Source organism: Euphorbia lathyris, chromosome 2 (genome assembly GCF_963576675.1).
Source record: "Euphorbia lathyris chromosome 2, ddEupLath1.1, whole genome shotgun sequence".
In the NCBI taxonomy this organism is placed as follows: domain Eukaryota; kingdom Viridiplantae; phylum Streptophyta; class Magnoliopsida; order Malpighiales; family Euphorbiaceae; genus Euphorbia; species Euphorbia lathyris.
Window position 1 is genome coordinate 3,271,159 of NC_088911.1, and position 72,089 is coordinate 3,343,247.

The window sequence follows — 72,089 nt, forward strand, 5'->3', positions numbered from 1 at the left end:
GGAGCAACATACCAAAGGATGATGAATAAGATATTTTCAGACAAATCCGGCGAGAACTTCTCGATCTATGTTGATGACATGATCATCAAAAGCAAGAAAATGCAGGACCACCCGCGGGATATCAAAGAAATCCTAGAAGTGTTGATCAAATATGGCCTCAAATTGAACCTAGAGAAATGCACATTCGGAGCAAGAGCGGGAAATTTCCTGGGTTTCATTGTTAGCGGCAAAAGGGTTGAGGCGAATCCTGAGAAGGTTAAAGCAGTAATGGAGATGAAGACGCCAAGGAACATAAGGGAAGTACATAGACTGAACGGGCGGTTGGTGGCATTAGGGCGATTCATATCATGCTCAGCTAGGCGATGTCTACCTTTCTACAATGCCATCAAAAAATCCAAGTCCTTTGAATGGACGCCGAATTGTCAAGAAGCATTTGAGGGGATAAAGCGATTACTATGTTATCCGCCCTTAATGAGCAAGCCGGAAGACGGAGAAGATTTGTTTCTTTATGTATCCGTCACCAGCATGGCGATATGCACTGTGATGGTGCGAGAAGAAGAAGGGCAACAATATCCAGTGTACTACGTGAGCAAAGTCCTGAAGGATGCAGAACTCCGGTATTCGAAGTTGGACAAAATGGCCCTCGCAGTGATAACCACGGCGGCTAGATTGAAACCATACTTTCAGGCGCATACTATCATTGTGAGAACTGGCATCCCAATGCGAAAGGTACTGCAGAAACCTGACGCATCCGGCCGGTTGATGGAATGGTCAATTCGCCTGGGCGAATTCGATATCCGCTATGAAGGAAGACCAGCGCTAAAGAGCCAAGTGCTCACCGACTTCGTGAACGAATTCACCTGGGATGATGATGAATGTCCAAAGGCACAAAAAGAAGAGTGGAGCATGTACACAGATGGGGCCTTATCTGCAGACGGAGCTGGGCTAGGAGTCGTCATCAAGGGCCCGGAGGTTATTCGCCTGTGCTATGCAGCAAAATTAACTTTCAAAACTACCAATAATGCCACAGAGTATGAAGCAATGATATGCGGATTGAAGTTGCTCAATGAACTCACCCCAGAAAGAGTGGTAATCTACAGCGATTCCAAACTCATGATAAACCAGATCACAAAAAATTATTTGGTGAAACAGGAGGAGCTCGTAAAATACCATCAAGTAGTCGGCCGATTGACACAAGAGTTAACACACAAGGGAGTCGTTTTGGAGATGGTGCATGTTCCGCGAGGCCAAAATGCAAAAGCTGACGAATTGGCAAAGGCAGCGGCAAGTAGAGAACCATGGAGTCAAAAAGCATGCAGCTTGGAAATAAAATCGGCACCAGCATTCGAGGTTGATCAGATTATGATCATCGAGGAACTGGAAGACGATGAAGATTGGCGGATGCCAATCCGTCAATATCTGGAGCAGGGAGATTTGCCGGTTGATAAGAGCTTGGCCAGAAAAATAATTGGGCAGTCGGCACGATACTCAATGCGGGATGGAACTTTGTATCGGAAATCGTACACATGTCCATGGTTGAAATGCGTTAGTCGCAATGAAGGAGACTATGTGCTGCGAGAACTACACGAAGGAATTTGTGGCGCGCATGAAGCTTCAGCGGCATTGGCAAGAAAGGTCAAACTACTGGGATACTACTGGCCCAAGGTGGTGGAAGATTTCCAGAAGATGGTTGCGGAATGTCACAACTGTCAAATCCATGCGAATGAAAAGCATGTTCCCGGAGCTGAACAAATCACTATAATGACGGCGTGGCCATTCGCAACATGGGGAATTGATATAGTGGGTCCATTCCCAGAAACAACAAAGAAAAGGAAGTATTTGATAGTCGCAGTGGACCACTTCAGCAAATGGGTAGAAGCGGAGGCAGTAACCGCACAAACACCTGAGCGAATGATCGAGTTCTTACGAGAGAACATTATCATGCGATTTGGGATCCCGCAGAAGCTTATAACCGACAATGGCACCCAGTTCAACTGTGCCAAGTTCAAAACATACTGCGAAAGCATGGGAATCAAGAATCATTTTTCTTCTGTAAACCATCCCCAATCAAATGGTATGACAGAAGTTACCAACAGGGCCATGGTTCAAGGCATCAAGAAGCGGCTAGGTGACAAAAAAACAGGTTGGGCGGATGAGATACCCCATATGTTGTGGGCATACATAACCTCTGTAAAGGCAGCAACAGGCGAAACACCTTTCTCGCTAGTTTATGGAGCCGAAGCAGTCCTACCTGTTGAAATCAAGTCGCCCACAGATCGGACAATTTATTATTGCGACACACAAAATCCTATCAACATCAGAGATGCTTTGGATTCTGTGGAGGAACGAAGAGAGAAAGCTTACATGCGAATGGCAATGTACCGCAACAGAATCAAGAAATACCATGACAGAAGAATGCGAAAAGTAATAATCAACGAAAACGACTTGATCTTGAAAAAAGCGGATAAAATACAATCCAGAGATGGCAAAGGCAAGTTGGGCGTCAACTGTATCGGACCATACAAAGTATCCAAGAAGCTGGGACCAGCCACTTTTGAAATAGAAGAAATGAGCGGAAAGAAGCTCCCGCGCACCTGGAATCTAGAGAATCTACGCCTATATAGAAAGGCCGAGTAGTTCGAGGAAATGACGAGTACTCTTTTTCCTTTTATGAGTTTTTCCCACTGGGTTTTCTGATAAAAGGTTTTAATGAGGCTTCGATCCCGCACAATTGGTGTACATATGTAATAAACTTTTTCTCGTCATCAATAAAAGTTATTACATTCACTCAGTATGTTACAACAAAATGCGGATTCTTTACAAAAACACATAAATGTGTTGCCTCTTAAAGAAAGGCGGATGCATGATTACGCATCACTCGCAAAAAACCTTAGGGTTAAAATCAAAAACACATAAATGTGTTGCCTGTTAAAGAAAGGCGGATGCATGATTACGCATCACTCGCAAAACCTTATGATCAAAACTTATGACTATTTTCGAAAGAAGAATTATAAGTTAAGGCATAAAATTAAGCGAATAAACGAGTACTCAAAATTGCAAAAAGGGTCTGGCCACCCTAGCTATGAAGAAACACAAATATGGAGTCGGCAAAAAGATAAAGGGCACATATAAAGGGCAAAAAAGTGACAATCACACACATATGAAAAGCAACAACCGAAAGAAAATATATATATCAGAACGGTTTGTTACATGGTTTTTACATACAAAAGTCCAAATATAAGTTAAGCTATGCTACAGCTTCCTCTCCTTCGCCCCTAATGCCCTCCTGGACTGCGGCGACTCCCTCATCTCCTCCGATAGGAGGATCTACTTCAAGCGAATCCTCAACCCTTGAATCGGTAACCGCTTCAGTAACCTCTTCGACGAGAGGTACCTCTTGCACAAGCTGAGAAACGGCTTGGGGTGCCTCTCCTTCCGCGGGCTGAATAGGGATCTCGCAGCCAATCGGAGGATCCTGAAGACTCTTCCAATCTAAGAAGAGTACCTCATCCATATCAGCATCCTCGGCTTCCAGCTTATCCCACTCCCCAGTTAAATCCTTTTCAGGGATGGGAACTTTGGGGCGGTTAAGTACTAGATCCTGATGCCCGTGCTCATAAGCCGCATGAATCCGCTCCCCATACCAGTAGATGCGGGCGCCATCTTCAGCCAAAATCTCCTCAACCCTCTTCTTTTGGGCCTCCTTAAAAGCAGTTAGGTCGTCGAGGGCTTTTTGCAGTTCATCGGACTTGGCCTGAAGGGATTTAAGGGCCTCCTCCTTCTCGCCCACGGCCTTCTGACAGGTGCCCTCTAGGACCTTCACCTTCCCTTGGACATCATCATAAAGCGACTTCTGAGTCGCCAATTCCGTACCAAGACTTTCCAACTCCTTGGCTCGCTCTGCATCCCTTCGGAGAATGCCCTCAGCGAAATTGATAATCTGCATATAACACGTCTCACAAATAAAAATGGGCGAATAGAAATATACGGTTACAATGAACACAAGATATTTGAAAGCGAAAGGACAAAGCAATAATATACTTCTACAGAACGCTTCTCGAACCCTTCCACAGCAGTAGGGAGCGATACTTGCTCGCGCACACGGGAGGCAGAGGGAAGTCGCCCGAGGACATTGCATATGGAAGATACAATATCCTTGCAAGAGAAATTCACGGCCAGGCCGAAAGTCCTAGTCCACCATCCGCTAATATCGGGGATTGGCTGCAAAAGCATAAAGAAAAATATCAAGAGAATGGCAGATAGCTCATGAGGAAAAAGTAGCAATACGAGAGGGAGTAGATCAAGATACCTCGTGAATAGGGGTACTGCTCTTTCCTTTAGATGAGGCGGATACAGGTGCGCCGCCAACAGTAAGGGACACAGAAGTGTTCTTCTTTTTAGAATGAGAAGACTCTGTATCCGCACTTATCTTCCGCTTCCTGGTTAAAGGAAGATCCTCAGAGGCAGAAGCGGGACCTTGTGAAGCGGAAGCCCTAACCGGGGAATCCGCCCCAATAGAAGGAATCGTCCCTCCAGAAGGATCCGCCCCTACAACGGAAGCGGTTTCCATCATCCGCTTCTTTCTTCTCGCCAGGGCTTTGGCCTCCCGATCTGCAGCGATTTGAGATAAAGGATCACCCCTGCAAAGGGTTAAAAGAAACCATCAACTTGGAAATAAAAAGTACCTTGCACAAAAACGCGATAAGGAATATAGACAACACGATCCCCCTCGCGGTATGCAATCGCTACTCGGCTCCTTAGCATATGAAAGGCCTGATCGTATGTCCATACAAAAGGTGGAGTGCTCTTTAGGAACTTGATAACGGCGGATTCTTCCTGGCTGGGATACCCGAAGTTCAAACTCTTTACGTTGGGTCGGCTCCAGCAACGAAGGAAGTTCAGGTTCTCCTCATTAAACTTGATGAAAAAGTAAGATCAATCCCACTCACGGATCTTGTTCAGCTTCTCGTCAAAACCATAGTATCCGCTCTGGCGGATGAAAGTGAAATACCCCGCCGAGCTTTTGAAATGGTGGAGCTTGGAGAAGATTTTGGGCGAAAAGGGAACCTCCAAACAATCCGCCAAGAATTTGTCCAGAGTCAAATCGGCCCAGCCGTTAGGATGCAATTGCCTGGGCGCGATTCCGTAACCGCCTAGGACGGAAGCAATCTCATCCGCCAGCGGATAAGTGAAGCCGCAGATAATCTGGGCCACGAAAATAGTGAAGTACCCCTTTGGGTAATCGCCCGGTCCCCTATCCTCCCCAGGAATGATAATCTCGAGACCTCGGAGCCAGGGATAATGCTCCCGCAAATCATCGATTGTCTCTTGACAAACCAGACTTCCCGACCTGTCCTTCTTTGGTAACAAACGAGGGGTTGGGACAGGTGGCGGAATCAACTTTTTGGGGTCAAAACCTAAACCCTCGTCGGTTGTATTCGCCAGATGAAGGAAGTCGGCGGGATGAGAATTACACCCAGGAGAGCTGGTCGAAGCTTCCTCAACCATCTCTTCGACCTCGTTAGAGACCTCGCGGACATAATCGTCGTCAAACAGCGCGAAGTCGAGGTCTGACATGATCGATAAAAGGAAAACAGAAGCAAAAAGCTGAACAAGGAACAAATGTGAAAAGAAAAACTTACATGAAAAAGACAACACAGTGAAGTGACGGGATTAAGAGGTCAACGCCGGAAAAGAAGTAACGGAATTAAAAGGTCGACGCCGGAGAAAACAAAAGAGGGGAAATGCACAAGTTCAAAACTTTGAAATAATCGGACAAAGACGAAGCGTCCCCTATAAAAAGACCCTAAAAGGGCTCTTACTAGACCAAGGGGGAGGCATGTGATAACCCGCGAAGCCCAAAACGGGTTATATTCATTTCGCAAGTCCAGCCCATATTAAAGCCCCATGGGCTAAGATTGGACGGGACCCGAATGAAGGAAGCGGGCGCAGCGAGTAAACCGCCCCGAATTCCTAAACGGAGCGCCAAGACTCCCACTCAGAACCACGTTCGTTGCCATGAAAATCACGAAAGGGACATGGCCTAAAAAGGGGTAACCGCCCTCAGAACGTGGCCCACTAAGGAGTAACCGCCCTCGGCGGTTACCCAAAAAACACCTATAAAAGGCCCTAAGAATAAGGGAGGAGGTACGTTCACATTTTTTCCCACAAAGCTATTGCTAAATTATAGACTCATTCTTACAAAAACTGACTTGATCGTCGGAGAGTTTTCCCAGAGATCCTGTCTCCGGTTTTGTTCAAACATAACATACGTTGTTACCTTTTATTTATATTTATACAGGGATAAAACTCCTATTCGGCCTCTTTGATCACGAATCTTGTAATCTACATTTTATATGTACATATATCATAAACACACGAATAGACCTAAAAAATAAATGATTAAATTTAAAGCGGACTTTTGTCTTATCATAATTGTGTTTAATGATTGGGACAAAACTTTTTCAATCTCAAACACACCTATCCGTATAGAAATATCCTCGAGAATCAAATCATCAAAAGATGTGCATGTGTAAATCAAGCATAATTTAGAATTTACATCATCATCAACCATGTTTCGATTTGGAAAATACCTCATGTAAAATGAAAAATCATGTAAAATTAATTTTTCCTCTAATGAATTTGTGCTTTATGTAGTTTATAAATTTAGACATTCCGTTAACGCTAAACGCAAAAAAAAGAGCTATTTGTGACTATTAACATGAAGATATAGGTTACTTTCAAAAATTATATTGTCGTGACTATTAATTTAAAATTATATTTTCTTTTTATCTTTTTAATTCTAATTATATGAGTATAAGTATTCAGATTTATCAACTATCTATTGGATTGGAGCTGCATGTGGTAACTGAATTTAGCTAGTAGGATTCATTTGGTACAAATTAAATTTGAATATCAATTTTGATATTTTACTTGGCATTTGGGACTAAATAAGTTAAAATAATACTACATGTTAGCGTGTGATTGATTAATTTTTTTTATTTTAATCTTAAATGCAAAGTTAAAAGATAAAATTAATAATACCTAATTTTTATTTATGACAAAATCAATTCTACAAGTCAAGTTCACGTTGACGATTTATCCTAAAAAAAATGATACAATTATATGCAACAACAGAATCCTAGAACCGAATCATATTTGTTGAGGCTCTAACTGACGGAATTCGGCTAAAAGATAGTGGAGCCACGACCTAGCTATGAGTTTTGTCGTTGACTCGATTTCATTCAAAATAGGGTCTAAAACTCTAATTTGACACGTGTTCCTACCCGGGTCATTGTGGATTAATTTGATCTCGAATTAAACATTCAAAAACCTAACAAAATCTTATTTTGAATTAAATTGACCCTATTAAGGGATTAAATTTAAACGGAGTTTGAAATTATTTTTATAAATGACAAGTCAAATAAAGTTTAGGGGCTTTAATCTTTTAAAAACAATTGATTAATGTTTGAGTGTATCACAAAATTTGACTGAGAGGAAATAAAGTCATCTCTTATAATTTTTAATTTTAGGTTTTACAAAGTTTTAGGGTTTTATAAAGCTTTTTTTTTTCTTTTTATAACATCCTCCTATTTACTTACTAATTAGTTATTTATTAATTTCCACCCGACTGCTGCACTTTAACTTAGAAATTTTATTGTGTATCAGATGCATGAATGATGTGATACGTCCGCAGGGCGGAGCTAGGGGGTTGGGGTGGGCTCGAGTCCCGGCCGGCCACCGGAGAATTGAGAAAAAAAAATTTAGTAATGATGTCTCATAATATTTTGCAGAGAAGATGGGCCAGGCAGCAATGCGGAAGAGACCAATAGGTTACATTGACTCTGTTGGCCCAAAAAATAAAATAATTATTTTTATGTATATAAAATGCTTGGGTTATGTTTTTAGGATATAGTTTATATTTTCTAGAAAATAATACACGTGTAAGCTAACCTTCAACCCATGAGAGAGTCCGGCACCACGCGGGGCGTGTCCTCAATACGCAGCGCGTAAACAAGGCGTCCGGAGAAATCAACGTCAGAGACTCAAATACGCAGCGCGTCCTTCACTTTACGCGGGGCGTACTTTATTACGCGGGATGTACTTGCCAATATGTCATGCGTAAGACGCATCCGCAGAGTGTTCCAAGATCAGAAGCGCCAATACGCAGGGCGTATCCGTCAATACGCAGGGCGTACTCCTTTACGCGGGACGTGACACCAGAGACGCCACGCGTAAAAATCATCAATGAAACGCACAAGGCCCAGGAGCCACAACACGCAGGGCGTAGTAGGACATACGTGGGGCGTATCGTCTCTTCCGGAAACAGTCAACGACAGTTGAGGAAGTTAAGTTAGTTGGAGTGTTAGTTGGAGTTAGTTGAGCTAGTTGATGATGAAAAGACCAAAATACCCTAATACCACTAACTAATTACCAAAACGCCACTTAAAAATACTATAAATAGACCCCCTTCCCTACACTAAAACATACACTCAACACACAACAAAACCCCTCTCTCAAGCTCCAATGCTTAATCCTTAGTTTTGCTCTTTAGTTCTTAAGTTCTTTCGTTCTTAGTTCTTCAAGTTCTTCCTTTCGTTCTTCATTTTTCGTAGCTTCAGTCCCTCCTTTAGCTTCAATTCAAGTTCCAAAAGCCATTTTTCAACTTTCTCGACTCAAATTAGTGTTTCTAAGTCGTTACTCTGCTCAAGTTTTCAATTAGAATTTCCTTTCTAAAATAATTTTCCAGATTCGTCCATCCTTTTTCAAAGCCCCATTCTGTCCATTTAACGTTATTTTTTGCCTTCGATCCCTTCGACAAAGTTGTTCCTAACGTCCTGAATTTCGATCCAGCCTTTTGATTCACTCAATTCCGTGTCCAGAAACTCCGTTTACAAGCTGATCTTTGTACCCCAAATTCTTTTAGCTATTCTGCCCAGAATTTCCCAGATTCGACTAGTTGTTTTCAAAGCCAGATTCCGTCCATTTAAAATCCGTTTTAACCTTCGATCCCTCATAGAAAGTTTTTCCTAACCTCCCGAAGTTCAATTTACACTATTTGCTTGTCTAATTACGCGTTCTTAAGCACTCCAACCAAGCTCCCCAAAGTCAAGGTTTAAATCTGCCCTATTTGCCTACCAACGTTTAGTCATTGCACAAAGCACATACCGTACGGGCCCGACCGACCGCATCTCTCCGAGGACCTCGCACCAACACCAAAATTCAACATCAATCCGAGATAGCTATTGTGGCTCCGAGTTTGTTGTTGAATTCCAATTTTATTTTAATTGCATCTCAATTCGTTGTATTGATTTGTCTTTTCCTAACTCAATTGATTGTCTATATGTTTAATATAGAAAATTTTCAGTTGTAATTCATTTCCAATTTCATGTATTCAAACACTTATTCAATCAATAAAATACCAATTTTTCACCAAATCTCGTGTCAATTTCGCACTTTAATTTCTTTTATTTTCTCGTCTTCAATTTATACGCTTAGCTTTAAAGAATAATTTATCTCGCAAAGTTTCTATAACGGCGCGAGAGACCCAAGAGGGACTTTTTCAATCCTTGCGTCCCTCGCCAATCGCTTCGATTAGATTTCAAGTTTTGGCGCGCAAATTCCATAAACTTAACCATTTTAATTGAGAAGTAATCTTCTCTAGCACGCCCGCACCCTAACCACACGTGACAAGGTTGAAATTAGCATATTCGCAAAATAACGCTAACAATTTTTGGCACGCCCAGTGGGACTTTTATTTAAGCTTTGCCAAAAATTGCAAAAGCCCGTTTCTTTTCAAACCACGTATATATTTTTCATTTAGTCTTTAAACCACTTGTTTTTCATGCTTTGCTTTAGTTCCATTAATAAGTGTTTATTTATTTCTTTATTCTTTCTTTTTTCGACACTAGATTACTAACATAATTTCATAATTTTCACCCATAAGTACTCACGAAGAATGCCTCCTAGGAAGAACACGGGGAAAGATCCCATCCCATCGGACACCGAGGAGAGTCAAAATCAGAACCGGGATCAGAGCAACGAACCCGGCATGCCTGAAGGTTGTGCGACTGAGACCATGAACAATAGCGGAGGTGCAAACCAACCACCTCAAGGCCCGCCAATATTCGACATGGCACCATTTTTAGCAAAACTAGAAAAGCAGATCGACCAATTTCTACATGGATTTTCGCAATCCATGAGAGAAAGTTATGAGGATGTGTGCAAGGCAATGCAAGCCAACAACGAGACGATGAACAATTCCAACAAGGGACCGGCTCTCGAGGAAAGGATCGTTGATTTAACCGGAGAGATCAGCAAAATCCCGGAAAAGTGCGCCGAGCTGTTCACACAAAGGTCGACATCTCAAGGATCGGTAGACGGTGGGAAGAAAACACCGACATCAGGAGCTGGGGAAAGGTATACCCCGCCACCAGCTCGAGAAGAGAATCTCAGGTTCAATGAGCGCGGTGACAGGATCAGGCCAGAACCTATTCAAGTCCCGCCACCTCAACAACAGTTTAGATCTCATACCGGATCTAGTAACTATGCCGAACATTACGAGGAAAGCTATGCTCGTAATGTGGGGGGCAATGTGAGACAAGCCAACTTTCACCCACAACGGACGACGCATACACGCATGGAGCCCACCAACAACTTGGGAGAGGCCCAAAGCATAAGAAACATCGTCCAAGAGATCTATGGGCCAGCCGTGAGGGAAGTATACCGACCCGAGTTCCAGAAACCATATCCACGGCACTATGATCAGCTATACCCTTTACCCCACAATTTTAGAGTACCCGATTTTGCTTTATTCTATTCAAATTATACGTCTATTTTTTCATCACTGAAACAATTCTCAAACTTCCTTGAAACAATTCTCAAACTTTACCAACAAATAGAAGTTAATGGTCACATTGACTAATTCTATTCGAATTAAATTACCAAAGCATAATCAACATTAAGCTAAAACAAACCATAAGAATATGTTAAGCATAAGATTGTCCCCAATGCAAGGAAGAAGCATAGTCTATAATACAAGTATTGAAGAACGTAATTGTTTCATCTTGTTTCACATCAATATCACTCATTAGTTAAAAATAACAAAAGAAAACAGCAACAACAAAAAAACAGACAAAAACAAACAAAAAGAAATAGAAAAAATGGAAAGATTATTGAACTCCTTTAAGAAATAGTTCAAAGTAGGACTGTCTCAGGGCTCCTCATCTCTATCCATGATTTCTATAATGGGTAAATTACACTGTAAAAACATACAGTTTAGTAACGATAACCTAAAAATAAGTAAAGTTCAGTTCCATAGCTAATTGAATAGAAAGCACTAGAATGACAAACTTAATTACGTGGCTTTCTTAGCATTTGAGTATTTGTTTGTGGTAAGATTTGGATGGTCTTAAGCCAAATATGGTTTGTGGTTGTTAAGAATCAATGAGTAACAAAATCTGTATACAATTTTTAAAGGGTTTAAATGAAGTATATAACAATGCTAAGGATCAAATTGTGATGCTTGATGCACTTGAACAGTAAATAAATAAAAAAAGATTTTGTAGGCAATGCAACTACATGGTCGCTAAGAAACTTGGAGGAAAAAAAGAAGGTAAGTTGTGTGCATTATAAAACATGGTTGAAGAAAAAGAAGGCTGGAAAGTTGCCACAAGCTCTCATTTTGCAGGCATTACCATCCCAACTTTAAGTTCTTAGAAGCTAAGCTTTCTGTTTCAGAGAGACTCTAATCTCTAGAATTACTTTGAGGAAATACTATATGAACATCAAACTGTTATTCCTTTCAGTTTCATTCCGAATAGCACAACTAAGAAAAACAGAAATGGCCTGCATATTTATTATATATGGAAGTAGCAATTTGAAAACCAGAAACACAAAATGCAAGGAGGCCAAAAAAACTATTAATAAGTTAGGTTATGTTACATTATATTACTGCACGATGCAGTTTGTAATGCAATTAGAGGAAATCATAAGCTACATAGTCATCAATTGTCCCAATTGCACATGAAATCTAATTTGGCCTCCATTCTTTCACGGCAAACTCTACATTCTTGGCTAAAATTTAAAATAAGAATGGATTCCTGTCTATATATTTAGAATAGCTATGCATTTCAATAAAAAAAAAAATGAATTATAACTTTAGACACAACTACATGTAATTCCAACAAGTTGCCATATCATATCTTTATTAAATTGACTGATCATAAAATCAATTTTAAGAAAACAATGTAAAAAAATAATTTGATCATGGTTTTGCACTATTTCATTACTTGGAAAAATACTATTTTATAAGTTAGGCTAAATTTGCACTTCCTCAAAAACGTTTTAGCAACAAAAAACTGTCAATGTGAGCTTACAGTCGATCTGATTTTACCATGTGATGCAGAGATCTGATAGACTCTGTAATTGCTTTGATCAAGAAAAATGTCCATCCTACGTTCGAAGAGCACCAAAAGTCATGTCTATATTATCTTTTCAATTGAAAATCGCCTCTAATCCTTCTCGCCAACTGCCTCATTTTAGGGTAAAATTGCTCATGGCTATCAATTGCTCCCAAAGCTCGCTAATCTCATTGGCATCAACACACAAATATAAGTTTTGAAGCCATTACTCCATCTGTTTTATCGCTCGTCTGCCTGTTGTTTGCCATTCAACTGGCCACTCCAGATGCTTTATAAAGTGACCCCTTTCATAGCCATAATATCAATAAGGATATTATATCAGCCAATGCTGCATAAATATCCCCAATATTCACATGCTGCATTCAAATCAAATATCAATTCCAAGAAGAACCTGAAGGAAAATTCATAAGCAAAGCTTGAGATGAGCTCATAAAATCGCTGATGAAACCAGATGAGATAAAGATGAACTCATATTACTCCAAAAACACTCTAGTGCAAAATGAGTAACAGTAGATACTGAATTATGAAATATGCAGAGTCTCAAGAAGCAATATTCATCAAAGAAAATACTCAGCTTAAGCTAATGCCACAAACCAAAAGATCAGAAAAATTAGACAGACAGACAGGCGAAAAGAAAGAATAGGGGCACAACAAAGATCAACCATGAATCTACAGACATACAATTGTGACCAAGTAAACTATTTGTTTCACCGCTATTGTTTTTACCAAACAGACATACATGTTCTTTCATACAGAGGACAATGCTTAAGTTACCGTATAATGAATTAAATATTGTTGATATGCACAGATCAATCAATCACAGTTACCAAATAGATATGCACCTGTTATAGCTCATTTAGAGGCTTGTTGAGATGTTCGTAACAGAAGAAATAGATTACTCTAGGATTCTGTTATACAACTTTGGAATTTAGACGAAATACTTATACTGGCGGATCTCCAAAAAAAGCTCGTTTTATCAAACAAGATGAGCTCATGTTATAGAAGACATGCACCTCTTTATAAACATTGCAATCAATCATTTATAGGATTATATTGAAAGCAGCAAATCTCACTGAGTCTGGAACAACATCTGGTTTATGGAGAAATTTTTACTCAGTGACAAACTTTTGGTTACGCAATTTTCTCCTTCAAGTGTTGTAATAAGATCTATCATTTGACCTGAATAACAGATTTGTCGTCTAAATTGAATGCCCTAAACATAGATTAGTTCTATCAACAACGAGCATAAAATATCATTACCAGCTCATATGGGTTTACCTTCACTATCAAGCCCACCTAGCACGTTAAAAGCATAATAAGGGAAGAAAGGTTTGTAGTAAAGAGTGTTGGAAAGTAACTGAGCCATGGCAGGACAGCTCATTTGCTTGTTGTGTTGATGTTGATAGATCTGAAGTTCCAAGCCAAACAAACAAAGGATTCAGTGCAATAAAGGCCTCAAATTATCCATCCAACACAGCTAAAGGCTCATTAGTGGAACATATAATCAAAAATGACAAATGTGAGGACATGTAGTGATGGAGCCACACAAGTTATCGCCTCGTTGTTTTAAAATTAAAACAATGTCATGCCCCATATACACAGAATTGAACAATTAAAATGAACACAGTTACAAACAAGGAACTAACCAGAAAAAAAGACAAGAAATAGTCGTGAATTGCCCGTCAAACTTTAGTGTATGCAAATTAGGCCAATCTATCACCACATTAAGATCCACTGTCTGTAAAACAAGACTGCTATAATTCAGCTACAGGTTAGTTGGCCACACAGACTGAAGGATTAAAGAGCATGTTTCTCTCATGAGAATCTCACAACTGGAAAACTTATACACAAACCATTAATCTCTATTGCGCACATGTCTTCCCAAACCTCAAGTTTTATACATTAGATATAGAAAATAAGGCATTTGAACAGAACAAAAGACAATGAATCGAAGAGTCATATACATTCAATCAAAACCACAACCTATTGTAGATGAAATTGCACAGATAAACATGAAGCTGCAAATCTATGTTTTTTTTGTGATGTCTTACCAAGTGCCTAGCTGTCAAATGCTTTTGCTCGGCTTTCACATCAGCTTGAAATCCAGATGATGCCATTACAGATTTATCAGCTCTGTGCACCAGAAGAGCTGATACAATTAGTGTCTTAAGCAAAGAAAGTAAAAATATTGAGTTCAGTAGCTAATGCCTATTCTTTGTTGTCATTATAACATTATTGGATGTTTTCATTGGCTTATTTTAGTTCTTGCGGGCATCACTTGAATAGCAAGTAGTACTTAACTTGTCTCATGTTTGACTGTTTTCTTAACTTATTTGGGTTCTCAAGTATCCTTTGAACAGCAAGTAGTACCACATTTCTCTCTTGTTGGATGTTTTTACTTCTCACCTGTATCGCTTGAACAGCAAGTAGTAGTCCTCTATCTACATCACATGAATCAGGCATTGGAAGAATCTGCGGTTGCTTCATGACAAAAGTCTAAATAAGAAGATATAATGATAACATTTCCACAATATAGTTGCTTAAAAAGAGGAAAACAAAACGATATATCATTTAGGTTTAGGAGAGTTACCTACAGTTGAGCTTCTACTGTGTGGTGGATCAAATAATATGGTATTTCAGGTTGCCAAAACAGGCTCCATTTGAGATTTTGTTGGGGACCGAGTCCATGGTTGAGATAGCTCCTCTAACCAAGTGACCATATTAGTAGTGGTACGGATAGGCCTTGGGGAAGCGATTGATCTTCCTTGATTAGTAGTCACAGGGGTATTACATAAAGGCGATGGCATGCTCAGACAAGGTACAGCTGCAGAGTTCATTAATTAGAGAAAGCAACAGGGACAACAAGAAAACAGGTGTATAGAAATAAAATGACTGATTCTGCAGTAAACAACATCTGGTGCGAGTTCCCAACCTTTTCTCTCAAGAATCATTTCCAAATATGATTGGGTAAGCCATGGTCCATTAATGCCCATTCTTTGTGCTTCGGCTCCAACAGTCTATAGAATAGTTGAGTATAAGATAAATTGCAAGTTTGATCAACAATCCTTTTGGCACAAAGTGCATAACCAATTAAATTTCTAATTGTTTAAAACCAAAAGAATCATGCTATCTAAAATCAGATTGGACAAAAGTTAATCCAACTTAGGAAATCAAATGGAATTGACATTTTTGTCAATAACAAAATGGAATATTGAGTAAATTTGAAGAAAAGAGCGGTAATCACACAATCACATTAAAGCGAAAGAAATCATTATCATAATGAGATGCGTACTTTTATTAAAATAAAGCATGTCAAAGTTCTTAAAGATACAAAACACGACCCTACCAAAAATAAACGCCCATTATGGCACTAAAAAGGAATCCTTTTTCCATTGAAGTAAAACAAAATGGAAAATTTGAAGGCTTTCTGAACTTTTGTCATGGCACAAGTGTTACATGAAGACATAGTATACGATTTTAGAAGAAAACTTTTTTCAAATGTCCAAAAATTCAAAAGTGTTCATTCACTTGGCTGATAAAATTTGGAGATGTTCATATCTAAATGAAGAAACTCCTACAACCAGTCCAAAATAGCTATTCATATTCCTCACACTTTCAATTTCTATTCCGCGCATTGTTTAAATTAATTTTTCACCAATGCATGGTCCACCGATTGTAAATGCATACTGCTATTTATAAGGAACTTCTAATTCGTGAATGTACAATGCTAATAAATATCTATTATTTTCACCACCACTGGCTCCGGAAAAAAAAAATAAAAAAGAACCATCAAATCAAATTTTAGTCTTAATCCATCGTCTTGCTGGTATCCTTCAAAATAGACATAATCCATACCTTCCTGTTCATGCCCCTCAACACCATAAATGTCTCACTAAGAGTATCGATTGTCTCCAATGACATTGAAAGATTCCCATTACTAACAGAAGTAGATGAGCATTTATAACTGACTACAACAGTGTACACCAGGTCCAACCTGTGTCAATATTAGAAAACAAGATAGTTTAATCAAACCAACCAAGTTAGAATCCTACAAGACAAGCAACCTAATTTTTCGAATGTTCTCAGTATGCAAATCCACTTCCAAAATCATGTTGCAATTCCCACGTTGAAAAAGAAAATCAAACTCAAGCAGGAAGGAACCAACAGATTTGAAATGGTACTAAGAAATGGCACTGCGATTAACTGTCTACTGCCAGTTTCATATAAAAGGATGTGCTCAAAGGACAAAAAAAACCCCGTTAAATCCAGGATCCACATTAATTACCACATCAAATTGCCTACATTGAGCCTGCAGAAAGCATAGTTGTTAAAGGTGCGTCTTACACAAGGCTCAAGGTACCGAGTCTTGATTGCACAAGGTGATGCATAGTTTAAAAGGGTCTCAACTTGTGCGCTCACCTAGGCTTCAGAGCATGAGTCAATGCATGCCTCACTAACATATATTGTTTTCCCTAGGTTTTTTTTTTAATATTTTATGTTAATATCTCTATGAAGTATGAACTTAGCTTGGTGTTTTTGACATTTAGTATTTATGTTTTTATGAAAAAGATTAACGTACACACAGGTAGGTAGTTTTTGTGAAACATGATAAAGTCACACATAACCTTCACAATACAGATCAAACTGCATATTATACTAGCTGAAGCTTCAAATTTTTCACTTTAAAGGCAGTAGAAAACATTCTTACAAAAAACCATTCTTCATTTTATAAGTTATTAAGCCCCTGGATTATTTTCATCACATAAAAAGAAAATTATGATGTATCTTGTGGAAAAATTAGTAGAACTGCCTTGGGTGAAAAACTCAAGCAACTACATCCTATGCACTCATGAGTGCCTATGTCTATCTGGAAGGTGACCTTTGAAGCTCATTTCTCTCAACTTAGAAATGTAATTGCATCTGAAACACGATGTCACAATCAAATTAAATATTAACTAACTTCACCATCTATGTTCGTACTGGAGCTGCAACAAAGGTAACTTACCTCAAACTCAGCTTTTGGCCTGATTATGAAATTCTTCTCAACAATCCTCTGATCCCCAAGTGACAGATAATATCTAATACCAGATTGTCACACCTTGATCCAGTCATTGATCCGTGCTTCTTCACTTGCTGATGGAGCTCTAAGGTACATCTCAATAAAACTGAACAGAAGACAGAGCAATGATGCACTATCACTCACAATAATGTACAGCCTACTTTGTTCTCCTTGTATTAAAATCATGGTGAGAAAGAGCAAGAACTTGGAAGAAACTCACATATCTATTTGTGGTTCTGTTCCTAGAAAAGGATGTCCGACACACCTACAGACTGTACAAATAACAATTGCTTAAGTTTATTAAAATATAACGAGAAAGTATTAAGAAACACAAGAAAATATGATTCCACAAGCAATAGTGTTAGACGTATGAAAGAAAAAAATGAAACAAGACATGTGCCTTCTTTCCATTTTAATGTAGCCCAGTAAAGTCATGAAGCAGCCCATATCTTTCATTTCAGAAAAGGGAAGGACAAAAAGTTCACTAGGTGATTTAATTCTTCTTCACAAAAGTACAAAGGACAGAATTGCACCAGGAACACACAAATTTGAGTACTGATTAGTGCAGTTAACACCACATAAAGTTCTTGCATAAGACCAAAACCAACAAGTACTCCAGAACTTCTTAGCATTTCAAGCCATGCCCCTACATTTAAGGGGCTGACCTTTTAGAAATAAGCCTCTTCGCCTTCAAATAGCACGACAGATAAGCCCTCACTTTTAATGTTATTAATCTAATTAAAAGGTAATTAGCTCAAAACATAAAATAAAATAAAAATAATTAAGTAATTTTAACTTATAACTAAACAAGCCACAAAGTCAAATGGGACAACTATAAAAACCAATAAAGAGTTTAAGCAAAAAAGATCTGTTCAAACTTCAAACTCCTAGTCATGCGCTATATCTAGAAACAAAAACAAGACCCACAGGATGGATCATGAACCGACACCACGAGATTCCCTCGACTTCAGACTCAGGCCCAAGTGCCCCGGATGTATGCCTAAGGAGCACATCAACTAGATGCAAATCCTCAGTTGCAGGAATATAATCATAATACAAACAAAATTTGCACAATACTTATAAACTAGTTCGTGTTAGAAATAGATATTCAAGTCAAGACGGAAAGAACAATGCATGTAACCTTCCTCCATTAGAGGCTATGATCATTTGTAAAGGCATTAGATGGCAAGCTAATTTCCTTGACGAAAATACTTGTAATCTTAACCTTAGCTTTCTTTATATTAATAAAGAAGTTATTCACCACTTGAATTTGTGACAAGATCCGCATAGTTTAATTTTGCTTAGAACTATCTAGCAAGTTCGGGAAAGGCTGACTAGTAATTGGACGGCAGAATTACTAGTGCCGCATAATCAACAGGTGGTAAGGACTATGTTCGTTCTGAAATCTCAAAGGTAAAGATCAAGAACCTAGTCTATGAGAGAGGTCCATTGGACCCTACTATAACAATTCATAAAATTTATAGATTAACCAAAGCTAAGTATTTGTCTTTAGAATTTATAGAATATTGGGATGAAAATCTGTTTGTTCGGTAACATTGTTTCTGTTATGTCAACGGAGCCTGAGATGGCTTCATTTTTGAAATCCTTGGTTAAAGTAATAAAAAGTCTCAATGTTTGCTCTCGGTGTGACAATCCGAGCAAAAGAGCAGAACACCTGGACTGAGCCCCACTTAGACGGCAAGGGCTTGATAGGGAATTGAGGATTTCATAAATGAAGCCATCTCAGGCTTCGTTGACATAACAGAAACAATGTCCACTAATCCAAATTAAGTCCAAGCCATTTGTTTAACAAGGGGAGACAATTGAATGGTGTTGTGCTACTATTTCAAAAATAAGTCCTTAGTTTACTTTTCCATTACTCAATGAGTTTAGCCTCTATTTATAGGTTTAACCATCTAGTTTTGTCTCAATTAGGTCATTCTGTTGAGTTTAGTGGTTAAAACGCATCGAAATAATGACATGGGTGACACATCAACATGAGTTAACTCAAATCTCTAACCGAAACGAAATGTGACTGCCACATGTCAGGAATTTTTATGAAAAAAACTAAATTTTAGTTATAATGGACACGTGATAGCCAGGTGGCGCATATGTGGATGCCATGTGTCATTTCAGATAGAAATATGAGTTGTCTCATATTTACATATCACTTATGTCATCATTCCGATGTTTTAATCACTCAAATCGTCATAGTGACCTAATTGAGACAAAACTCAAAGTTGAATGATTTTATTGAGACAAATTGAAGTTAAGTGACCATTCTGAAACAGTCATATAACTTCAGTGACCAATGGTGCATTTAACCCTAATTTTCATGTAAATGAATAGTCTTTAGCCATATTATTTTCCCTCTAAACAATGAATTACAATTGATTCAATTGATTCCATCCATACAGAATCTATCAATAGATGTTTTATATGAGCATTTTAAGTACCTCATATGTACAGTACCGCCAGTCGTTGCCTGTTGATGAAGAGTAACATTACAAATAGCACCAGTTGCTGAGAGAATACAGACCGTCCGCGGACCTTGTTGTGAAAATGCCATAACATTTGATGCTATGTCCAGCAAAAGGATGTGTTAGATAAGATATCACTATATTGAAGGAGTCATAAGAACAAATGGAAAACTATCTACTAGATAGGAACAAACAAGATAAAATGCCTACAAATAAAATGGCAAAAAAATCAACTATGAAAATGAGCTAGTTAGCTCGCCAATTCACTTGGTTGACAAATTCAAATTTTGTCCTAAATGAGGATATGTTAGAGAAACAACTCATCGCCGAAAATTTATCTATTGTTAGTTCTATTCTTGATCAGGGTAGCTCAACAGGTTAGGTAAGATTTAAAATCTCAAACATCTTCATTAAATAATTTCATATGGAAGGCACATATGATTTCGTTAAAATCATATGTTATGTAGTCACAAACACATGATACACTGCTTGCTAGCAGCACAATCATACATCTACAAAAATAAATAAATAAATATGAGGAAGGTAGAAAGAACGGTAGCTCAGGTATCCCCAATTAAAATTAAAATACCTGAGAACCAGGGAATCCACCAACTGGCCATCCGATAGACCATTTGACCTTAATTTCGTTCCTGTTTTCCATATTACCCAATTAACCAACCAAATACTATGATTTTTGTACGGGGAAAATCAGTTAGTTTAGTAATATAAAAGAATATACTCCTGACATTGAATATGGAAGGCAAAAGAACGAATGTAAGAATCTAACAAGTCTAGCAAATGAATGATTCAAAACCAAGATGAATTTGATTGACAACGCTCTATTTTAAAATATGAGAAAACAGTACATCTAAACAAGAATGACTCCAACATCTAATAAGCAATATCAATTGTTAAAGTAAATCCACATCACCAAAAGTGCAGATTAGCACAATCCGGTCTCTGGGAGGCTAAAGAATTGCATCTATTGAAAGTATCTCCGACAAATTTTGTTATTTATACAACAGTCAGCCCACATTTCAAATGTAGCCTCACTCTGCTGCCTCTCAAGATGAAGTAAGATCTTGCATCTACAAATAGAAATGCTGAAACTCACTCAGAAATTTAATTGCAGGCAAAACAATTTTTAATGAATTAAAATCTCATTCACTACAAGTAACCTCAATTTATTGAGTGTTTCTGGCAAGTGCGATCATATAGGAGTTGAGAGAAAGAGGAGACATTTAGTTCCCTATCCAACATTTTCTCTCCCTCTCCCTGCCTCCCCAGTCTCTCTCTTTCTCAAAATCATTCTCTTATCCCAGTTTCTCCTTTCCTATCCAATATTTCATTTTCATGTTCTCTCTCCGTTTCTCCTAGTAAATTCTTCTATTCTTGTCATAATTTTCTCTTGTTCCTTCTCTACATCAAGGAGTAGAAAAAGGAAAAGAAGAATTGGATCTCCGTACCCATATTTTTACTAGCTTATTCCACATAAGTCATAAGTTGAAGTTGTTTTCGTACATCAAACAACAACAACAATCAATCCTTAAACCCAACTCGTTGAGATAGGCTATATGGATCCTAAAATATCTAGCACTTCGTTTTCCCCTATCCTACTCCTTGATAATCAAAAAGTAGAAAAAGGAAAGAGAAGCACCTGATTACTACCGAAAAGAGAATACAGAAAATAGGATAAAAAAACAAGTGTACGAGACATCATATCTTTATGACATTAAAGCTTATAGAATGTTGATCTCAAAACAAATTATTAAAACCATTACCATCCTATCATAGAGAATTGACATACTGTTGCACCAAGATAGCCCTCGAGGAAACTATTATACTCAATCTAAAGACAAACTTACAGTTGCGTTCCATGGGGAGTCATTATCTCACGGGCAGTAGATGGTCGATCATGGTAGTCCACAAACCCATATGATGACTGAAATTAAAACCAATGACACAAATCATCAAAACATAGCAACAGTCACATGAAATACTTAGTATAAAAATCTTTCAAAAGCCCAGTAATAAATCTCAATAAAAGAGCAATATATCATTCCCTAAATGGATAATAAACATTAACCCAAAAGAAATCACATATTTGAGGCTAGCTAACAGAACATAAACAAATAAGATTTGTTGCCATAAACAATTTTTGATAAACACTTTATTCAAATTAAATTATCACAATACAAGCAACTTGAGCTAAAACAAACCTGTTCGGGTTTTTTTGACACTTTGGTTCGGCGTTGGTTATATTTTTGGTGTATTTCGGTATTTGGTTTGGTTTAACAAAAACAAGATAAAAAAAAAACCAAACCGCACCGAATTACACATATTCTATATTATTTTATATATACACACATATATTTGAATTTACAAGTTTAATTTTGTTTATTGGTGTTGAGATAATAAGCTAATATGTATATATTTTGAAAGTAATTTTTTTTTTATTGTTGAAGTAAATTTAATGATAAAATATATTGATTTTTATTTATTGCTTTTATTTTTTAATTAAATTCGGTCTGTTCGGTGTAAAACCGAACCACACCGAATATTTTGGTTCGGTTATATTTCGGTTTTATATGTTATTCTGTTCGATATCGGTGTAAATTATTTTGGTAATTTCGGTATTCGATTTTTTCGGTTCGATTCGTTTTACACCGATACACACCCCTAGTTCCGGTCTGGCCCGGAAAAGTGACATTTATAAAATAATTTGTTCCAATCTTTCAAATTCATTTCTCATCTCTCTCTCTCGCTCTCGTTCCTTGTCTGTTTATCATCTTCTTCACTTCAATTCAGCTTCATAACTTACGAAGGAGCTTACAGAAGTATCTAGAAACTATTAACTTAGAAAATCTTGATTCAGTTTCATCTTCTACTGTTAAATCATCAATGGCAGAACAAAACAAGAGGTAATTCTTCTTCAATCATATGGAAATTAATCTTACCTATTGTTGAACTACGCTTCGAACGATCAATCAACCACACAGAGAAACAAAGTACACAAAGATCACAGATTGGATCTTGAAACAACAATCAAAAGAATACACACAGAATTTACCCTGGTTCGGCTTAACTGCCTACATCCAGCAACTTCACTAATCAATAGAGATTACAACAAGATTGAAACAGTTTCTCCTTTTCCAGAAACTCTCGTGTTTTCCCAATCCCCAATTCAGATTATCACAGTGTACACTTATGACTTAGTCTAAGAATCTCTCGTATAAAACTACTTCCCAACCCAGACCTTTTATAGCCTTTACAAAGTTGTGAAAATACCCAAAATATCCTTACTCAAAAATGTACAAACTCAGCAAGACCTACTGACCAGTGGTAACACAGCAAGACCATGTTGACCTGTATTATCACCTCAGTACCATGCTGACCACAGCCATGCTGATTTGATAACTCAGCATTCCGACTTCTTGATTTTACTCTTGCTGACGGGTTGACTTACAATTATGCTGACTTGATTACCCAGCATCATTCTTGTAATAGAAAACAACAACGACTTACAATGCTGACTTGTTGACTCAGCATCATCAGCAAGCAAGTGATAGAAAACAACGACTTACAATCTCCACCTTGTCTTTCTATTCACTCCATCAACTAGTGAAGAAAATACACTCAAGGACCACTGACCATCCTAACCAGTTTCAAGCAATGTTCAAATTTATTACTTGAAACAGATTTGGTCAGCATGTCGGCTGGGTTATCCTCAGTTCCCACTTTCACCACCTGAACAGTACCAGTGCTAATCACATCCCTGACGAAATGCATTCTCACATCTATGTGTTTGGATTGCTCGTGAAAAACTTGATGTTTTGACAGATGTATAGCTCATTGGCTATCACAGTAAATCTTCAAACCATCAATCTGTGTCACTCCAAGTTCCGTTAAGACTCCTCTCAGCCACATAGCTTCTTTTACTGCCTCTGTAACAGCAATAAACTCAGCTTCGGTTGTTGACAAAGTCACAACTGACTGTAGACTTGCCCTCCAACTTATTGCAGTTCCAAACACAGTGAATACGTACCCGGTTTGGGATTTTCTGGTGTCAATGCTACCAGCATAATCAGAATCAACAAAACCTGCTACATCATCCACTAGGGCTTCAGCTCCACCATAACTCAAACCTTTACTCAGTGAGCCTTTGACATACCTCAGCACCCACTTCACCGCTGACCAATGAGCTCTTCCTGGATTTGCCATGAACCTGCTGATGAGACTCACAGCATGAGCCAAATCTGGACGTGTACAGACCATCGCATACATTAGACAGCCTACAACACTCGAATATGGCACCCTCTCCATGTCTTCCTTTTCCTCATCAGTTTGGGGACTTTGCTTACTGCTCAGCTTGAAGTGACTTGCAAGTGGAGTGAGAACGACCTTTGAATTCGTCATATCAAAACGTTCTAACACCTTGCTCAGATAAACTGACTGACTTAGGAATAGCTTCTTTCTTCCTCTGTCTCGAGAAATTTGCATCCCTAAAATTTTCCGTGCTGACCCGAGATCCTTCATCTCAAACCGTGTGTTTAGTTGTGCCTTTAACTGATTTATGGCTGCTTTGTTTTGACAAGCTATAAGCATGTCATCAACATATAACAAGAGATAAATCTTAGAGCCATCACTAAGGTCTCTACTATACACACACCAGTCATAACTAGACCTATGAAAGTCCTGCCTTATCATAAACTCATCGAACTTCATGTACCACTGTCTAGGGGACTGTTTCAGACCATATAGAGACTTCTTAAGCAAACATACCCGCTGGTCTTTATCTCCTATTTCAAAACCCTCTGGTTGTTGCATATATATGACCTCATCCAGGTTTCCATGAAGAAAAGCTGTTTTGACATCTAATTGTTCTAATTCTAGATCAAAACGAGCTACAAGAGAGAGAATAATCCTGATAGACCTATGTTTAACAACCGGTGAATAGATTTCATTAAAGTCTATACCTTCCTGCTGAGTAAACCCTTTGGCCACCAACCTAGCTTTAAACCTAGGTTCCTCTACACCAGGTATCCCTTCCTTTCTTTTAAACACCCACCTTGAACCGACCAACTTCTTATCAAAAGGTTTATCTACCAAAATCCAAGTTTTATTTTTATCAAGGGATTTTATCTCATCCTTCATAGCGTTAAACCACTGTTCCTTGTCAACCGAATTCACAGCTTCCCTATAGGTTACAGGTTCAGACTCTTGTATTTCCTTAGAAACACTAAATGCATAAGCTACAAGGTCCTCAAAACCATATCTAACCGGGGCCCTAGGGACTCTTCTTTCACGGTCTCTAACAAGTCTATAGCTTTGACTGGACTCAGTATCATTACCATCACTGACTTCTTGCTCGGTTTTACGGGTGTTTTCACTATTTTCTTCAAGCTCCACCTCATTCTTAACACTCTCAAGGTTTTGAATGGACTTAGGACTACTCGGTTCTAACTGAGTTTTTTCTTGGTTTTTCCGATAAGGAAAATCCATCTCATTGAACACAACATTTCTGCTGACTATGGATTTCTTATAACCAGATTCTAGGCACCACAACTTATAGCCCTTGACTCCTATAGGGTAGCCTATAAAAACACATCTTAGAGCTCGAGGTTCTAATTTTCCCTGCCTAACGTGTGCAAAAGCTGAACAACCAAACACTCTAAGTTTTTCATAATCCTCTGGGTAATCAGACCACATTTGCATAGGTGTTTTAAAACCTATAGCAGATGATGGGCACCTATTGATTAGGTAACACGCAGTTTGCACTGCTTCAGCCCAGAAAGACTTAGGGAGACTGGATTGGATTAACATGCACCTAACTCTTTCTAGGATAGTCCTATTATACCTCTCTGCTAGGCCATTCTGCTGTGGAGTTCCAGGAACGGTATGATGTTTAGTTATACCTGACTTCTTGCACAAAGTGATGAAATCTTTGTCAAGAAACTCCAAACCATTGTCGGTTCTCAACCTTTTGATTTTCTTTCCTGTTTGATTTTCCACTAACACTTTCCAATCCTTGAACGTTTGCAAAGCCTCATTCTTATGAGCTAGAATATAAACTCATACTCTTCTAGAGTAATCATCAATAAGAGTCATAAAATAGGTCCTCCCACCATGAGACTTAGTTCTTGTTGGCCCCCATAGGTCAGAGTGAATGTACTCAAGAATGTCCTGGGTTCTATGTATTGCTGACTTAGGAAACTTGACTTTACTAGACTTCCCTAAGACACAGTTCTCACAGAAATCTATCTTTCCTATGTGATCTTTACCAAGACAACCCTGCTTCCTAAGTTCATGTAAACCAACTTCACTCACGTGACCTAGTCTAAGGTGCCAAAGATTGGTTCTATCAGTTTTAGACTCGGTGAGATTTGCGGTAGAGACTAACACAGTACTACCTAGGAGTGTGTATAGGCCATTACTCATGGTACCTTTCATAACAACTAAAGGTCCTCTAGATATCCTTATGATACCCCCTTCGGCTCTATAATTGTATCCTTGTTTATCAAGCGTACCCAAAGAAATTAAATTTCTTTTCAGTTCTGGCACATACCTTACACCGGTCATAATCCTTTCTTGACCATCGAACATCTTCAGCCTAATGGAGCCTTGACCCAGTACCTTGCACAACTTGTTGTTGCCTAGAAGAACCCTCCCACCTTCCTCTTGAAAGTCTTCGAACCACGTCCTGTTGGGAGTCATATGGAACGTACATCCGCTGTCCAAGATCCAGTCAGTGTTTGGATCTTTATCAGTGACAGCAAGGACCTCAGCGCTCTCATAACCTTCTTCTACCACAGCGGCTTCGCCTTGATCTTTAGGCTGACCTTGACTCTTCTTCCTCTCAGGACAGTTTTTCCTGAAGTGTCCTTCCTTATGGCATTGGAAACACTTGTAGACCTTGCCTTTTTTGTTACTTGAGGATGGAGTCTTGGACTTTTTCCCGTTCTTATTCTTTGGCTTGTGAGAGTCCTTTTTCTCAGACCTTCCACGAACAAATAATCCTTCTGCAGCTTCAGTGTTGGTGTTGGCCTCAATCTGTTTTGACTTTAGCGCCATTAGAACTTCTTCCAGACTTAGTGTTTCTCTAGCGTACTTCATGGTTTCAACAAAATGACTGAAAGACTGGGGTAAAGAATTCAAGATCATTATGGCCTGATCTTCATCTTCAATCTTTACCTCTATGTTCTCTAGGTCAATTATGATCTTTGAGAAATCATCAAGATAGTCTTCAACTGGCTTGTCCTCGTTCATCTTGAAGCCGAAAAGCTTTCCCTTAAGATAAACCCGATTGGTAAGTGTCTTCGTCATGTACAACTGTTCAAGCTTGAGCCAAACCCCAGCAGCTGAGGTTTCCTTCGAAACTTCTCTTAGCACTTTATCGCCAAGATACAGGACGATCGTACTGTAAGCCAATTCAAGAAGATCTTCTTTCTCCTCCTTCGTCATTGTCGCCGGAAATTCCTTCTCGCCCTTCAGAGCCTTCGCAACCTTCATTTGAACCAAGATTGCCTTCATCCTCTGTCTCCATAGAGCAAAATCTCCCTTACCATTGAAACGCTCGATCTCGATCTTTGTAAAACCCATTGCTCTGTTCTTGATTAGCTCTGATACCAATTGTTGAACTACGCTTCAAACGATCAATCAACCACATAGAGAAACAAAGAACACAAAGATCACAGATTGGATTTTGAAACAACAATCAAAAGAATACACACAGAATTTACCCTGGTTCGGCTTAACTGCCTACATCCAACAACTTCACTAATCAATGGAGATTACAACAAGATTGAAACAGTTTCTCCTTTTCCAGAAACTCTCGTGTTTTCCCAATCCCCAATTCAGATTATCACAGTGTACACTTATGACTTAGTCTAAGAATCTCTCATATAAAGCTACTTCCCAACCCAGACCTTTTATAGCCTTTACAAAGTTGTGAAAATACCCAAAATATCCTTACTCAAAAATGTACAAACTCAGCAAGACCTACTGACCAGTGGTAACACAGCAAGACCATGTTGACTTGTATTATCACCTCAGTACCATGCTGACCACAGCCATGCTGATTTGATAACTCAGCATTCCGACTTCTTGATTTTACTCTTGCTGACGGGTTGACTTACAATTATGCTGACTTGATTACCCAGCATCATTCTTGTAATAGAAAACAACAACGACTTACAATGCTGACTTGTTGACTCAGCATCATCAGCAAGCAAGTGATTAAAAAACAACGACTTACACCTATCTTTTATGCTGTTTCTTACTTATGATTTATGAGAATTTCAGATATGCTGTGCTCACAGGATCGGATCGGATTCGGATTTTCGTGCTTTTAACGGCCAGAGATGAGAAGAGAGGCCTTTAAGCTCTTCAAAAGCTCAATGATTCCGGTCTCTCCGATTATCTCAACTTGATGTCGCCAGATTCTGATAGTGTCGCTGCTCTTGCTGATTTCATCAAATCTCTGTTCGGAATGCTTGATATATTGGTAGGATTAATCTAATTTCACTTAATTTTTGCATATAAAGTTCATGCCTATATCCTGTTTGATTAATGGATTTAAAGAGAAATTTGAATTGGATTGATACATAGTTTATAGTCCATAGTTGATTTTGAACAATTAACTTCATTGTTCATATCACAACTCGATGCGGAAAGCTTGATACCATTGTACTCTGAGCTTTTAATTTCACTTAATTTAAGCTCAGTTCATGCCTATATCCTGTGGATTTAAAGAGAAATAAATTCGAATTGGATTGATACATAGTTCATAGTCCATAGTTGATTCTGAACAATTTACTTCATAGTTCATATCACAACTCAATTCCGAAAGCTTGATATCATTTTACTCGTTATCGCAATCTGAGCTTTTGATTGATATGTGTTTCTGTATACATAAATTAATTATTTAGTTAATCAAAATTGCTTTATTATGCAATTTCGTTCTTCGTTCAATCAGTTAGTTTTATGAGATTCTTAGTGTTTGAAGTTTTTATGAGATTCTTAGTGTTTGAAGTTTTTTGAGATTTTCTGCTCTCAATCAGATGTTGAAAGAACAGTATATGTTTCTGTGCAGGTACAATGTAGGAGTTTCTGGAGTTCAAATGGATATTGACGCTTTTAAAGCTTCTGATCCGAGCAAAGTAAGTTTCTATTTGGATACATCACTGCACATATTTGATGAGGCTTATACTTATGGATAGCCTTATAATCAACCCGAGTTTTGGCTTGTTCAGGGTCGGTTCGTTAGAAAATTGATGAGTCTGGTTTGAGTTTGAGCTCAACATTCTGTTCGTGAGCTACTCACGAACTGTTCATGAGCTACTCACGAACTGTTCATGAGTTTATTAAGGAGTTTTGCTCATGAGCAGCTCGTTAATTTAGTTTTTGAACTTCAGTCGCCAACAACTCATTATATTCATTAATTATATTGATGTCAAATTTCTTTTGACAAGAAACTAAATAGTTCACAAAACTATGATGTTTTATATTTTCTCATTTATAGAAATATTATTATTAACCAAATAATCGAGTCAAGCATGCTCACGAGCGTGTTTATGAACAATATAATCGAGCTTGTTCATGAATCTATAATCGAGCATGCTTGCGAGTTTCCGAGCCGAGCTTCGCCGTGCTGAAGCTCAGCTCGTTTATAAATCGAACCGAACCCGATCGAGCTTTTATCGAGCCGAATACCAAGTCGCTCATGAGCGGCTTGGCTCATTTAGAACTCTATTTACGGGCATTTGGTATTTGAAGGGTATAAAGATAGGTATAAAGGTTTGGGATAGATAATGATAAAAATAATCGGGATTAAAACCAAATTTAACCCTAAAATTTCAAATCAAGATCAATTTTAGTCTTATGTTATCGAAAATTAGAAAACACTAGTTTAATTGGTATTTATTTAACGGTTACTCTAGACCTTTCAAATATCAATTATGTCTAAATATTTAGTGTATTACTATGTTGCATGGATACATGGATATGGATAAAGATACTGACACGAAAATATATACCGTAAATATTATTTCCAAAACATAACCTTTAAACGAAAACAGACACGGACACAAACACGCTACTAAAAGGGAGTATATGTGCAACATTGCATTAACATGCACATCAAATCTATAAATTAGATGAAAATACCTATAACGCCATCTGAATCAGAAATTTCAAAATACAGAATGGATAATTTTCAGTTTGATACGTATAACTGAAACTGTATTTATTAAATGACCAATGAATAAATAGTTTTGAACAAACTGGCCCTTGAACGTCAGCATGTAACACCCACTGCTCACAATTTCAGAGGTCAATAATTTGAGCAATTCGTAGCAGTGGCGAATACAAGATTGGTCTATTAGAGGAGCCGATTTTACACTTATATGTGTAAAAATAAAATTTTGCTAAACCGAATTTACTCGAATTTTTTTCGAATATATACCTAGATTTGGACTACAAAAGTTAGATTGGATCGTTTTTAACAAACTTTGAGAATTTTATCCCCGTCATATGTTAATCTAGATGAATTTCATAATTAAATACAAAATCAATGAGTTAATTAACCACTCTGATGGGAACCTTAATTAAATACAACCTCAATGAGTTATTTTTGTATTAATCATGTAATAATCCTCAATTTATGAAATCTCCAATTTATTAAATACTCAATCAAAATTCTCCGTCAAATCATCAATTTATCAAATACTCAATTAAAGTTTAATTAAATTAGTAATTTAGCACATCAATAGACTCGAACTTTACGGAGACAAAGGGACCGGAACCACCCCTTATCATGAACCACTCCGGAACCACACCTAAACTTCTCTATCATTAATAGAATATTGATGCAGGATTCAGCATAAATTTTAATTAAAATAGTTAAAAATTATATAACAGTAAAAGAAGTATTCAAACACAGTAAAAGAAGTATAAGTTGATGTCTCTTAAAAATAAAAACCTAATTATCATAACTAAAAACAATTAAATTGAAACAAACGCTCAAAACCCCAAATTACGCCTTACGCCTTACGTACAACAACAAACTAACCTTTAATCAGAGGATAATGGGAGCGTTCCAAACTTTTGGAATGCAAACCAAAGTTGACGATCAACCCTAAACGACCAAAGTTGAACAACATCATCGAAGTTAAAAAAGGAATTCTTATTCCTCCTTACAACACCATTCTAGCTGGAATAAGTATTTTTCAACTTCCATTAATCGGACAATTTAGCGAATGTTTAATGTTTTCAGATCATAATCAGTAAAATTTCTTAAAAAAAATCATAATCAGTAAAATGTATATTAATACATTCAATTACTTTAAAAGAAAATAAACATATCATATATTAAAATAATTAAAAATTATATAACAGTAGAAGAAGTCTTCAAACTCAGAAACAAAATTGAGTCTCATTAAAAATTATATATCCAGATTAAGTTGATGTCTCAAAATCAAAACCCTAAATTATAATAACTAAAACAATTAAAAATATAATCAAAATTTTACGAGTTATGAAAAACAATAAACAACAACTAACCCTCAATCAGAGGATTATGGGAGCGTCCCGGGCCTTTTGGAGTGCAAACCAAAGTTGACGATCAACCCTAAACGACCAAAGCTGAACAACATCATCCAAGTTAAAAAAGGAATTCCTATTCCTCTTTACAACATCCCTCCAGCCACTCCTCAAAGCATAAGAATAACTACTTTTCAACTTCCATTTAATAAACTTCAAATCACTTTCAGTCCCGCAAGGTTCAATTAATTTCACATCAAGTACCCCATCGAGATTACATCCTTCTTCCTCCTCCTCCGTCAGAAAACTCTTACTTTTCACTTGTTTCAGAGGGATTGTTAAACGATCATGATGCGAGTTTAAGTCTGTCATGAATATCGGTTTTGTTATGACTAATTCCACATTAGTCCCTCCTTTTTCTGCTATTTTTGCCTTCAGTTCGCTTGATAAATCTGCAGTAATTGCTTCTATCCCCTCCATCTTCCTCTTCGTCTTCGTCTTCGTATTCTTACTGTTTTTGCCTTTCTTGAATACTGGTTTTCTTGGAGTCTTTTTGTGGTGATGATCAGGAGAAATCGTTTTCTTGGAGTCTATAATTAGGCGATTGGCAAAAGCTTTTAACACTCTTATTTCCAGTAATTTGGTAGCCTCAGCGGGGTCTGATTGTTGGCGAGTTGTATGCACAAGTCGGTGAAAAGAGTCTCCGGCGTCGGAAAGACCCATCGGAGGTATCTTTTTTACCATTGTAAAGAAAGAAAGAAGAGAAAAAGTATGATCAGGGATGGATTCGTGTCAGTAATAGTCAAAATTCATTTTATATAGTGGAAATAGTTTTCCTAGGGCTAAGTAGAATTTAAATTCATTTTCATCAAAAAAAAAACGACGTAGCATTATCATGTTTTATGGTAATTAAATTAATTAAGGAATGTAATAATTTTTATATTCCTCAAATGGAAATTCTAGAATTTAAAATATAAATTTAATGTAAAAACGACGTAGCATTATCATGTTTTATGGTAATTAATAATTATACAATTCACTTTTTCTTCCTTCCATAAATTATAGACAAAAAATATATATATATAATTAAGTCCTTGAACTTTATATATTTTAAGAATCAAGCTCCTAATCAATTATTTTTTCACATGTTGATCATTGATTTTGTTATGAATTTGAACCTTATTTTGTTATGAATTTGACCCTTATTTAATTTTTTCAATAAATTATACTGACCCTGTTTGGCAAATACGGTTAGCTATTGTTAGTTTATTATATTAGCTAATTACCTTTCTTGTTAGTTGATTTGATTAGATGATTTAATTAGCTGATTGTGTAAATTTGTTTGGTAAACCTTAGCTGATTGTCAATAGCTGTTTGCGTAAATGACGGGAGAAAATCTGTTGTGCCCATTTCGGTGTCCCCTTCTATGTCCTTCTCATAAAAAGTGGTCATTTTAATTAAAATAATATATTTTATGAGCCAGGGGACCCACATGATTAAAAGTGGCCACTTTTTGTGAGAGGGACATGAAATGGGACACCGAAATGAGGACAACAGATTTTCTACATGATAAAGTATTTATTTGGAATTAAATGGTAATAATTAGATGTAAAAATATTATTCAAATTGTAATGCAATGTAATGTAATAAAGTATTAGGTTCTGTTTGGTACGCTGTAATGCAATATAATGTAATTAAAGTTGATGTAATCAAAATTGTAATGTAATGGTGATTCCATTACCATGTTTGGTTGATAAATTGTAAATAATTGATGAAATGTAATTACACTAGTAATGTTTGCTTCTTTAAATACAATTAAAATCAACGAAAATCGTGGAAAACGCAGAAGACATGAGAAAAACGTAAAAAATACAAAAAAAACATGAAAAATAGAAAAATATGAAAAAAAAATAAAATTATAATAAAAGTTTTGAATAATAAAAGTCGGTGAAAAAAGTCTCTCGGAGTCGGAAAGACCCATCGGAGGTATCTTTTTTACCATTGTAAATCAAGAAAAAAGATAAAAAAAGTATGATCAGGGATTGATCGGTGTGAGTAATTATATAGTGGAAAGAGTTTTCCTAGGGCTAAGTAGAATTTAAGTTAATTAAGGAATGTAATAATTTGTATATTCCTGATGGAAATTCTTGGATTTCAAGTATACATTTAATGTAAAAACGACGTAGCATCATCATGTTTTATGGTAATTAACCATTATAGAATTCACTTTTTCTTCCTTTAATAAAACAAAAGGCATAATTAAGGGCATGTTTGGCGATTAGCTCTTACCTGATAATTGGTTACTTTTTGGTTAGCTAAATTTATTAGCGGATTGTATTAAGTTGTTTGATAAAATTTAGCTGATTGCTAATAGATGTTTATGTAAAATGACAAATAAGGACATGATAAAGTATTTATTTGGAATTAAAGAGTATTAATTAGGGGTAAAATTGTCTCTAAAAAGAGATGGAACAATAAGCTAATTGAAAATACTCCTAAAATGAGCTTTTTCAAAATTAGTTTTTTGGACCCAATAAGCTATTTCAAACCTTTGAGTAGGCCTAGGGTCCACGACTGGAGGGGATCCAAAAAAATTTAGAGGTATAAATAACTTGATCGGAACCTTAATGAGTTAATTTTGTATTAATCATATAATAATCCTCAATTTATGAAATCTCCAATTTATCAAATACCCAATTAAATTTTCCGATCAAATCATCAATTCATCAAATATCCAATTTATCAAATACTCAATTAAAGTTTAATTAAATTAATAATTTAGCACACCAACCGGCTCAAACTTTATGGAGACAAAGGAGACCGGAACCATCCCTGATCATGGTGGTTCTGATGGCCGGAGAGGCCCTCCATGTCTCCGCCTTCATAGATAGCTTATTTCTTCTTATTATCGAACTTCTAGTTCTAGCTGGCGAGGAATTTATACTCCCTTCATTTTATTTTCTTTTGAATTTCAGAAGTTGCTTCAGATGCACTTCTACTGGATTTCACACTAACAAGTACGGGTGTGCATCGGTTCAAAACCGAACCGAATATTGAAATTACCAAAATAATTCACACCAATACCGAACCGAATAACATGTAAAACATAAATATAACCGAACCGAAATATTCGGCGCGGTTCGGTTTTAAACAAACCAAATTTAATTAAAAAATACAAACAATAAATAAAAATCACAATATTTTATTATTAAATTTAACTCGGTTCGGTTCGAACGATATCGGTTTGGTTAATAAAACCCTCCTTGTCTTGATTCCTAAGGTTGCCAAGCCTTCTTCCTTTCTCCAGATGAGACCCATCAGTCTTTGTAATGTCTTGTATAAAGCTATTACTAAGATTGTGGCTAATAGAATCCGGAAGATCCTTCCGGATATTATCAGCCAAAATCAAGGGAGCTTTGTTCCTGGAAGACAATTGATGGATAACGTTGTTATTGCCCAGGAGGTTGTCCATTCTATGAAGATTAAGAAAGGCAAGAAAGGGATCGTGGCTCTCAAGCTGGATCTGGAGAAAGCCTATGATAGGTTGAACTGGAGCTTTCTTCTGGATAGTTTAGCCAAAGCTGGTATCCCGGAGAACTGAAGGAATTTGATTGGAAAGTGTATCTCCTCTCCTGTTTTCCAGGTTATGATCAATGGGGATATGTCGGATGAGTTCTCTCCATCCAGGGGTATTCGTCAAGGGGATCCTATGAGCCATTTCCTTTTTGTTATTGCCATGGAAAGATTGTCTCACCTGATCCAAGAGGCGGTGAGCAAAGGGACTCTCCACCCTGTTTCCATCAACAGACATTGCCCCCCTGTTACCCATTTACTCTTTGCTGATGATGTCATGCTTTTTGTGGAGGGTAATGAGGAACAAATTAAGGCTGTGATGGATATCCTCGACTGCTTTTGTGAGGCTTCTGGCCAGAAGATTAACATCCATAAATCCCGTATGCTTTGTTCCAAGAATATGGATAATAGCTTGTGTAGAAGACTGAGTGAGATGTCTGGCATTCCCCTGACTCAATCGTTTGGTAAATACCTTGGGGTCCCTCTTCATAGTGACAGGGTGTCCAACGCCTCTTTTAAAGACATTTTGGACAAATCTAACGGTTTGTGTGCTAGCTGGAAAGCTAATTCTCTTTCCCTTGCATGTCGCCTTACTTTAATCCAGTTTATCAACTGCGCTGCTCCAAATCACATCATGCAAGCCTGTAAGCTCCCTGAGCCGGTCCTCAACGACCTTGATAAAATTAATCGGCGTTTTCTGTGGGGAGAGTCTGGGGATGGAAGGAAGATTCACCTGGTCCCTTGGAAGGAAGCCTGTCAGCCTAAGAGCAGGGGGGGTCTTGGTATAAGGCAAGCTAAGGACAATAATAAAGTCCTGTTAATGAAGCTTCTTTGGAGAATGTGGCAATCCCCCTCCTCCCTTTGGGTTCGTCTTCTGTGCGGCAAGTATAGGAAAGATAGAATCTTTGGTGGCCCGAAGGAGAGGGTTGTCAGCTGTTCCTTCCTCTGGAAAGGGCTTAGTGTTGTTTTTGCTGAGTTCTGTACGGGGATTGGCTTGGAGGTGGGTAATGGGAGATCCATTAGTTTCTGGTATGACACCTGGATTGGTGACAAACCATTGATTGAGGTGTGCATCGCCCCTCCGCCGAATGATCTCCTCTCCTGGAGAATCGCTGATGTGGTGGACTCGGAGGGAGACTGGATCTGGTCTAAGTTCGACTCATTTCTTAGCCTGGAGACCCTCCTTAATATTAGAGGTGTGAAGATTAGTAATCAGGAGGAGGATAAGGACAGACACTGCTGGGCCTTGACTAATAATGGTTCTTATTCTTGCAAATCGGCCTATGAAGCTTTTACCCCTAATAGGGCTGATCCTCCCTTGGAAATTTGGAAGTCCATTTGGGCCCTCAAAGTCCCCTACCGCATTAGGAGTTTTCTATGGCTGGGAGTCAAAGACAGGCTCCTCACGAATGCAGATAGACACAGAAGGCACTTGGCTGTATCTGGTTCCTGTAGCAGATGCAGCGGCCATATGGAAACCTTGTGCCATGCTTTGAGGGATTGCCCGAATAGTAGAAAGGTTTGGGAAGGGGTCCTTCCTCACCACATCCTTCCTTCCTTTATGGGGTTCTCTGATATTGACTGGTTCTCTGAAGGCGTTAATGGGAATTTGTTGGCCAGTATGGAGCACGGGGCTATTCTCTTCGCTATTATTTGTCACCAAATGTGGAAATGGAGGAATGAAGAGTTATTTGCTGAGAAGACTGTCTTTATTCCTGACCTCCGGTTTTACTTCTCGAAAAAACTCTCTGTTATTACAAAGAGTTTTGAAGGAGAGCCCCTGGTTCACCCCTCCCCGGTTAAAGAGGTCCAGTTAGTTGGTTGGAGGAAGCCCAGGGAAGGGGTTGTCAAGTTGAATACGGATGGCTCCTGCCTTAGTAATGGCAGAATTGCTGCTGGTGGAGTTCTTCGGGATGCTGGTGGCGTCTGGCTGGCTGGTTTACCCATAACTTAGGTACGGGCTCCTCCTTTACTGCGGAGCTCTGGGGGATCTTGTCTGACATTAAACTCGCCATTCGCATGGATGTTAAAAGACTTTCGGTGGAGTCTGACAATTTGGAGGCTATCAACAGGATTTCGGATAGACAGGCTGTTTGTCTTAAGAGTCAGAATCTCATTAAAGCCATCTTGAGGCTTCGTCCTGCCTTCGATTCTCTTACCTTCTCTCATATTTATAGGGAGCAAAACCGCGTGGCGGATCGCTTGGCAGCTGCTGGGCATGGGGGGATGTTAGGTGTTTCTACCCTTTCCGTTCCTCCTTCTTTTCTGTTACCTTCTCTTCTTGAGGATAGGATTGGGGTCAGTCTTCCTAGACTGATCCCGGGTTAGGTTTTTGTTTGTTTGTTTTTTCTTCTCTTCTTACCAAAAAAAAAAAAAAAACTCCGCAATAAAATATTTGAAATACTTTCAAAATATATCAATTTTAGCTTATTATCTCAACAACAATAAACAAAATTAAACTTGTAAATTTAAATATATGTGTATATATATAAAATATATGTAATTCGGTGCGGTTCGCGTTTTTTATATTTTTTATCAAGCTGAACCGAACCAAATATTGCTAAACCGAATTTTGCTAAACCGAACTTACTCAAATTTTTTTCAAATATATATCTAGATTTGGACTACAAAACTAAGATTGAATCGTTTTTAACAAATTCTCATTTGAGAATTATCGCCCGTCAAACGTTAATCTAGATGAATTTTGTTTGGTTCCTTTTCTTTCAAAACAAAAAATACAAAATCAATAAGTTAATTAACCACTATGATCGGAACATTAATTAAATACAACCTCAATAAATTAACTTTTTATCAATCATATAATAATCCTCAATTTATGAAATCTCCTCTTTATCAAATACCCAATCAAAATTCCCGATCAAATCATCAATTTATCACACCAACAAACTCAAACTTTATGGAGACAAAGGGGGCCAGAACCACCAGTGTTCATGAACCACCTGGAACCACACCTAAACTTCTCTATCATTAATAGAATATTGATGCAGGATTCAGCATAAATTTTAATTAAAATAGTTAAAAAATTATATAACAGTAAAAGAAGTATTCAAACGCAGAAAAGAAAACCCTAATTATCATAATAACTATAAACAATTAAATTTAAACAAATCCTCAAAACCCTAAATTACGCCTTACGAACAACAACAAACGAACCTTCAATCAGACGATTATGGGAGCGTCCCGAACTTTTTGGAGCGCAAACCAAAGTTGACGATCAACCCTAAACGACCAAAGTTGAACAACATCATCCAAGTTAAAAAAGGAATTCCTATTCCTCTTTACAACATCCCTCCAGCCACTCCTCAAAGCATAAGAATAACTACTTTTCAACTTCCATTTAATAAACTTCAAATCAATTTCAGTCCCGCAAGGTTCAATTAATTTCACATCAAGTACCCCATCTTTACCTTTATCGAGATTACATCCTTCTTCCTCCTCCTCCGTCAGAAAACTCTTACTTTTCACTTGTTTCAGAGGGATTGTTAAACGATCATGATGCGAGTTTAAGTCTGTCATGAATATCGGTTTTGTTATGACTAATTCCACATTAGTCCCTCATTTTTCTGCTATTTTTGCCTTCAGTTCGCTTGATAAATCTGCAGTAATTGCTTCTATCCCCTCCATCTTCCTCTTCTATTCTAATTTAAATATTCTAAATTCCAATTCATAAATCCTAACCCTTAGTTAATAATAATATATTCTAGACTCATAATTTATAAACTCTAATTTTTAAAATAAATTAAAAATAATGAACTTTATTAGTTTGACATAATTCAAAATTAGAACTTGACATTATTGTATAAAGTTTTTCAAATGTTAATTTATATTCCCCATTTCCTATTAGGGATTGTAAAACCAATGTCATTTCCTTAAAACCAGTTCTTTGTCATTTAAGTTGAGTATCTGTAATCAATTGAGTTCAGTAATTTATAATAATTTATTATTATTATTATTTTATTATTATTATAACTATCATTATTATTATAAGTTTATTTATTTTAATTGTTGCTATTTTTACAGTTTAATATTATTATTTCAGTTTAGTAACATTTAGTTCAGTTCTGTAACTTGATTTCATTTCAGTTTAGTAACAAATTTTATCTTAAAAAGATTTTGGCATAGAGAATTCAAAAGGATACTATTACTTACCTGTTAATTATTAGAGCGTTTAGAAATAGATTCAAACAAAAAAAAACATATTTTTACAAACCAAAAAGTGAAAATCCAAAACACAATGCTGAATTAAGGCCTAATCTTACCAGCTCTCCTAAATTGTAAAAAAAAAAAAAGTTGTTTAAACTTCAAAAATGTTAACTATCTGCTCTTTCAGTTTGTTTATTTGGAACAAATTACCTCATAAATACCACAATCTGATGTTCTAATCATGCGTCGACACGTAGGGCGGAGACAGGAGGGGGTCCGAGCCCCCCGGCTGCTAGAACCATCATAATTACGAGTAGTTTCGGTCCCCTGTTTTCATAAAATTTGAAGTTGTGGTGGTTCCGGCTCCCTGTTTTCAAGAAATAATGATTGGGTGTTGAATTAACACTCCAAAATTGGCTCAGGTTCTGTTAAGTACCCCCTAAATCCAAAATTCTAATTTTTCTGTTAGGTCATTTCTAAATCCAAAATTCTAATTTTTTTAGCCTATTAGGCCCTCGTTGAATTCATTTTCTAATTTCTTTTTTTTTCCTATTAGGCCATTTTTAAATGCAAATTTCTATTTTTTTTTTTATCAAATAGGCCATTCTTGAATCCGATTTTTTCTATTAGACACAATTTTATTTACATGTTAAAAATCTTAAACACAATATAGCTTAATTTAAAAAATCTATATTGGTACTTAAAAATTTGTTCTTGACCTAATTATAACATATATACATACGAAATTTTTTAAATAAGTTCAATTTAACAAAAAAAAAAAAAAAATTACGCACCACATGTAAAATCGGCCATTCCAACCGAAGTACTCGTCACTACCGACACATGACATTTATAAAGTAAAAAATTAGTTCTTGACCTGATTATAACATATATACATATGAAATTTTTAAATAAATTCAATTTAACAAATAAAAAATTACACACCACATTTAAAATCAACCATTCCAACCGAAGTACTCGTCACTACCGACACGTGACATTTATAAAGTAACCAATGTCGAAGATTGATATAAGATATATGATTTGGCATTAACTATCAGTTCGATCTTTTAGTTAAGGCCCAAGCATATATCTTATATTAATATAAGACACACCCTCACACACAAATGCTCCTTGGGCTTGCAGCGTGCATAAGGTTGCCGGGACTCGAACCCTTAACCGTTTGGTCCTAGAGGCTCTGATACCATATCATGGAACCGATTTAACTAAAAGATTGAACTTATAGTTAAGACCAAATTATATATCTTATATTAATCTCCGACAACCACTACCAACATGTGATATTTATAAAGTAATTTATTCTAAAGAAAGAGGTTCAAGATTTATTCATAAGGTTTTGAACCTCAAGGTACGGCTATTATACAAATGAAGCATTTGAAATAGAGCATCAAATTCATTTGTCCTCTCTCTCTCTCCTTCTCTGTTTATCATCTTCTTCACTTCAATTCAGCCTCATAACTTACGAAGGAGCTTACAGAAGTATCTAGAAACTTTTTAACTAAGGAAAAAAGCTTGTTTCATTTTCACCTTCTACTGTTAAATCATCAATGGCAGAACAAAACAAGAGGTAATTCTTCTTCACTCATATGGAAATTAAATTAATCTTCCATATCTTTTATGCCTGTTTCTTACTTATGATTTGTGAGAATTTCATTATGTTCCAGATATGTTGTGGTCACCGGAGCAAACAAGGGGATCGGATCGGATTCGGATTTGGATTCGGATTTTCGTGATTTTAGCTGCCAGAGATGAGAAGAGAGGCCTTTAAGCTCAATTCGGTCTCTCCGATTATCTCAACTTGATGTCGCCGATTCTGATAGTGTTGCTGCTCTTGCTGATTTCATCAAATCTCAGTTCGGAAAGCTTGATATATTGGTATGATTAATCTGATTTCACTTAATTTTTGTATATAAAATTCATGCCTATATCCTGTTTGATTAGTGGATTTAAAGAGAAATTTGAATTGGATTGATACATAGTTCATTGTCCACAGTTGATTTTGAACAATTAACTTCATAGTTCATATCACAACTCAATTCGGAAAGCTTGATATCATTGTACTCGTTATCTCAATCTCAGCTTTTGATTGATGTGTTTATGTATACATAAATTGCTTTATTATGCAATTTCGTTCCTCGTTCTATCAGTTTTGTGATATTTGTAGTAGATTTTATAAAATTCAATGTTAATTGTTAATTCTCAACCAGTTTTATCAGTGTTTGAAGGAAGAAAATTTCAAATAATCATCTTTTGAGATTTTCTGCTCTCAATCAGATAGATGTTGAAAGCACAATATGTGTTTCTGTGCAGGTAGACAATGCAGGAGTTTCTAGAGTTCAAATGGATACTGGCGCTTTTAAAGCTTCTGATCCGAGCAAAGTAAGTTTCTATTTGGATACATCATTGCACATATTTATGGATAGGCTTATACTCACGGATAGGCTTATAATCTAGCCGAGCTTTAGCTTGTTCAGTGTCGGTTCGTTAGAAAATTGACGAGTCCGATTTGAGCTCGAGCTCAACATTCAATTCGTGAGCTCCTTACGAACTGTTACTGAGCTCCTCACGCACTGTTCGTGAGCTTAACATGCACATCAAGTCTATAAATTAAATGAAAATACCTTATAATGCCATCTGAATCAGAAATTTCAAAATACAGAATGGATAATTTTCAGTTTGATACCTATAACTGAAACTGTATTTATTAAATGACCAATGAATAAATAGTTTTGAACAAACTGGCCCTTGAACGTCAGCATGTAATACCCACTGCTCACAATTTTCAGAGGTCAATAATTGGAGCAATTCGTAGCAGTCTCGAATACAGGATTTGTCCGTTAGAGGAGCTGATTTTACACTTGTGTGCGTAAAAATAAAATTTTGCTAAGCCGAACTTATTCAAAAATTTTCGAATATATATCTAGATTTGGACTGGAGGGCGAGCCTTGGCGCAACGGTAAACGTTGTTGTCGTATGACCAAGAGGTCACGGGTTCGAGTCTTAGGAGCGGCCTCTTGCCAAATAAATTGGCAGGAGAAGGCTTGCCCCAAGTACACCCTTGTGGTGGGACCCCTCCCCGGACCCTCGCTCAGCGGGGACGCGTAGTGCGACCGGGCCGCCCTTTTTATATCTAGATTTGGACTACAAAAGTAAGATTGAATCGTTTTTAACAAACTTTGAGAATTTTATCGTCTGTATATGTTAATCTAGATGAATTTTGTAATTAAATACAAATGAATGAATTAATTAACCACTCTAATCCGGACCTTAATTAATACAATCTTAATGAGTTAATTTTGTATTAATCATATAATAGTCCTCAATTTATGAAATTTCCTATTTATCAAATACTCAATCAAAGTTCTCGGTCAAATCATCAATTTATCAAATACTCAATTAAAGTTTAATTAAATTAGTAATTTAGCACACCAATAGACTCAAACTTTACGGAGACAAAGGGACCGGAACCACCCCTGATCATGAACCACTCCGGAACCACACCTCAACTTCTCTATCATTAATAGAATATTGATGCAGGATTCAACATAAATTTTAATTACATAACAGTAAAAGAAGTATTCAAACACAGAAAAGAAAAATTAAATAATCCATCCTACTCTAAATCCAGATTAAGTTGATGTCTCATTAAAATAAAAACCTAATTATCATAACTAAAAACAATTAAATTGAAACAAACGCTCAAAACCCTAAATTACGTCTTACGAACAACAACAAACTAACCCTTAATCAGAGGATTATGGGAGTTTCCCAGACTTTTGGAATGCAAACCAAAGTTGACGATCAACCCTAAACGACCAAAGTTGAACAACATCATCGAAGTTAAAAAAGGAATTCTTATTCCTCCTTACATTCCGGCCGGTCGTCAAAGCATAAGAATAAGTATTTTTCAACTTCCATTAATCGCACAATTTAGCTAATATTTAATGTTTTCAGATCATAATCAATAAAATTTCTTAAAAAAAATCATAATCAGTAAAATGTATATTAATGCATTCAATTACTTTAAAAAAAATAAACATATAATATATTAAAATAATTAAAAATTATATAACAGTAAGAAGTATTCAAACTCAGAAACAAAATTGAGTCTCATTGAAACAAAGCCTCAAAACACTAAATTATCATAACTAAAACAACTAAAAATAAAATCAAAATTTTAGAGTTACGAACAACAATAAACAACAACTAACCCTTAATCAGAGGATTATGGGAGCGTCTCGAACCTTTTGGAGTGCAAACCAAAGTTGACGATGAAACCTAAACGACCAAAGCTGGACAACATCATCCAAGTTAAAAAAGGAATTCCTATTCCTCTTTACAACATCCCTCCAGCCACTCCTCAAAGCATAAGAATAACTACTTTTCAACTTCCATTTAATAAACTTCAAATCACTTTCAGTCCCGCAAGGTTCAATTAATTTCACATCAAGTACCCCATCTTTACCTTTATCGAGAATACATCCTTCTTCCTCCTCCTCCATCGGAAAACTCTTACTTTTCACTTGTTTCAGAGGGATTGTTAAACGATCATGATGCGGGTTTAAGTCTGTCATGAACATCGGTTTTGTTATGACTAATTCCACATTAGTCCCTCCTTTTTCTGCTATTTTTGCCTTCAGTTCGCTTGATAAATCTGCAGTAATTGCTTCTATCCCCTCCATCTTCCTCTTCCTCTTCGTCTTCGTCTTCGTATTCGTACTGTTTTTGCCTTTCTTGAATACTGGTTTTCTTGGAGTCTTTTTGCGGTGATGATGATCAGAAGAAATCCTTTCCTTGGAGTCTATAATTAGGCGATTGGCAAAAGCTTTTAACACTCTTATTTCCAGTAATTTGGTAGCCTCAGCCGGGTCTGACTGTTGGCGAGTTGTATGCACAAGTCGGTGAAAAGAATCTCCGGCGTCGGAAAGACCCATCGGAGGTATCTTTTTTACCATTGTAAATCAAGAAAAAAGATAAAAAAGTATGATCAGGGATTGGTCGGTGTGAGTAATTATATAGTGGAAAGAGTTTTCCTTAGGGCTAAGTAGAATTTAAGTTAATTAAGGAATGTAATAATTTGTATATTCATGAAATGGAAATTCTTGGATTTCAATTATAAATCTAATTGTAAAAAGGATTTCAATTATAAATCTAATTGTAAAAACGACGTAGCATTATCATTTTTTACGGTAATTAATTATAGAATTCACTTCTTCTTTCTTTAATAAAACAAAAAGCATAATTAAGGGCCTGTTTGGCCATTAGCTCTTAGCTGATAATTGGTTACCTTTTTCGTTAGCTAATTTAGCGGATTGTATGAACTTGTTTGGTAAAACTTAGCTGATTGCTAATAGCTGTTTGTGTAAAATGATAAATAAGGACATGATAAAGCATTTATTTGGAATTAAAGAGTATTAATTAGGGGTAAAATTGTCTCCAAAAAGAGATGTAACAATAAGCTAATTGAAAATACTTCTAAAATGAGTTTTTTCCTTTTTGGACCCAATAAGTTCTTTTAAACCTCTTTTCACCGAACACCACTATTAGAGAATTGGCTATTCAAAACCTCTAAAATGTCTCAAACCTCTAATTTTACTTCAAAAAGCTATTTAGCAAACATGGCCTAAGTTCTTGAACTTTATATATTTTAAGGATCAAGCCCTTGACCAATTCACATGTTGATCATTGATTTTGTTACAAATTTGGCCCTTATTTAACTTTTTCGTCGAGTTTGGAAGATGAGAAGATTAATTTGGTGATTCGAAATCACATAAAGGGAGAGGAGAAGATCGAGCTTGGAAGAACCTCCTCGAAATTAATTTCGGTAATTTCTTGTTACTTTTTACTCTCTATCTATCATAATCAATAAATTTTTATTTTTATTTGTCAACGTCAATAAACCGAATTTCCGTAATGATGTGTACCGCCCAAACTCGATGGAAAAGTTAAATAAGAATCGAATTTATAACAAAATTAATAATCAATGGCTCAATATGAAAAAATAATTAATCAATAGCTTGATTCTTAAAAGAAATAAAATTCAGGGATTTAATTAATGTTTTTTTCCTTAATTAATGAATGTAATCATTTGTATATTTATGAAATCGGATTTCTTGGATTTCAAGTATACATTTAACTGTAAAAACGCGTAGCATTGTGCTGTTTTATGGTTCTAATGCTAAAATCACGAAAAAGGAGAGAAGAATACCGAGCTTGGAAGAACCTACTCGAATTTCTTATTACTTTTTACTCTCTATCTATCCTAGTTAATAAATTTTTATGTTTATTTGTTCACGTCGATAAGCTGAATCCCCTAACGATGTGTAATGTCAAACTCGATGAAAAAGTTAAACAAGGGTCGAATCTATAACAAAATCAATAATCAAAGGTTTAATATGAAAAAATAATTGATCAAGAGCTTTATTCTTTTAAAAGAATACAGTTCAGGGACTTAATTATGTTTCTTTTACCTTAATTAAATGAATGTAATAATTTGTATATTCATGAAATTGATTTTCTTGGATTTCAAGTATGCATTTAATTGTAAAAACGCGTAGCATTTTGCTGTTTTATGGTAATTAGTAATTATACAATTCTCCCTAAAAAAAAATATACTGTCTAAAAAGCTTAATACATCATTTGGCCCTCACTTTTTATGGTAATATATCACTTATGCCCATCATTTACCTAAAAAAGTTTAGGCCTTGTTTGGCAATTAGCGGTTAGCTGATAGCTGGTTACATTAGACATTGTAAAACATTTATTTGAGATTAAAGAGTATTAATTAGGGGTAAAGATGTCAATAAAAAGAGATGGAGTAATAAGTTAATTGAAAAACTCCTAAAATTAGTTTTTTGGATCCAATAGGGGTGTACATCGGTTCAAAATCGTACCGAACCGAAAAACCGAATATCGAAATGATCAAAATAATTCACACCGATACCGAACCAAATAATAGGTAAAACCGAATTAAAACCGAACCGAAATATGCGGTTCGGTTCACTGAATAAGCCGAATTAAGTTAAAAACAAAAATTAACAAATAAAAATCACATTATTTTCTCATTAAATTTACCTCAACAACACAACAACAACAATAACAAAGCCTTAGTCCCGAAATGATTCGGGGTCGGCTAACATGAACCATCATATAAAACCGTGAAAATCAAGTGGTGTCAGCGACACAGATTCGCTCTCTCCACTCCGTCCTATCCACTACCATATTTTCCTCAATTCCCAATAAACTCATATCACTCTCGATCACCCTCCTCCAAGTTTGCTTAGGTCTTCCCCTACCCCTCACCACTACATCCCTTTGCCACTCTTCGGTTCTCCTAACCGGCGCATCAAGCGCTCTACGTCTCACATGGCCAAACCACCTTAGTCGGTTTTCTCTCATTTTATTCTCAATAGATGTGACCCCTACTTTTGTCCTAATTATTTCATTACACACCCGGTCCTTTCTCATGTGACCACACATCCATCTCAACATACGCATCTCCGCCACCGACATCTTATGGATGTGGCAGTGTTTCACTGCCCAACACTCCGTGCCATATAACAATGCTGGTCTAATTGCCGTCCGGTAGAATTTTCCCTTCAATCTATTAGGCATGCCGGGATCACAAAGGAAACCCGTAGCACTCTTCCACTTCGACCAACTAGCTTTAATCCTATGAGCAACATCTCCATCTACTTCTCCATCCGTTTGGATAATAGATCCTAAATACCGGAAGCAATCCGAGGCCTGAACAACTCTCCCATCTAGGATGATTGTCCCTGCCTCCCTACTCCTACGGCCGCTAAACTTACACTCCAAATATTCTGTCTTACTTCGACTCAACTTAAAGCCTCTAGATTCTAGAGTTTGCCTCCATAGTTCCAACTTCATCTCCACTCCTTCTTTCGTCTCCTCAATCAACACAATATCATCTGCAAACACCATGCACCATGGTATACCATCTTGAAGTGAACTTGTTAGTTCATCCATAACGATGGCAAAAAGAAATGGGCTTAGTGCGGAACCTTGATGCACTCCAATCGTAATAGGAAACTCTTCAGTCTTCCCAACACTAGTACGTACACTCGTGCATACTCCCTCATACATGTCCTTTATGATGTCAATATATTTCCGCGAAATGCCTTTCCTTATCAAGGCCCACCAAAGTACTTCCCTTGGTACCTTATCATATGCTTTCTCCAAGTCAATGAAAACCATATGCAAGTCTTTCTTCTTATTTCGATAGTGCTCCATTAATTGTCTCATTAGATGGATGGCTTCCATAGTTGATCTTCCCGGCATAAAGCCAAACTGGTTTTCCGAGATCTTCACCGTCCTCCTTAGCCTTTGTTCAATCACTCGCTCCCAAAGTTTCATAGTGTGACTCATTAATTTGATTCCCCGATAGTTGGCACAATCTTGGACATCGCCTTTGTTCTTATACAAAGGGATTAAGGTACTTTTCCTCCATTCTGATGGCATCTTATTGTTTCTCCAAATTTTGTTGAAGAACGCCGTCAACCATTCGATTCCTCTTTCTCCCAAACATCTCCAAATCTCAATAGGGGTGCCATCAGGTCCTACTGCTTTCTTCAACTTCATCTTACTTAATGCCATTTTGACTTCACCCTTTTGAATTCTCCGCAGGCATTCATGATTTATCATATCGTGATGGGTACTTATATCTCCAACATCTTGTTGGCGATCTCCATTAAATAAGTCATCAAAATAGGACCTCCATCGTTCCTTGATATCCTTATCTCCAACTAGGACTTTCTGGTCCACATCCTTCACACATTTAACTTTTCCGAGATCTCGCGTCTTCCTATCTCTCATCCGAGCAATTCTATATATGTCTCTTTCCCCTTCTTTCGTATCCAATCTTGTATACAGATCCCGATTCACCTTTGCTCTAGCATCTCGTATGACCTTCTTTACTTCCCTTTTAGCCTCTTTGTATTTTTCGTAGTTCTCGTCACTCCTACATTTCCCCAATAGTTTATAGGATTCTCTCTTACTCTTTACTGCTTGTCGTACTTCTTCTGTCCACCAAGATGTGTTCTTACCCGGTGGCATGCTACCTTTAGATTCCCCTAGAACTTCCTTTGCTACTTCCCTTATACTATGCTCCATCTTATTCCATATCGAATCTATATCTGAATCCATATTGCAAGTCCAAATATCTTTTTTGGTCATCTCATCCACAAATTTTTGTTGATTCTCCCCTTGCAATTTCCACCACTTAATCTTAGTCTCTATTTGAGGTGTTTGTTTTCTTATACATTTCCTACTTCGAAAATCTAGCACCACTACTCTATGTTGGGTTGTCGTACTCTCACCAGGGATCACCTTACAATCAATATAACTCTTTCTCCAAGCACTCCTTACTAAGAAGAAGTCAATTTGGCTCGCATTACCGCCACTCCGATAAGTCACTAACTGAGATGTTCTCTTCATAAAAATTGAATACTCCTAAAATATATTTATATTAGGATATTATTTCAATAATAATAAAAAATAAACTTGTAAAATCAAATATATATGTATATATATATAAAAGAATATAATATATGTATAATTCGGTGCGGTTTGGTTTTTTACATTTTTTATCGAACCGAATACCAAAATACACTTAAAATTAAAACTGATATTGAACCGAATTGTTAAAAAAACCAAACCGAAAAACCGAATTCAATCAGTTCGGTTCGATATGGTGACTAAGGCCCTTACTCTGTTTGTTACCCAGCCTCTTAGGCCATGTCTCCTATGTACAAATATAATGGGTTTTTTTTTTTTTGAAAGATACAAATATAATGGTTAATTTATAATAAATTGACACTTTTTACTGTAACATATTGTTTCATATTATAATTTCATTAAAAAATATATTATAAGGTCTCTATCTTTTATCAATATTAATCATTTGGTCCTTTTATTTATTCTTTTTAGATTTTTAACCGAACATATATTGGTTTTCAGGATAATCATAGTATTATACAAAATGGTCATATCACTCTATTATTTTCTGTTTGTTTATGTCAAATATAACGGTTAAAAATCTAAAAATAAACGAACAGAAGGATCAAAAGGTTAATATTAATAAAAGATGAGGACTAAGAAATTATTTATATTCTATTGTTGCTATTTTTTATTTTTATATTCAAAAATTATATTAAACACTGATTTTTATAATTTTTTATTGATTAAGCTTGTAATTTTGAATTTTAACGAACGTTGAGTCTTTTATTAGCAATTTATCAACGGAACCGTTAATGAGGGGTTCAATGTACGTGAAAATTAAAGTTCATGGATTTAATTTGGAAAAATAAATGATTTGGACTTCATCCTTAAAACAATGAAAGTTCAAGAGTTTAATTATGGATTTAGCCTATATTTTAAATTTAGAAAAGTACAAAAATAAACTTTGTGGTTTGACGGATTTGTTAAGACAGTTCATGTGGTTTAAAAGTCTACAAGTATGGGTTCTGTGCTTTGTGAAACTTTTTTGGTCAAACAATACTTATAATTTAGTTAATTTGCAAAATAAAACATTGTGTTTTGACTAATTTGTAACTCAGTCTTTATTATTATTATTTTTTGGTAGAAAAGGAAAGGAAAGCAAAGCAAAACAAGCAACTACACCGGGATTAGCCTAGGAAAGCTAACCCCAATCCTATCCTCTAAAAGAAGAGGAGAAAGAGCGATAGGGGGAACGGTAAGGGTAGAAACACCTAACACCCCCTCATGGCCTGCCGTCGCCAAGTGATCTGTAACTCAGTCTTTATAATTGCTCTAAATTGATATATTTTGAGATAAATAGTCATGACAATAATTTTTAATTAAATAATTGAGCTTCTAAACTACACAAAACACACTCCATGTTTGCAATTTTTAAAAATAGGTGACTACCTTTGCAAATAGACCAACCCACGCTTTCATTTTAATTTTATATGCAATGGAGTATGTAACACTTTGCATTGAGATTTTCACAAATTGAGTTTCTAAGTGAAGTTATAAATTATAATCTCATCCATTAATCAAAAATTAAAATTCAATTTTGAAATTAATATTTGAAAATGAATTAGATCTCAACGACAATTAACGATTAAAAGTAATAAACATAACAGTACTCTAAGAGTAACGCCCAATGGATTAATATCACATGAATTTCTTTTTTTTCTTTACACCATTCATTTCCAATGTAGTGATAAGCAAAACAATTTCTATTAGCCGGATATATTACTTCCGAAGTATTGTAAAAGAAAAATACTATAAAATTTCTCTTCCAAGGATAAATTCTCATTGCATCTAATCATATAAAACAAGATATCCATTTTTAATAGGGATAAAGTACCAAAATAGGCTTAAGATTTTTGGAGAAGTACCAATTTAGGCTCAACGTTCAAAATAGCACTAATATAAGTTTAACGTTTACAATATAATATCAATTTAGGCTTAACATTTACAATATAGCATCAATTTAGGCCCCACTTACAAAATAGCACCAATATAGGCTTAACGTTTAAAAATTAATACGAATTTAAGCTTAACGTTTACAAAATATATACAATTTAAGCTAAACGTCATAATTAAATTAATCATATTATATTATTTCCTTATTAACTTTATATGTTATCTTTTTATTTAGTTCTATATTCTTATTTATTATAATACAATTAATTAGTATTCTTGCTCATTAAGATCTTATATTTGTTTTTCATCAATGATTTCATGACTACTAAATTTCATTGTTGATGTAATATATGAAAACTAAAAGTAATTGAATATCCACAATATTTCGAACACTAGTTAAAATAATATTGATACATGTCATTGTTCGAAATATTGTGGATATTCAATTACTTTTAGTTTGCATATATTACATGAGCCATAAAATTTAGGAGCCATGGAATGGTTGATCAAAAACAAATATAAGATCTTAATGGACAAGAATACTAATTAATTATATTACAATAAATAAGAAAATAGAATTAAATAAAAAGATAACATATAAAGTTTATAGGAAAAGAATATAATATTGTTAATTTAATTGTGACATTGCATATATTTTGTAAACGTTAAACAAATTCGTATTATTTTTTAAACGTTAAGCCTATATTAGTGCTATTTTGTACGTGAGGCCTAAACTGATACTATATTGTAAACGTTAAGCCTAAATTGATATTATGTTGTAAACGTTAACCCTATATTGGTATTATTTTGAACGTTGAGTCTAAATTGGTACTTCTCCAAAAACCTTAGACCTATTTTGATACTTTATCCATTTTTAATATTCATTATATTTGAAATGAAATGGATTACATTATTATTAAATGTCACACCAAAATAGCAATATATTTCGGATGAATAAACATATGGTTGAAATATCTCTAAATCAAAATACTCAACTTTTTTATCAAAGAAGGAACCAAAAGGACCACCATCAGACAATAATGCCAACCTCACAACACTTTCGGCTCATTCTTCAACGGATAATACTCCGATATTAAGATTTATATCTGTTTTTACATATCCAGGACACAGACAATTTAAGCGAAAGGTTGGAAATCTCTTTGCAATAATACTTGTATAAGCATTTATGCTTGCTTTTGAGAGTTTATAACTGGAAAGATCGGTAGGCCAACCTTTAGTTTCTAGTGAACCATCTTTGAAATCTTCTAAATATTGCTTCAGTACTTCATCGATTTTCTCATCCGAAAGACTATTATCATCTTTAATACCTTAATAGCTCATTCGTTTAATAAATACTGAAAACACAACATAAGAATAAAATTACCATCAAAATTTTTACATATTAAAACAATACAAAAATCGATTAATTCTCTAAACTTATAAAGTTTTTTGATAGTCTCCTGATAAGATTAAACCATATAAATCCACGATTGATTGAAAAAATCAAAGAATTTGATTAAATTAAAATTTATATCACTTTAAGTAACAGTTCATTGAAAACAAGTTCACCATCTCGAACCAAAACCATCATTTTTTTTATTTTCTCAAACTCAATACGCGACTTTATACTTTAAAATGAATATTCTTTAATTTATTAGATTCAACTTAATATTTTATATAAAAATATAATAAAAAAACCTCAATTTTTAATATATTTTTCAAAATGGTCTAATTTGACAACGTTAGGATAAAATTGTTCTTGACTGCCAACGTTAGGAATAAAATTGCACCATTTTAGATAGTAGGAATAAATTGCTTTTGGCTGTGAACGTTAGAGGTATATTTATCCCTAATAAAAATAAAACGAGGGTCACCTTAGGTCCCGAGTTAAGTCGATTCTACCGGACTGTAAAAAATTGATAAACTCAACACGATTCAATTTGAAAACCTAACTGGTTTTTAGTCCGACCAATTAGACCGAACCAAATCTAACAACAATGGATAAATGTGATTTCATTATCTCCAACACCCATTGTGAATGATGTTGGAGATAACATTTTGTGTTGGCTGGTATTCCAACCACCACCAAACTCCACTCCATTTTGGATGTGGAGTACACAGTATGTAGTACCATTACATAATTGTTTAATTGTTTTTTATTCTTTTATTAATTCTAATAAATATATTATTAAAATAATATAAATTTACTATATTATAATATATAAATTATTAAAGTTAAGGTGTAAAAATACCCCTAACGTTTTGGGTCAGGAGGAAGTTTACCCCCTAACGTTGGAAGCCAAAAGTAATTTTACCCCTAACGTTGATAAATTGTGTCAATTTCAAAAATAATTCATCAATCTATATCCATTCGTGAAAAGGCATGTCCTTTCGAGTTCTATTTATATGGAAAAAAATGGTCAGATTCAGAGGTTGTTGAAAAAATAGATTCTCTGAAAGTTTCATGCTCGTTGTCTATTCATATTGTTCTTGTTTTCCTACTTCAGTGATAATGAATCTCCACACAGTAAGAGTTTGCTTTCGAAATCTGTCGTACCCTGGAAGACGATCGTCAAAAGCGACGAAATCTATTTTAAGAAGACTGTTAATACAAGCCTCAGATTTATCTAAACTCTATTCTTTTAATTTTTATTTACTGTTCATACATTTTCTATGTTGGTTTTGTGTTTTGGTTTAATCACATGCAAAACATTAGGATCAAATTTCATCCTTATCCCTTTAATAATTATTTGTTATTTTTGTGCTATTAAAAGACTTTCTTTATATTAAAGGCATAATACTCATTTAGATCTCAAAACTAAAATTTGAAAATCAATTAGGACCTTAAACTATCAAAATTATCAATCAGGTCCATAAACTAAGTAAAAATCATCAATTGGATCCCCATCCTAAGCAAAAATATCAATTGAGTCCTCATTAAAAATTATTCGGTTGAACAATTTCAGACTCTCTTTCCTAAATCCATTTTGAGCCATCACAGTGATCATTACAGTCCATATCAAATAGTCGCAGTTTCTGATTTTAAGATAACATAAGGACTCAATTAATGATTTTTACTTAATTCAGTGATTTAATTGGTGATTTAGATCATTTAAAGTCCTAACTGACTTTCAAATTTTAGTTTGGGGATCAAATGAGTATTTGGCATGCCATTATTTGTAGTGGAATATGCGTGCTCTACTAATCCAGTACTCGAGGCCCAGTACTCTCCAAGTGTGTGTCGCTGGTGGCAAAATAAATAGCAACGTTACATCGGAATATCCGGAAAGAAATAGAACACAAAATATAATTGAAGTTACTTAAATACCCCTTTAAGGCTTTAAATTATGGAATACGTCGCCAAAATAAGTCTATAGTTTTTAGAAAAGTTTCAATTTAGGTTCCACATGTAAAATAACATCAATATAGACATAACATTTTAAAAAGAGTATCAATTTATGTCTCGATAACGGAAAACGTCATTCATGTTACTTTGTTAAATTGTGTCAATTGTAGGGTAAATTTCATCAATGGTATACAACATTTGCCTCATTTCACACTTTGGTGTACGACTTTCAATTTGTCTCATTAATATATACGAACTTATGGGTGACCTCCCACTTTGGTATACAGCCGGTAAAAATGACCGGTCAACGTCTGGTCAACGCGTCACCTCATCATTTTCATTTAAGTTATCAATAAAGTGGGACCCACAATTATAAAAAAAAAATTTAATTTTTATCCTTTCTTTCTTTTACCCTTATCCCTCCATCTCTTCATTTTCTTCTCTCTATTCCTTTTCTCACTCTTCAAATTTCTTTCTCTCTCTAACCTCTCTTTCTTTGAGTTTCATTCTCTCTCTAACTCACCTCTCTCTCTCTAAGCTTCTCTCTCTTACAAGTATATAAACTAGTTTGAATTCAATCCATAAAATTTCGTTTATCCTGTTCTGTTCTAGAATTAATTATCAACTAAACAGCCTAAATTTGAACACCAAACAGCCTAAATTTGAACACCCATCTACCCAATTTTTCTTATACATTTGCAATCCAACAAAAACCTTAACTGCAAATAAATTATAAATTATTTTGCAACCTATCATCAACCCTGCGAGACAAATTTGGGATTTTCATAGATGAATTATAATGTAATTATGTTTGGGTGTTACTTATAAACAAACTTAATTATATCATTGTTTGCATAAAGAGTCTAAATAAATAATTAAGTAATTTTGCAGAATATCTAACTGCCAAACTTGGCTGAATATGTTTGCCTGAAGAGTCTAAAAAAGATTGAGTTCTGCCCAGAAATCTCCACCCAGAACTATCAGCAAGCCCTTCGAATTTGTGCAAGTAATGACTCAGGGCTTGATAATTACTATTGGGGCTGATGTTCATCTTGCAGGAATTCCTTGCAAGCATTTCAGAAATGGTCCATAGCCATCTTTGAGAGTTGCGTTGTAGAACCCAACTGTTATCTCGGAAGGGTGAGCTTGAGTTCTATACAATGAGTGCACAAGTTGGAGTTTAGCATAAATTGCTACATTCAAGTCGCCAAATGCAGCTGAGGCGAGGGAGAGGAGGCGATCTCCATAAAACAAGAGCTGACTGGAGTATCAGGAAAATAAGAAGTCGCCATAGTTAGACTCCCAAAGTTCACCATTATCGTTGAAGAAGTTGGAGAGAGAGAAGTTAGAATGAGAAAGGGAAATGGGAAGAAGGGAGAAGAAAGGAGAGGGTATAGAAGTAATTTTATAATAAGTGGTCAACTTTTGACTTTTTTACTGGTCAAACTGCTGACGTGGCACTTTGACTTCGCGCTGACCGGTCATTTTTACCTGCTATACACTAAAGTGGGAGGTCACTAATAAGTTCGTATATATTAGTGTGACAAATTGAAGATTGTACACTAAAGTGTGAAATGAGACAAAGGTTGTACACCATCGATGAAATTTACCCGTCAATTGTACATGGAGAGAGAAATAAGAGCTTAATGCAGTAATATGAATTACGTGTCACATTTATTATCGATGCCTAAATTGATACTCTTTTTTAAACGTTAAGCCTACATTGATGATATTTTATACGTGGAACCTATATTGATAGGTTTTTAAAAACTTTAGACATATTTTGGTACCTTATCATTTTTTTCATTATACCTAGATGTATCGGATTATCTTTAAGAGATTCTTAGTCCACCATCTGAAAATAATATAAACAATTGACTATAATGTAATTCAGTATGATATAATCAATGTTGTAATGTAATCAAATGTATAATGTACTTCTGCTACTATGTTTGGTTTACAAATTTTAATAAAATTGATAAAATGAAATTATCATTATAATATGTATGTTTATATTAGTTATATGCAATTTATATGTTTTTTTTTTTGTTTTTTTTTGTAATTTTTCGTTTTTTCAATTTTTCCTATCTTTTTTCATTTTTAGGATTTTTCCGTTTTTCTCATTTTTAGTCTTTTCGGTCTTTCGCATTTTTCGTGTTTTTTCTCCTTTTCCTTTTTCATGTTTTTCATATTTTTTCTTGTTTCATGTTTTTCGCCTTTTTCTGTTTTCCGATTTTCACGTTTTTGAATTTTTTGAATTTTTTCTCGTTTTTGGTTTTTTCATGTTTTTCTCCTTTTCGCATATTTCCCTTTTTTTTTTTATGTTTTCATGTTTTTTCCGCATTTCGCCATTAATAATAAAAATACAAAAGGTTAATCGTAATGAGGATTCATACCTATTTATATCACATAAATTTATAAAGAAAACTTAAGTGATGTATTTGTCATTTCATTACGACAAAAAATGATATGACTAACCAAATATAATAACGAGCCTCTATTGTAATGATCATTCTATTACAACATTCATTACAACGTACCAAACGAGGCCTAAATATAACGAAAATCTTTGAACGGATTTTTTTTTTTTTTGGATTTTTCTGAGTTAAAAATGTTAACAAGTTGATCAATGATTTCTTAACTTAAACATGGAAAAGGCTTTATTAGTACATATAGTATCTCCTTTTGTTATCTTTCTGAATATAGCATAATTTAAAACATGTGCTGCCACAGACAAAATAGATTTGCAAAAAAAGATTGTGTAGCTGTCTGTCTAAATCAGGATGGGACCTACATTTAATGTCGGGCGATGCACACTACTAGAGTAGAGTCAAAAGGTATGGTATAGCAGCCTTCCGAGCGTGCATCGGTCTAAAACCGAACCGAATCGAAATAACCGAATATTGAAACTAGATCTGTTCACGGATCTGGTACCCGCGTGACCCGTCCTGGCCTGTGTCCCCTGAGTCGGGCTTGGATATGAAAATTTATCTTTAGATCTAGCCTGGTCTGGCCCGTTAAAGCCCACCTTTTTTTGGACGGGATTGGGATTTATAAAAATAGCACGGACCGGTCCAGCCCGCCTAGTAATATTAATTAATAAAATTTATATATTTATATATTAATATTTATTTTTAAGTATAAATTTAATTTTTTATTATTAAAAATTATACATATATATTTAAGTGGGTTTATATAGACGGAGCTTGGGATTTGATTTTTTATCCCGAGTCTGGCCCATGAACAGGTCTAATTGAAACTATTAAAATAATTGACACTGATATCGAATCGAATAATATATAAAAATGAATTATAACCGAATTGAAATATTCGGTTCGGTTAACAAAACGAATTAGGTAAAAAAATAAATAAAAACTACTATATTTCATTATTAAATTTATCTCAACAACAAAGAAAATTTAAAATATTTTCAAAATATATCTATATTGGCTTATTATCTTAATAATATTAAAAAAATACTAACGTAAAATACCTTTAACGTTTATACATTGGATTAATTTTATCCCTAATGTTCAAAATGATGCAATTTTACCTTTAACGTTGACAGACAGTAGCAATTTTATCCCTAACGTTGGCAAATTGGGTCAATTGAAGAAATTATTCATCAAGTTGTTTTTCGGTCATGAATCTTGTCATTTACACTTCATATTTGCGTCATTTTATTACTCATTAGTAGCATATCACAAACATATGATTAAACGTGAAATTTAAAAATATATATATATATATATACTGTATTTTGTATGAATTGATCAAAAAAATTCAAATATTTCACCGAATTTAAAAATATTAATCTCCAATTCTATTATTAAATAAAAAAAAATGACATCTTTTTTTAGAATCAACTTAGATGCAATTGGTGCAGAATAAGGAACATAATATATGAGTTTTATAATACTATCCAAAATTGACTCAACTTGCCAACGTTATGGGTAAAATTGCTTTTTGCTGCCAATGTTAGGGTAAAATTACACTATTTTAGACGTTATGGGTAAAATTGCTCATACATGTAAACGTTAGGAGTATTTTTATAACTTATCCCTAAAAAAATATAAACTTGTAACATCCAATATATGTGTATATATATAAAATAATATAATATATATATAATTAGGTGTGGTTCAGTTTTTTACATTTTTTTATCAAATCAAACCGACTCGAATATCAAAATGCACCTAAAACTAGAACTGACACCGAACCAAAAAATGTAATTCAATCGGTTCGGTTTGGTATGTGATTTAAACTGAACCGATAAACACTCCTAATGTAATGAATGATTCGTTTCACATCATTTCTTATATTAATTAACTACTACTGGTTAATTAAATTGGGTAAATTACACCCATGGTTATGAACTTTACTAATTTTTACAGTATAGTTATTGAATTTCAAAATGTAACATAAAAGTTAATTGGATTTTACATGTGGTCACTCAACGTCTCAAAATAAACAGTTCCAAGAATTAGTGATATTCTAAGCAACTTTAATTCTTAAAAATTTGTGTTGTTTGGTTAGAAGAGGAAATGATTTTTTAGAAAGAGAAAGCTTAAAAAATGGTGATTTTGGAAAATACAAAATGTGCTTTCATGATAAATGTCGTTTTGAACAATTTTAATTCTTGAATATTTTCATTTTGAGGTCATTATCAATCATTTTGAGGCATTAAATGGCTACGGGTGTAACAAAATGTAAAGTTTAGTGACTTTTATATTACGTTTTGAAGTTCAGTTACTATACCGTAAAAATTAGTAAATTTCAATGGCCATGGGTGTAATTTACCCTAATTAAATTATCTATTAAATATGTTTTGAGTTTGGCACGTAAATAATTATACACATGTGACATGCGTATATAATATGTTTAGCGTATCATATATATTATATTTAATGCTGAATATTAAATTAAAATACAGCCTTTCTCGTTGACCAATATACATATTAAAATCAGGTAAAGAGCCTCTAGAAAAAAAAAATCGAAAGCATAATCTTTTTGAAATGAATAATTGAATTACTAGTCCGCAAATAGATGTTAGCTGATAACTGTATGGATGACAACGGGTATCCTATCCGCGGATACCTGGCACTACCCGATCCTAATAGGACTACTCGTACTCTGTATAAAAGGTATTGGACGGGTATGGGATCAAAATCATTACCCGTTAGGGTAATGGGACGGGTATGGGAAGATCCCCTAGGGTACTCGGTACCCGTTACCCGTCATAATTTTTTATATATTAAAAAATATTATTGTGTTTTAGATGTAAGATGTGAGATTTGCATACCAACCTTTTGTTTTTCGACCATTAAGTGATAACACTAAGCTATTTTATTTTTATTGATTAAGGTTCAATTTGTTCAATTTTTAAATGAATGATTTATTAAATTTATACTTTGTTAAATTTGTAATTTTTTTTGTTTTATTTAGTGATTCTTTACGGGTAAGGGTACCCGTGGGTACCCGTGAATTAAATGGGACGGGTATGGGATGCAAAACATATACCCGTTAGGGTAATGAGAAGGGTACGGGTAATTAACAAATAAACAGGTAAGGGTTTGGGATTGACACTACCCGCAGGTACCCTACCCGTTGCCATCCCTAGATAACTGATTACAGTAGTTATTAACTGTTTATTTTTTTGTTAGCTGATTTGACTAGTTAATTTGACTAGTTGATGTAAATTTATTTGGTAAAACTTAGATGATTGTTTTTTTTTTGGAAACCAAACTTAATTGATTGTTAATTATTGTTTGTGTAAAATGACAAATAAAAACATGGTAAAATCTTTATTTGGGGTTAGAGAGTAGTAAATAGGGGTAAAAATGTCCTTCAAAAGAGATGAAACAATAAGCTAATTGAAAAAGCTCACAAAATGAGAATTTTCAAAATTAGTTTTTTTGGACCCAATAAGCTTTTTCAAACATCTCTCCACCAAACACTACTATTGGAGATTTGACTAGTCAAAACCTCAAAAGTGGCTAAAACCTCTAATTTTACCCTAAAAAGTTCTTTACCAAACAGAGCCAAAATGGTGGATCCAAACCATGCGGTCAGCCACAGATTCCATTGCTCATGCTAGTCATCCTCAACTCGATCCTTGCTTGAACGATGAAACGTAGCAAGAACGAAACGCAACGGAATAAAATAAATAATTGTATTGCAACGGAAGACTTAAGAACATCGCACAAAAGTGTTTCGAGAAATAGTCAATTTATATCTTTTATTGATAAAAAGAATGCTCTACATAGAATTTACAAGTGAAGGTACACTCCCAACCTTTAACTACTTGCTTACATGTTATGTAACCCCCTCACTAGTATCACATGATATTTGTTCATTCATTTAAGTCCTAACTCAATTAACCAATCGTTACATCTTAACGATACATTAATCGTCTACTAATCGCACGGTAATCGCATTATGCATATGAAACTTCTAATGACAATGCAATGAATCTAAAATGTATGTATTCAATCATGAAAACATATATGAATGTGAAAAGAATCATATGTTAGGGTTTTAGGGATGTTACATGTTACAAATGAAATGTCTAATCTCTATTTATAGACTACCTAGCTAAAAATCAAAGGTTAGGTTCAAAAGAATCAAAAGACTGCGATTTCCTTTAGAAATCTGCCCATACCAGACACAATTATATAGCCCCAAGTAAACTATTCAAAGTCTAAGTCTACTATAGTTGACTTAGGAAGTTTTCCTCACAAATGGAAACTCTTGGGTCTTTTTTGGCAACTTTCTCCTACATCATTAGGGTTAATTAGTCTTCTTTACCCATTTGGAGACTTATTTTTGGTGCAAATAATTTCTCGAGGTTCTGCTGGCGTGCTGCCCACTCGCGGGCCCGCTATTGCTGACGAGCCGATTCTTCAGACCCGCAACTTGGCTTCTAGCCAATTCTCCAAACACAAAAATATTTCATTGCACAAAATTTGTTTCATAGGCTCTAAATAACATATTGAAGCATCCCACAAAGTTTCGTAGCAATTGGACTTATGTGGTTCCCGTAGTGGACGAGTAGTGGAACATTTGAACGTCCAATCGCTCTAGCTGCCTAGTCGGTATAAGACATAATATAGGGGGCACTTCTCTTGCCCCGATATCACTTGGCCGCTGTTTGGTTGCCTCCGCCCCAATGTTGTCGTCTCACATGCATAGTGATTTTGGTTGTCTCGCTTAGTCCCGAGACATGGTAAAATGACATGTTTGCCCCTAGTCCCTTCACGCGGGTCCGTTGGGCACCTGACTTGGAGAACTGTGAGGATATACTGATGTAAACGGACTTTGTAAATGGTCTATTTACAAAGGTCCATGATATTACTGACTTCGAGGTTGTTATAGAAGTGATATCGTATAAAACGATATCGACATATGACATCTCAGGAGCTTTCGGATCGACCACCACGTGTCTCAAAACAAGCCTTCGGATCTACACGAAACTTCCATGGAACGTCTCATTTTTAAGGAAGGAATCCCCATACGGCTAGGTCAAAGACTCCTCACATTGGATGACTTTTTCTAGAAACTAAACTCCTAACAGATTAAGAAATCCTAACAGATAAAAGATTCTTAGAACACAAGGATCCGACCTAACTCTATATATAGACATGTATAGCACATCCTATGATACGTTAAATATTATCTTACAACTAGTCAATTCTCTTCAAAATAGAGTAGGTTTGCCAAAATCCAACTCTCTCTAACCTTGGTTCTATTTTACAGGTTGATACACGGAAGACTTGGCGAGACGTTCGTACAATCAATCAAAGGTTTAAATACACGGTTATCAAGAAAAAATTCGAGATTTTTTACTCATCCATCCAGATTGTTCTGTGAGTTTTGTCCATAGATTAGCTAACAGTGTGGCTCATTCAATTACTCATCATTCCGTTTAAATGCTAATTTTTTTAAGGGGAAAGTTCAAATAAAACTGTCGTGGTTTCACTAATTTTCAGATAAAGTACTATGGTTTACTTTTCGTCAAAACGAGGATTGAAGTTTCGTACTTTTAATAATGCTATTAAAACTATCTTTAACGACTTGCCAATGACATATTTCAAGAATTAAAGTTGTTCAATGTCATATTTTATATGGAACTACATTTTTTATTTTAGAAAATCATCTTTTTTGGAACTTTCTCTCTCTAAACATTAACTTTCTCTCTCTTTACCAAACATCATCTAAATAATCTCGAAATAAAAAAGTTGAAGAATTAAAGTTGCTTAGAATATTAGTAGTTCTTAAAATATGTCATTTTTGAAGTTGTTAATGGTGATTTTAATAGTATCAATCGAAAAAGTCCTTATTTTGCTAAAGTTGAAAACATCAGTCATCGTTTTGACAAAAAGTAAACCACAGTCCTTTATCTGAAAATTAGTGAAACCACAGAGGTTTTATTTAAACTTTACCCTCTTTTAATGATATTATTGCATCTATTTTTTTTTTTTGGTTTGTAAGTGTATCCACCGCTGATAGCAGTGGCTATTCACTTTTGCAGATGGTTTGCACCTCTATGGGTGGGACTGCTAGCCACGAAAATTCTTTCCATTCCCAAAGGCGAGTATCGAACCCACATCTAATTATTTAGATGATATTTATATTGAAAATGTTTCGGTTTCTTAATTATAGTCAGGTTTTTTTTTAAAAAAAAAGTAAAAAAAAGAAAACTTTCTTTGACATTAAATATTGGATTGTGTTCACCAATTCTAATAATTTAGCACAACTCATGATGTCATTTTAAGTATAAGTATCTAGTCAAAATTTGCGTTCTATGTACCAACCCAATATTTCCGACTCTTATTTGCATGTAATACCATCTGTCAATGGACTTGAATTTTAGGTGATAAATAAAATAAATTAATAATAATAAAAAAAACACTCTAAAATGTTAATACACCTGAATCTGCTTGGATTTTTTTTATTAAAGAAATATATAAAAATGTACCCTTTAAGGATTTTTTTAAGGGTTAAATGAGCTGTAAGAGGTGGCAAAATGACACACGACTACACGGATTTTTAGTGTTAGTGTTGAGCTTAATAGGTAATGAGTCGTTTTTGGGTTGACACGAAACTGACACGCAAATTTTTGGGTTGGGTTAGTGTTGATATGTGAACCCGAAAACGACACGAAATGATACGGATATTGAAAATTATTGTTATATTCTCTCGTTTTTTTATATCACTTTATTAATAAAAATAATAAAATTATAATTATTAATTGTAAATATTGATTTGGATTTTCTAAATTGTTATAAACACATTACATGACCCTCTAACATGATATTATCGAACTTTTCGATAATTAGTGTTAATATATTAATCTAAAAATGATATAAAATGTTTAAAAATAGTACCATATCTTCTTATATTTTTAAGAGTTATTATTAATATATATGCATAACAAAATTATATGTAACCCGAAAACACGATACGAAATCGACACTAACCCGAACAGGTTAACACGACTTTGACACGAAAGTTTTTAGGTTGGGTTTGGGTTTACTCTTTTTGATACGAACCCGAAATAACACGACACGAACACGACTCGAACACGATAATTGCCAGGATCATTCAATTTTAAATTTTGTCTCAATTAAGTTATTTCGGTAACTTTAACAGTAAAAAGATATTGGAACAGTGATATGGATGGTTGCCACATCAGCATTAGTTAACTTTCATCGCTAATCGAAATGACATTTGTGTGTGACATGTGGGTGTCATCTAGCTGAACGAAATGACACATGTCAGTTAGGTGGAATCCATGTGTTGTTTTTGTCAGTTAGATGATAGCCACGTGTCATTTCGCTAGCGATGAAAGTTGACTAGTGCTGATATAGATGTCACGTGAGTTTTCAGATGTCTTTTTACTTTTAAAGTCGCTGAAGTAACTTAATTGAAACAAAATTTAAAGTTAATAATTTTATTAAGATAAATTGAAGTGGAATCACGATTTTAAGACAATTATAAGAATTCAGTGAAATAGAAAGATATTATTTAGGTTTAATATATATTTACATTCTTAAACCTGGCAAGTTTTGCATATTGTCACCTTAAATTTTTAAGATAACTTATCACAAACTTATAGTTGGCTATAAAACATATCACATATTTATAATTGGCTTTAAAAACCTATCACACACGTGTAGCTGGTTCATTCGTACCTCCTACATACAAAATCGTTGATCTGTCATCTTTGACATGCGTGCTATAGAAAAAAAAATAAAAGCGCGTGAGTTCGTTCTGTATGCCGTCTCACCTGTTAAAAATGACAAATCAACGATTTTATGTGTAGAAAGTCCGAATGAACCAACTATAGATGTACGATAAGTTTTTTAAACCAACTATAAATATGTGATATGTTATTTTAAAAGTTCAAGGTCACAACTGGCAAAACTTACAAAGTTTATGGGGCTTATTATTTTGGGTAAATTTCAAATAAAATCCATGTTGTTTCACTAATTTTCAGATAGAGGACTGTGGTTTATTTTTTTGTCAAAACGAGGATTGAGGTTTTCAACTTTAGCAAAATAAGGACTTTTTCGATTGATACTATTAAAATCACCCTTGGCGATTTCAATAATGACATATTTTAAGAACTACTAATATTCTAAGCAATTTTAATTCCTCAACTTTTTTTATTTTGAGATTATTTTGATGAAGTTTGGTAAAGAAAGAGAAAGTTAATGTTTAGAGAAAGAAAGTTCCAAAAACGATGATTTTCGAAAATCGAAAATGTAGTTCCATAGAAAATATGACATTGAACAACTTTAATTCTTGAAAATTTTCATTTTCAGGTCGTTAAAGATGGTTTTAATAGCATTAATCCAAATGCAAACCTCAATCCTCGTTTTAACAAAAAGTAAATCACAGTTCTTTATCTGAAAATTAATGAAACCACATGGGTTTTATTTGAAATTTACCCTATTATTTATTAAGCGAATAAATTATTTACTCTTATTTAAATCATCTGGCTTCCAGAAGAAACTGAAGAAATTAGTAGCAGTATTCAATATTAAATTAAAATACAGCCTTTTATAGTTGACCAATATATTATAAAAATCGAAAAACACAGTGAACGTCATTATATAAATTCTTCCTCACTGTGGCTCTTTAATCCTCACACACCTCGGCACACAAAAAAAAAAAATCCTCACACAGCTCACAGCTTCTACTGAAAAAAAATCCAGATCAAGCTTTAAAACTTAGAAAGCTTGTTTGATTGATACTATTTAGCTCCTAATTAAAGTTAATCATCAATGGCGGCAGAACAGAATAAGAGGTATGCTTCTTTTTAATTAAGTTTTATTTCAGCATAGTGAAGTTAAATCCGTAATCTGCTGCTCCGTCTTCTAGTCTTCTAGATGTTGATGGCGATTTGATCTATGTTTTTAGGTATGCGGTGGTGACTGGAGCAAACAAGGGGATCGGATTCGGAGTTTGTAAGCAACTGGCTTCGAATGGAATTGTTGTGATTTTAACAGCCAGAGACGAGAAGAGAGGCCTTGAAGCTGTTCAAAAACTCAAAGATGCCGGTCTCTCCGATTATGTTGTTTTTCATCAACTCGATGTCGCCGATTCTGCGAGTATCGATGTTCTTGCCGATTTCATCAAATCTAAGTTCGGAAAGCTTGATATCTTGGTATGAATGTAGTTAATTTGAACTTAATTGTGGAATTCACACTTAGTATGATGTCTCCGATTCTGCGATTATCGATGCATATAACCTGTTTGATTAGTGGATTCACAGAGAGATTTGAATCGGCTTGATAAATAAACTTTGATTTTGAACAATGAATCCAAATTAATGAGGGAAATCGTTGTGCAGGTGAATAATGCAGGTGTTACTGGAGTGAAAGTGAGAACTGAAGCTCCGAAAGATGTAGATCCGAGTAAGGTAAGTGCAGAATTAGGAGGAGTGATGTGGTATGATATGTTGAATGAAAGATATGAGGTGCCTGAAGAATGCTTCTCCATAAATTATTATGGCGCCAAGACTATGATTGAGAAACTTATTCCTCTACTACAGTTGTCTGATTCACCAAGGATTGTCAATGTTTCATCCGGTGCTGGCAAAATGGAGGTAATTAATTCACCGGCTTGCTTTTTTGTTTTTTTTTTGGGAAAGATACTGAAATTTTATTTTTACCAAGTGTTGTTTTATCCAGACCGAACCAGCTGGTTCATCGGGTCAGATGAGGATCCGTTTGACTATTTACTATTTGCTGGTTGTGGTTGTTGTTTGCTTTTGAAAAATGTTTTCTAAAAACCAGTATTCTCTTTTTTATAAAAAAAAGCTAATTTTCAGCTGTAAATGACAAACAATAAATGTCTGACCAAACATATAAAACTCAGCCTTTTAAAAATGAGAAAGCAAACAAAAAGTGAAAAGTAGATAAACAAACGCTCTCTAAAAACCAGCCACAGGCCAGGTTTTTACTGTCTTAATTTTCAACGAGTAAGAATTGTAGTCAAACTCGAGATCCGGTAGTCGAACCTGAATCAAGAGTGGTTTTAGTTTTTTATTTTTTAAAAAATTAATTAAAAATAAAGGAAAATGTAAAAAATAAATTAAAAACGATTACTTGTAAACAATTTTGGATCTTAAATCTATTATTTTAATTTAAATTATTGACTTTTTTTCTACCGGAAATACTAATAGTTTGATGTTGAAATTATTGACTGAAACATGATTAGATTAAAGTTCAAAAAAGCATCTATAGCTGGTTTGTAGATTTTTTTTATCAATAGCTGGTTTATATTTTTCTAAGCGATTTATAATTTTAAATTAACTATATATATTTATTTATCCTTAAATTTTATTTTTTTTATCATTTATCCTTAAATTATAAACCTTCAAAGTCAATCTATAATACATTTTGAAGCAAAGTTTTGTGGCTTAATACATCATATCTCTAAACTTGATCTAATCGAATCGATTGACCATTTAAATTTTAATTTCTATATTTTAAGGGAAGTGCAGATTTAGCTTTAACGTACAAAATGATACGAATTAAACTCGAATTGTTTCTAGTAAGATTAATTTTAGCTCTACGTACCAAAAATTTGAAAGAACTTGAGTCTATTGTTATTTAATTGTCACATTGGACCTTTCAAACAAGTGTTTCGATAAATTGAAACAGTTTAGTAATTTTGGTTTGTTATTTGTAACTATATTAGTAACAGTAAATGTTTTAGACATTTTGATAAAAAAAAAATTATGATTAATTTATATGCTTCACACTTAGTAGTTAATATTTTAATAGGTTTTTGGTAATTCTTTTAGTAACACACTAAATATGTTAGATATAATTGGAATGTGTCTATCACGTGAATTTATGGGGTTTAATTATATTATTTTAAGGAAGTTTAAAAGGTTATGAATAAATTTTATAAGTTCAGAAAGTCAATCGACTTTTGTATTCTTCCAACATGTCAAAATTCTAATGGTGATTTTATTCTTATGTTGTGTTCAGTATTTATTAAATGAGTGGGCTATCAAGGTGCTACAAGATGATGATAGTCTTTCAGATGAGAAAATCGATGAAGTTTTGACCAAGTACTTAGAAGATTTCAAAGAAGGTTCACTAGAAAGTAAAGGTTGGCCTGCCGATCTTTCTAGTTATAAACTCTCAAAAGCAAGTATAAATGCCTACACAAGAATCATTGCGAAGAAATTTCCAACCTTTCGCATAAATTGTTTGTGTCCTGGATATGTCAAAACAGATATAAATCTCAACACTGGAGTATTATCGGTTGAAGAAGGAGCTGAAAGTGTTGTGAGATTGGCATTATTGTCTGATGATGGTCCTTCTGGTTCTTTCTTTGATCAAAAGAATGAGTCCTCGTTTTGATTTAGAGATATTTCACCATATGTTTATTCATCTGAAATATATTGTTGTTGTTTTGGTGTATGTTTAACAATAATGTAATTCATTTCATTTCAAATTCAATGAATATTAAAAATGGACATCTTGTTTGGTTTGATTATATGTGAAGGGATTATCAATCCTAATACAAATACTGGTTTAAGGTTCAGCTTCGTTGAATGGATTAGTAGTGGAAAAGTAGGATCTATCACGATCTTGTATCATCGGTCATGAATCACCCATGTAGATGTTAATCTTGAGGTGAAAATGGTGGATCCATGACCTAAAGCAGACTTCTGAGCTAGAAAGAGGGTGGCGCAGAGATGAGTGTATTTTATGTTGATCAACCTTGATTAGGGTTAGGTGACTATCTATTTATAGCATATAAAATCCTAATCTCAATTCTCCATCCTTTTGGATGGGCTTGACTAGGGATCGCAATGGGTACTGTACCCGCGGGTATCCGACACTACCCAAATCTAATGAGACTACCCGTACCTTGTATAAAAGGGTATGAGATCAAAACCATTACCCGTTAAGGTAATGGAACGGGTATGGGAAAACCCCCAGGATACCCGTTACCCGCCATAACTTTTTTATATATTAAAAAATATTATTGTTTTTTAGTGTAAAATGTGACATTTGAACCCAATCGTTTTGTTTTTTTAACCATTGAGTGATATGATTAAGCTATTTTATTCTTATTGATTAAGGTTCAATTTGTTTCATTTTTAGATGTATGATTTATTAAATTTATACTTTGTTAAATTTGTAATATTTTTTGTTTTATTTATTGATTCTTAACGGATAAAGGTACCCACGGATACCCGCGAATTAAATGGGACGTGTATGTGATGCAAAAAGTATACCCATTAGGGTAATGGGACAAGTACGGGTAGTTAAAAAATAAACGGGTAAGAGTTTTGGATTGACACTATCCGCGAGTACCCTGCTTGTTGCCATCCTTAGGCTTGACCCGTTTCACTTAGGGGCGGATAAATATTCAGCCCATAACTAGAATATTCCTAACGTTTCCCACTCGAACATAATGGAACATATTCTAATTCTCATTTCAGTCTCATCCATACTATTGCAAATAGTTCGTGCGACCAGCATATCAAAAGCTCTAATGTTAAATACCCGTTGGAACATATAGTTGCTCAATGTACATGTATCAAACTTGGAAGTATATATTCGTTACTATGAATGATAAAATGATGCACATGTAAAGTTTATATGACAAGATTCAGGATCGAGAAGACAGTTTGATGAATTATTTATCAAATTGACTCAACTTATCAATGTGAGGGGTGAATTGCTCTTGATTGTCAACGTTATAACTAAAATTGCACTATTTTAAACGTTACATGTAAAATTGCTCCTAACTGTGAAGTTTAGTTTGTCAGAACAATATCAAAATAACAACAGTAAGAATGTATTGAATAAATAAGAATATCATTAATGAAATGTGAATTTCCACAAGTTAACAGAGAAATAGAAACTTGGATAGCATTGCAACGAAAACTTTGAGATCCGGGTCGTCAATCTTTCTCTCAAACTCCGTAGGCTCGTCAAACCTCATGCGCTTCAGCCGTCAATTCTTCTCGCTGGATCTTCGGAATAGAGACTGGTCTCGTCCACTATCAGAATGAAAACTAAACTAATAAATATCACCCATTATCTTTTTTATAATATTAATTAAATTACACCACTATTTCTACATTAAAAAATAAAATAATTAATAATAATAATAAATTCATTAATATGGATAAAGTATAAAAAAAATATTAAAAACCTAAAATGATAAAGAATTATGAACCGAAATCTTTTTTTCCTTTTTTAATAATAATAATAATAAAAAAAGTGGGTCAGTGATTTATTTAGTTAAAGGCCTAAAACATAAATAACTCCCTGAACTTGTTCAAATATTACAACTGTCCCCTCCAACTTTTAATAGTAACAACTTATCCCTTAAAATTGTCCAATTGTAAAACATAACCCCAAATCGGGAATTTTTTTACCTCGTATTTGAAGCAACCGTAAAAACGTTTCCCTGGATTTGTATCACGCCAAAGATCTGATTATCACACTCCACGGACGTTGCAGCTTTTGTATTTCACGTGTTTTTTCAATTGTAGTCCATGTCAGCAATTTGGGGTTATGTTTTACAATTGGACAAGTTTGAGAGGTAAGTTGTTACAATTGAAAGTTCGAAGGGACAGTTGCAACATTTGGACAAGTTCAGGGGGTTATTTGTGTATTAGGCCTTAGTTAAACAGGTAAATGCCTTTATTGTTGGATACAGTATTTTCTTTTGGAGAATTTTACAGTACTCCGGAAGTAATATTCACGACTAATGAAAATCGTTTTAAATACCACTACATAAACATGATTGGTGAAAAAAAAATATACACGTGTTCTGAATTCATTGGTGGGGAGTATTACTAGTAAAGACTCTTAAAAAAAAGTAAAACTAATTACATCTGGATTGTTTAGGCTCGTTTAGACATGTGAAATTAAAAATTTGTTTCGATTTTCTTTGATAAGTTCCTTTTAGGTTAATTTCGCCAAGACGGTGTAAGCGGTGTCGAAATGATCTAGGTACCAACGAACAAAACCATTTTTCATTAAAAATTTAACTTTTTGTTTTCTAATAATTTATTTTTAAATTGTTTCAATAACATTATTATTAAAATATTAATATATACATATTTTTAAATATATATATTATAAATATACACGTTTTTTTATATTAAATAATGGGCAAAGTACGAAAAAAATGCTCGTGGTTTGCCTTATTTGTAAATAGAGGTGTGTGGTTTAAAAGTTTACAAATAGAGGTATGTGATATGCTTTTTTTATAAAAATAAGATGTTTAAAATTAAACTCTAAGTAATTGATGACAATAAGTGCATTATTTATTTATTTATTTCAATTACATTTATACGTTGACAAATACAGATCCCAAATTCAAATTTCAACTATGTAAAATGAATTTAAATATCAATTTAGTTCATAAAATGTCATATTAGTAAAAAAAACGTAAAATTCAACCATATTATTTATTGTTTCAATTTAGAAAATTATTTTTTTCGAGAGTTGTGTTTTGCTGATATGTAAGGATAATTTTTTTTTAAGATAAAAATGTCTTTGGTTGTAATTAGAACTTAACTGTGTAATTGTAATACTTTGTTTTGTAAATAAAGCATACCACAGACTTTTATTTGTAAACTTTTAAACCACATGCCTCTATTTATAAATTGGGCAACCCACGGGCATTTTTTTCGTACTTTTCCCTTAAATAATTATATATTATTATTTTAGATAGTATAATATATATTTTAATAATTTATATAATAATTTTTTATTAATGATAACATTGAGATATTATCCAAATGATCAAAAGAGATATTCGCCTAGATCGGCCGAGTATTGATCACCTGATACTGGAATGCCATGGCGTATCAAGTGAGGAGATCCGACAGGCGGATCACCAAAACTCCGCTACGTGAGATCCGCCATAAGCCCTCGGTCCGCCAGCTGAGCAGTGGAGCCGATTCCACAATAAAGGCCATTAATGAGCTATTAATAAGCTAACGGACATACCTAAAGGAAACTAGTAACCGCCATTAATGAAGCATTAATGGAGACTTTCTAGTTACTAAAGGTTACAACTTCACGACTATATATAGCTTGCATCTCAAGCTATCAAGGTACACATTCGCACAATCCTAGAAACCCTACTTTGTCAATTCAGTTTATCCTTCCATACTTTATACTGACTTTGGCATCGGAGCTTCCCCCCGTCGAACCCAACGACACCCCCACAGGGACGGAAGCTGATCGGAAATTCTCCACAAGTCATCAATTGGTGCGGTGAAGGTGGATCCTTAACCAAATAAAAGGGTTTTTCGTTCACAGTAAGACATGACGAGTGGAGACCAGAATCCCTCATCGGGGATTGAAACACCGTTGGTAACACCATCAAGCCAACCTGTAACTAGCGCTGGTCGCGTTGATATAAATGCTCCTACGACGCATGGTGAAAGGAGTATGTCGCCAGATTCATTCATCGAAATATGTGCAGGATCCATAAGAAGAGAGTTTGGACTTGAGATGGAGAACCGCCTAAGGTCGTTCATGATAATTCCAGAGCTTCGGCGCACGGCACCCGCT

The 72,089-nt window shown here is 35.0% G+C and overlaps 1 protein-coding gene and 2 long non-coding RNA genes across 16 annotated transcripts; 2 read left to right on the plus strand and 1 right to left on the minus strand.

Annotated features, from left to right (window-relative positions):
* Positions 1 to 12,172: 12,172 nt before the first annotated feature.
* LOC136220814 (uncharacterized) lies at positions 12,173 to 22,072 on the minus strand. Of its 13 annotated transcripts, none has more exons than XR_010684727.1 (12): positions 21,827 to 22,072; positions 20,551 to 20,611; positions 19,938 to 20,061; positions 17,702 to 17,753; positions 17,428 to 17,587; positions 16,278 to 16,416; positions 15,355 to 15,439; positions 15,013 to 15,246; positions 14,724 to 14,903; positions 14,474 to 14,555; positions 14,069 to 14,160; positions 12,173 to 13,830 (listed from the first exon to the last, which is right to left on the minus strand). It is a non-coding gene; the product is annotated as an uncharacterized lncRNA (long non-coding RNA). The 13 variants fall into 13 exon arrangements; XR_010684722.1 differs by lacking the exon at positions 14,069 to 14,160 and having other exon boundaries at positions 12,173 to 12,813; positions 13,701 to 13,830; positions 14,829 to 14,903; positions 21,827 to 22,071; XR_010684725.1 differs by having other exon boundaries at positions 12,173 to 12,778; positions 14,829 to 14,903; positions 21,827 to 22,071.
* An 18,535-nt stretch (positions 22,073 to 40,607) lies between these two features.
* Positions 40,608 to 50,430, plus strand: LOC136220816 (uncharacterized). 2 transcript variants are annotated; one of them, XR_010684734.1, is made up of 4 exons: positions 40,608 to 40,824; positions 40,922 to 41,132; positions 41,568 to 41,636; positions 49,861 to 50,430. It is a non-coding gene; the product is annotated as an uncharacterized lncRNA (long non-coding RNA). The 2 variants fall into 2 exon arrangements; XR_010684733.1 differs by lacking the exon at positions 49,861 to 50,430 and having other exon boundaries at positions 41,568 to 44,388.
* A 14,713-nt stretch (positions 50,431 to 65,143) lies between these two features.
* Positions 65,144 to 68,082, plus strand: LOC136220810 ((+)-neomenthol dehydrogenase-like). The gene is made up of 4 exons (XM_066008620.1): positions 65,144 to 65,326; positions 65,440 to 65,686; positions 65,873 to 66,127; positions 67,521 to 68,082. The coding sequence occupies exons 1-4, from the start codon at positions 65,304 to 65,306 to the stop codon at positions 67,896 to 67,898; spliced, it is 903 nt and encodes a 300-aa protein (XP_065864692.1). The 5' UTR covers positions 65,144 to 65,303; the 3' UTR covers positions 67,899 to 68,082.
* The last annotated feature ends 4,007 nt before the right edge of the window (positions 68,083 to 72,089 follow it).

What these genes read in the sequence shown, in the direction of transcription:
- LOC136220810 (XM_066008620.1), top strand. Translation starts at nt 65,304, where the DNA reads ATGGCGGCAGAACAGAATAAGAG. An exon ending in GCGGCAGAACAGAATAAGAG is followed by an intron (nt 65,327 to 65,439) that starts GTATGCTTCTTT and finishes CTATGTTTTTAG; the next exon opens with GTATGCGGTGGTGACTGGAG. An exon ending in CCGGTGCTGGCAAAATGGAG is followed by an intron (nt 66,128 to 67,520) that starts GTAATTAATTCA and finishes TGTTGTGTTCAG; the next exon opens with TATTTATTAAATGAGTGGGC.